The 60,817-nt window shown below is 36.1% G+C and overlaps 3 protein-coding genes, 1 long non-coding RNA gene and 2 pseudogenes across 5 annotated transcripts; 2 read left to right on the top strand and 4 right to left on the bottom strand.

Annotated features, from left to right (window-relative positions):
- Positions 1 to 9,425: 9,425 nt before the first annotated feature.
- Positions 9,426 to 13,293, bottom strand: LOC107922119 (serine/threonine-protein phosphatase 6 regulatory ankyrin repeat subunit A-like; annotated as a pseudogene).
- A 1,319-nt stretch (positions 13,294 to 14,612) lies between these two features.
- LOC121203193 (uncharacterized) lies at positions 14,613 to 23,578 on the bottom strand. The gene is made up of 4 exons (XR_005909519.1): positions 23,470 to 23,578; positions 22,945 to 23,137; positions 16,770 to 17,007; positions 14,613 to 16,487 (listed from the first exon to the last, which is right to left on the bottom strand). It is a non-coding gene; the product is annotated as an uncharacterized lncRNA (long non-coding RNA).
- A 10,667-nt stretch (positions 23,579 to 34,245) lies between these two features.
- On the top strand, positions 34,246 to 35,741 carry LOC107921323 (uncharacterized; annotated as a pseudogene).
- Positions 35,742 to 42,066: 6,325 nt separating this feature from the next.
- On the top strand, positions 42,067 to 45,833 carry LOC107922568 (triosephosphate isomerase, chloroplastic). Its single transcript, XM_016852658.2, has 9 exons — positions 42,067 to 42,432; positions 42,782 to 42,808; positions 43,445 to 43,514; positions 43,819 to 43,942; positions 44,532 to 44,616; positions 44,730 to 44,862; positions 44,993 to 45,166; positions 45,278 to 45,360; positions 45,497 to 45,833. Exons 1-9 carry the CDS (start codon positions 42,262 to 42,264, stop codon positions 45,551 to 45,553), a joined length of 924 nt encoding a protein of 307 aa, XP_016708147.2. The 5' UTR covers positions 42,067 to 42,261; the 3' UTR covers positions 45,554 to 45,833.
- A 1,341-nt stretch (positions 45,834 to 47,174) lies between these two features.
- Positions 47,175 to 47,989, bottom strand: LOC107922239 (uncharacterized). The gene has a single exon (XM_016852160.2). It carries the CDS (start codon positions 47,818 to 47,820, stop codon positions 47,428 to 47,430), a length of 393 nt encoding a protein of 130 aa, XP_016707649.1. The 5' UTR covers positions 47,821 to 47,989; the 3' UTR covers positions 47,175 to 47,427.
- LOC107922238 (uncharacterized) lies at positions 47,284 to 57,231 on the bottom strand. 2 transcript variants are annotated; one of them, XM_016852159.2, is made up of 11 exons: positions 56,893 to 57,231; positions 55,110 to 56,730; positions 53,394 to 54,863; positions 52,852 to 53,216; positions 51,106 to 52,676; positions 50,374 to 50,809; positions 49,838 to 50,000; positions 49,592 to 49,695; positions 49,393 to 49,484; positions 49,218 to 49,312; positions 47,284 to 48,882 (listed from the first exon to the last, which is right to left on the bottom strand). In XM_016852159.2, the coding sequence occupies exons 1-10, from the start codon at positions 57,120 to 57,122 to the stop codon at positions 49,236 to 49,238; spliced, it is 6,129 nt and encodes a 2,042-aa protein (XP_016707648.2). In that variant the 5' UTR covers positions 57,123 to 57,231; the 3' UTR covers positions 47,284 to 48,882; positions 49,218 to 49,235. The 2 variants fall into 2 exon arrangements, with proteins under 2 accessions (XP_016707648.2, XP_016707646.2); XM_016852157.2 differs by having other exon boundaries at positions 47,284 to 49,312.
- Between the last annotated feature and the right edge of the window lie 3,586 nt (positions 57,232 to 60,817).

Here is a 60,817-nt window from a genome sequence, read left to right as displayed (position 1 = left end):
GTAGGAAATACAAAAGGAAACACAGTCTCATGAAATATTGCATCTCGATTAACAAGGAAATTTTTTTTTCAAGATTGAATAACAAGTAACCTTTCTAAACATTAGAGTATCCCATAAACACAGAAGGAATAGCCTTAGGAGAAAAATTATCATGATAATTAGGTATGGTAGCATAACAAAGACATCCAAACACTTTTAGATGAGAAAGATCAGGAGGTTTACTATATAAAATTTCAAAAGGAAAGTTCCAATACAAGAGAGGAGTAGGTAGTCAATTTATCAACAAATAGGCAGTTAATACAGACTCACCCCAAAATTTACTAGGCATGTGGGACTTAAATTTGAAAGACCTAGCAACTTCAAGCAAATGTCTATGTTTACGCTCAACAACCCCATTTTACTGAGGAGTGTGAACACACGAGCTTCGATGTACAATGCCTAACATATTAAAAAATTTGTTGCACTCAGTCTTAAAAAATTCATACCCATTATCATTACGAACATATTTGATGTTAGTGGAAAATTGATTCTTAATCAAGGAAAAAAACTATTTGAGATATATAGGAGCATCATTTTTATATTGCAACAAATACAACCATGTCATTCTTGAGTAATCATCAACAATGGTTAAAAAATACCTATGGCTACTATGACTAAAAACTCGATAGGGCCCCCACAAATCTATATGAATAAGAGAAAAAATAGTATCGACACGAGATGTACTTATGGGAAATGAGAGTCTAGTTTGTTTAGCAAGAGGACACACAGGACACTGTTGAATGCTATCATTATTCGAAACTATGTAAGGAAGATTAAGCACCTTATTCAATCTTGAAACAGAAGCATGGCCAAGTCTAGTATGCCAAAGAAAGGATGGTTCAACGGATGTAATAGATGTAACAGACAGAGTTACAGCCACACTAGTCTGTCGAGAAGGTTCTAAGATGTAAAGACCGCCTCACTCCCTACCAATCCTCCTCATCTTTACACTTGAGAGATCCTATATGAGGCAAAAATGAGGATAAAACGAAAAAACACAATTGAGATCATTTGTAATCTTAGAAATGGAAAAAAGGTTATAACAAAAATTTAGAACATAGAGAACTTTAGTAAGCTGAAGATCAGGTTGAATAGTATAGGTGCCAACGTGAGTAATTGAAACAGAAGAGCCATTTGGGAGTCGGACACAGGGAGAATGTGATACACATGCAATAGGAAATTCTAAGAATTGGAAATCAGAGAGCATATGGTCAGTAGCTCCAGTATCTATAATTCAATTTTGACCTACATCAACCATACCTGCTAGGCTTGCAACAACTTCAATTGTGGGCTCATTGTTCAACAAACTCAAGATTTGTTGATGCTGTGCTTGAGTAAACATAGGTGCTTGTGGACTAGGCACACCACCAACATCACTAGTCATTTCATTGCCACTTGCAGAATCATTAACAAAAACATTGTTCACCATGGATCCAGAAACATTGTTTGCCTTCTTCTTAGTGAACATAAAATCTGTAAAGTAACCAATTATCCTATAGCTATTTTCCTTTTTATGCCCTTTAATCTTGCAATGATCACAAGATCCAGTAAAACGCCTCTTTTGTACCATATAAGCTGAGTGAAAAGAGACTGGATCAGACCCAACAACACTAGAACTATGTTGCCTCTGTGATTCCTCTTGCACGAGCATAGAGTAAGCTTGATTGACAGATGGTAATAGGTTCATCAACAAGATTTGACTATGCACCGCATTATATGTTTCATTCAATCCGATTAGAAATTGGAATAGACGCTGCTGCAAATCATGCTTAACATTCTGCCTTGACTAAACATATCCATATGAAGAAAAAGGGCACAAGAGCATCATACTCATCCCAAAACAGTCGCAACTTAGTAAAATACATAAAGATGGAAGTAGTACCTTGAAGATGCGAAGTGATTTCACGATGCAAAAAATAAATCCTAGAACCATCAACTTTATAGAACTGTTCACAAAGATCGTTCCACACCGTTGTTGTGCTAGATGCAAAAAAAATCCCTGCTGAGAGCTTTCTGCTAACTATATTCAAAATCCAAGACAAGACAATGGCATTACACCACTCCCATTGATAGCCCATCTCATCTGGTAATGAATCCTTAGAACAAGTACCATCCACAAACCCTAATTTATTTTTAGCTAACAATGCAATTTTCATGGTCTGGCTCCAAACGTTATCATTCTTAACTCCAAGCAACTGGTGAGACACCAGCAAGGCACCTAAAATATTAGACAAATACATGTAAAGGGGATGATTGAAATCAATAACCGATCCAGAATGGTTCACCATGATTCAAACAAAACACCGATATTGAAAACAAAGAAGAACGTCGACAAGCAAGAACAACACAACCAGGAAGAAAACACCACGAATGAAAAGAGCCCTAGATTAACAACTGGACTTTGCCCAACAAACGTATTTGGGCCAGTAGAAACCAACAGAAAATGGGCTTGGCTATCAACCTATAGAACCCAAAACAAAAAAAAAAGACCAATCAGCAATATTGAGCAAACTAGAATGACTAGAAAGACCAACTGGCAGTACCGAGTAAACGTGAACGATCGAAAAGACGACGATCACCGGAGCTCTAATACCATGTTGAAAAACTGATCAAGAATCTACTGATGAAGGAAAAAACCAGTACATTTAGTGGAAGACTGTTAATTATAATTATAAAATCACTAATCGTTTTTAGATTACCTGCTAACTAACTAATAAAAAACTAACTATATTAACTAAGTCTAACTACCCATCTATCTACTTTCTTCTCAACAATTATCGCATCCTTGTTTCTACTTCATAACAACCTCTCATCCCTTCTTTTGTGGAATAGGCTTTTCTTACCTATTTCAACCCTTGTATTTTATTCATTGTAAGGGGTTTTGCTATCCATTTTTTTAAAATTATTTTTATTTGATATTGTTCTTTTAACTTTTTCTTTTTCTTTCTTTATTTTCCATTTTCTTCTGCTTCTCTCTTTATTTTTCTCCATTCTCCATCTCTTTTAACATAAAAGAAAAAAATTAAATTGCTCAAAATGAAAAAAAAATATAGGGACCAATTGTATAATTTAACCTAAAATTTTCTTTTGGAACGATAATTTAACGTGCCGCATCAGCTTACTGTTACACTGTTAACAACAATTAACGCTCAATGACTAAAATGTTATAACACGATAACGTAAGTGACTAAAACGTAACATTTCAAATATAAGTGACTAAAATATAATCTGAGAAAAGCAAAAGTGACTATTTTAGTAGTTTACCCTTAAAACTCTTATCAAATACTCATTTGACACGGATTTGAATCGTGTTACCTTCATCTCCTACCCCTAATATTATATCAAACTAATAATATCGATATATACCCAAATATTAATAATTATCCATAATATTTAACCTGTGCATCTATTATAATTAATATTTTAGATATATACCAAATTAAATTATTAATATACTATAATGTGTTTAATATACTAATATGTTATTTTGTGATAATATTATATCTCCATGTATTTTAATAATATACATCTATTTGGTATAACAATAAATATTGTAAACATATTATAAATATAATATACTAAAATTTTAGTGAATATGTTATGAATATTAATTTATAACCATATTAAATTTTTGTTCATGAATGCTATATTAATAAAATTTTATTAGAGAAACCTTTTTTTTTAAATTGGCTTCCATTTATTAAAGGGTAAAATTAGAAACAAACAATCCAAGCAATAGAACACGCTGCCAAAAAACCCAGCACAAACCAAAAAAAAACAAAAAACCTAACAGACCCATCAAAATCATTTGGAAGGCAAAGAAAAGGAGAAACCCTAAACTGCAACAAAAATAGAAAACTGATAGAAGCCAAAACATTCAAATGCCCAAAGGTAGACTAAGACGAGCAAGACGGTGGAGAGGCTAAGGACAAAGCAAGTAAAAAAGATACAAGAATGATGCTTCGGATAACCACACAAGGGCCAAATATATAATTGGGAGGGTCGACCCACCACCTGTCAGCAGGTGAGCAACAATATTTTGTTCCCTATAACAGTGGTTGATGGCGACTTCGGTGTAACCGATAAGCAAAATCTGTTCACCCTCATTGACAAGAGTTGAAATTTCTAACCTATCATCGGTATATGGAATGTAGTTGACATATATGGCTAATGGTGCTAATTGTTAAATGATAAATTTGGTACATATAAGTGTAGATTTGATATGTGTACAAAATGATAAGTTTTGGCTAAATTAAACATTTAGTTATACATGTATGATTGATGTGATTTGAGGTGCCCATTGAACATATTAGTTGTGTGAATATATATACCTTATTGATTTAGCATGTTGATGCATTTTGAATGCTTGATTACATGTGGAAAAATTGGTTATAGGTGTGTGCATGATTGGGGAAGAAAAATGGTTTGGAAATGACCTATTTTTCGTCCACACGACTAGAGACACGGGAGTGTGTCTCAGCCGTGTGTCCCTTGTAGCTTATTAAGGGTTGCAAGTCAGGCAGTTACACGGCCTAGCCACACAACTGTGTGACCCCTGCAGTTTGAAAATTTTCATATTTTTCCAAAAAATTCTAAATGTTTTCGATTTAGTCCCGATTTTTTCTAATGTGTTTTTAGGGCGTTGAGGGCTTGTATAAGGGACAATATGTATGTTATTGATGGAATTTGCTATGATTGATGTTGTGAAGTAAATGATTTATATTTTTGATAGTTTTGAAATGTAAACTCTGGTAATGCTTCGCAACCCTATTCCGACGACTGATATGGGTTAGGGGTGTTACAGGCCCCTAGATAGCTGAACTCCCACAACATGCACATGACGAAGCCAAACACTGGTCTGGGCCTGAGTCAATGTGGCGTTGCCCTCAAGGACACATCCCATCTCATTAGAACCTCTTTCGCCCCAAAGGTCAACCGAATTGGGTAAAAACTCTCACCATGACCCAGTTTTCCATAAAGGAAGCAAAAAAGTGTCAATCGTTCGTACTAGAAACGGGCATAAACATATTGGTGATGAGAAAGAACAAAATGCTTATTTCGCTTCAATGGGAGTTAGACATCAACCCGTGCCCGCAAACATTTCTGTAAACCAAAAAAAAGAGCCTTGGAATCATAGTCCAAAAATGTCCCAAGAAAATTTCTAAATTGCCTGGCCAATTGCTCGTTGTAGAACCCAATGGGGAGGTCATGAACTTGAACCCAAAAATCAACATAATACAGCGAGACTTGAAGGGGGTCCTCCCCTTTTTCCAATCAATGAAACACAAGTAAGTGGTTGCTAAAGGTCCAAGGGCTACCCTGAATAACCCGTGCAATATCCACTTCAACATAAGACCAAAAGAGAAAACGCTTCTCACCCAAATAAAAAATAGAAATTCCCTCAATTAAGTGCCACAAATTGGCCACGGTGGTTCGCCTTGCCTCAAAACGGACAACAATAGCAGTCAAAAAGCAACCCACCAAATAGAAATCAAACCCAGCTACAGGTTCCGAAGCACCAGAATCAACTAGCCACGCATCATCCTCGTCATCCTGAAGAGTGAGACCAGCAATATCTTCTTCCATAATCAGACTAAAAACACAAGAACAGACCCAAACCGCAGAAAACCACAAAAATATAGACTTCATATAGAGAAAACCAACAACACGTACCAAAAGGCAGACGAATTTAATATTTTTAAAATTATTAGAGAAACCTAATTGCATGGGTTACTCATATTACTGGTATAAAATATTCATTTTATTGATTGGGGTATAAATAATTTTATTAATTTATTCATGCATTATACTAAAATATTTTTCATAATATAATATATTTTAATTAAATTAAATGAATAAACTATCTTTTCAAATTTTTGTTTATCTAATTAACTATTTATTTCAAACATAAACTTTTATAATTTAATAGATAATAAAAAAATATAAAAATTATATATTTTTTTATCATAAAAATTATATTTTAAATATATATAACTTAACTTTAATAATTTTAGAATTCATTTTTGCTTTTAAAACGAGCATTCAAATAGTTAAAAATTTAAAATCACATTTTTAATTAACTTGGAACTTTTCCAACAACTTCCAAACAATGAAACAAACTTGTTCAAGTAATCAAATGGCGTAATTAATAAGGAAATTGTAAAAATTAAATCTTGAATGTATACATTTTCTTGAAATTGGACTCAAATTGGACAAACATGTTAAAATATCATTTCAAAGCTCTTTAGTGAAGTTTTGTAATCCACTTAAAGTGTGTCTAAATGATTTCCGTGTCCATAAATCACTAACATAAAAAATTGACCACTTAAGCTCAAAAAGTCTTATAAACGTGCATTCAAAATATTAGAACCCAAATTATTGCAAGTTTTTCAAACTTCTTTATCTAAGCAAGCTCAAAGAAATTTCTCAAAATGTTCAAACCATTTTATCAAAAGTCACTTACTCAAATATATATATATATTGCACAAATAATTTTTTTTAACAACAAAATTATTAAGCTTTGTATGCTCCTTCTAGGATGTGTAAAAATGTAATATGTTCTAATATGCATACATCCTATTAACATCTTCAAGCATGATCAGATTGAAATTAACCAAATAATCTACAAACCATGTTTGAACATCCTAAGAGTTTTCCAATATGATTTTCTTTTCCTTTTTTAAATTGTCAAATTTCATTTTCAACTCAAATTTTTTATTTTCAAAAAATTTAACTTTTGTTTTGGGAAGTCTCAAAATTTATTTTAAAATTTTCATTTTGGCTTTCTAAATTAAATTTTGAATTTTGAATTTTAAAATCATTTCTTGTATTTGAAATTCATGGTCTCAAATTCTAATGCTAACTCATTGAAAGCATCTTGTAGCTCATCAAATAAATATGAATTTAAATTATATAAACTAGAAGACACCTTGTGCTCTTTAAGAGCCAAAAGACACATCACCTTTGGATTTGTGGGGAAGCTTTCACCTGATTACTCAACTTTGCTTTCCTCGTCACTAGTTGAACTTTCTCTCTTATAAGGTTTCTTGGTCTCTTTTTCTTCCTTCTTGTCTCTATAGATGTATTCAAGTATACTCCATATGTCTTTGGCACTTCCACATGAGGAAACTTTATTGAAGACTTCTTCACTAATAGCACAAAGGAGTGTGTGCATAACCTTGGAGTTGGATTGAGCCTTTGTTTTGTCATTTCCATCTCATCTTTCTTCCTCCTTGGGTACCTCCAATGGACCCCTTGAGCTAATCCTCTAAATATCATAATCAAATGCTTGGACAAATAATTTCATCATCACTTTCCAATTGGAATGATTTTCTTCATTTAGGAGTTGAGGGCACATGATGGAATCACCTTCTTGCAAATTGTTGACCTTGACTTAAATTTCATCTAAACTCGATATTTTCCACCTCAAATTTTTGCTCCTGGTGGTTAAACCTTTGATGAAGACTAAACTCTGATATCCATTATTAGGCCCGAAAATACTAAAAGGGGGTGAATTGGTATTTTTAAAAATCTTTGCAAACTTTTCTAAATGATGAGGAAAGGGAAAAAAAGCTTAGAAAATTTCATTTTGTGGTTTGACCCTAATTACTTACCTCAACTACCTTGGTATACATCAACAAAGGCTTTTCCAATTCACTATACTTGAATTATTACCTTTCCAGGAAAATGTATAACCTTTCAATCTCTATCTTTTTCACGAGGTTAAGATAGAACTTCTCCCCTAGTTTTTATGGCTAAACTAAAACCATCTAGCTTTTGTGGCTCAACTAGAAACCTTTTACAATCTACTTAAGGTTTTATACCACAAAAGCCTTAAGTAAGCTTTTTACAACAAATAGATGATGAGAAAACTAACAATGAACCTCTAATAGGTGTGTATTTACAAATTGAAGCTCTAAATACAAAGATTTGAGAGTGAGAAAAGATATTACAATATGCTATCAATGAATATATACAAGAGAAAATAAATAAAATAAAGAATTGAAGGTTTTGCCTTGATATCTATGATTGGATGTTCATCTCTTGTATGTTGAAGTGATCTTGATGTGCATATATAACAAGGTAAAAATTTCTAACAATTTATAGCCCTTGGGATAGTTTCTAAACGTTTGAAGTATTGTAGATAGACTTGTATCAATACAACTCACAAGATGTATGGGTAGAAGTGGACCTGTATAGTAGAAGTGGACTTGTATCGGTAAAGTCCCCTTGAGTATTTGGTAAAAGTCTAGAGGAATGCTTGAGGTACTCTCTGACTTGCTTCTGTCGGTATAACTTCCTCCAAGTATTGATACAACTTCTCAGACTTGAACAAAATGAGCACTTAAAAACATTTAAATAAATTAAAACACATTTAGAACATGTTTTTGAGTACTTTTTCAAGTCTTTGAAAATGTTTAACAAAATTTTTAGTAATTATTTTTATCGACGACTTAGGAATTTAAATAAACATTTATCTTAAATGTTGTTATATCAAAATTAATAGAAAAGTATGAAATATTTTGTTGTTGAAAATAAAAATATTAAAAAGTAAACCAGACCATAATAAAGGACTTCGAATATATCTTCTGATAATTCTTAATTGCATGATTATGTATAAACATGAATGGTTCTTATTAATATAAAAATCAACATATAAAAAATAATTAAAAAAAAACAACAACCAATGAATATGCATGTATTATGTAAAGTTTTGGTTTTAAGAAATTAAGACAACCATTTACATTTCAAAGATATATTTAATTATAATTATAATTACAGAAATTAATCACTTCTCGCATATATAACCTATGTACCTTATTATATTATATATATTATATGATTTTATTTGAAGATTATAATTAATTTTTATTTATTTTTTACAGCTAAACGCATTTTTTTATATATTAATATTTCAATTGAATTTTTATAACCCTCTTATCAAATCTATTAGCAGAAGCATACAGAAAAAATTGAAATGATGTAATTTTTATTTGAAGATTTGATTATAATTAATTTTTTTTTTATTTATTTCTTTTTTACGCATTTATATAAGAGAAAATCAATAGAATTTTCAGATTTCACAAGTTAAAGAGTTGATAAATATCGCATAGGAGTATAGTAAAATATTTATCTTTAAAAAAAAGACATGACCATTTTTTCAAGACTGCTTATGGAATAAAAAAAAGTACACTATAAGTATATCAAATATACTATTGTATATATAAATAAATAAGATGAATTAAGAGCAATTTCTTTATATAATATTTCAATTGAATTTTTGTATAAACATGTTACTAATTTTACCATTAATTTAATATTATATATTTATAATTGATATAATCTTTTTTTGGTTCAACAATGTAATTTCCATAAAATGATTTATATAAATTCCAAGTTGTGGATATTGGATATATTGTGGAAAAAGTAACATCGAGTAAAATTTCATTTGATCAGTATTAGAGAATAGAAGTAGTTAGTCAGTTAGTGAGGTTGTTACTCAATTCAGAAAGCCTTTATATACTGTACATAAGTTAGAGTGGTTTGTTAATTTGCCTACCTCTTAATTCTTAATGTACAGTATATAAAGGCTTTCTGAATTGAGTAACAACCTCACTAACTGACTAACTACTTCTATTCTCTAATAATCAGCAAAAATTACACTTGTTTTGGTTTGCCAAAAATGGCTTCACTTGTCACAAGAAGAATCCCTCTCACCCACAGTTCAGCCATTTGAATCCCACCATCACACACGAAATGCACCTCATTGTTCTTTGTGGTCACCACATGGAACATGCCCGATTCTTCCACATCGAACTTCCTCCTCCGATTCCATCGGAATTTTTCACCTGGACCGACCTCAGCTGCTTTGCATATCACATTTCTCCTACTTGATTTGCCCCCTCGCGGAATGCCTCTGGTCTCCATCATCCTCAGTACGTTGCTATGAGGTGATCCTTTACCACCCCTACTGTGCTTCTTCACTTGGCTTCCATCCACAACCAGAGCTCGAGCAAGCTCATTCAGAATGACAATTTCCGTATCGTTTCCATACCATTTTTTCCTCGCAAGCAATAGAGTTGTTTCGTGCCTCGCGTTTTTTATGTCGCATTTTGCACCACAAGAGATTAGAAGCTCACAGACTCCACCATAACCTCCTCTTGCTGCTAGCGTTAGGGGGGTGTATCCATCAGCATCAAATGCATTAACATCGTAGCCTCTACTAGTTAATATGTGAACTAAATTCAAGTCTCCGCGTTTTACTGCACGGTGTAGAGCATAAAACCCAATGGGACCATTTCCGTCTTCATGTGCATACTCCAGCATTAGTTGGTTGAATACATCGCCCTTCTGATTTAACTCCAATAAGCTTATGGAAGTATCACCGTATTTGTTAGACAACTTTATATTAGCACCAGCACGAAGAAGCAACTCAAAGGCTTCCAAATGGCCTCCTGATGCAGCAATCATCAGAGCTGAATTTCCATCGTCATCTTGTTCGTAAAGATCAACATCTGCCCTTTCAAGGAGTTTCTTCAAAGCTTCAATCTCATTTCCACGGGCAGTGAACATCAAAGGAGAAAATACAGAGGGGTTGCTTGATTGAGGTGTCTTCCCGGCTAGAATCACATCTTGAACTGCTTGTTGGAAGCCATGATTCCATCTGGTTAACCCTGCAATGGAGCTTGCACTTTGGCCAGCGGAGTTTACCAATCCAAAGTCAGCCCCAGCTGAGGCCAGTACTTTAAGGCAATCCCCATGTTTGTATCTAGCACAAATCATAAGCAAGGAATCTCCAAAAGCTGTTCGAGAATCGATATCACAACCAGCTACAATGAAACATTGAAGAACTTCAACAAATCCTAGTTTTGCAGACAAATGTATGGGGCGTAATGCTGTTTTGGAAGTTGTTTTAACTGGAAATTCTATGTCGGCGCCGCAATTCAGAAGCACTTCAACAGCTGATACATTGTTGCATAAGATGGCACGGTGGATGAGGTCCTGCCATAGTGAAGGTTGTTTGGGGAGATGTGTCGAAGCAGCAACCGCAAGATGGAACCACTGACTTCAAAATACTCGACAGCGCACCATGTGATGGAATAAGCTTCAGCTAGTCCAGCACCGACCCTAGTTTCTTCGCCTGTATCAATATCCCAAGACCAAGCTCCAACTCTCACCTTTAAGTCCGTCTTGATGCCAGCCTGATCATCAGTTTTGAAAAAGTTAGAAATACCATTTAAGAACACTCTGCAGATAAGTAAGCAAGGAAAAACTTGATTCATAAGCTTATACATATATAGCACTTTAAATCCCATGCAACAAAGAGTGCAAATTCAAAAAAAATTCTAGTACTCCAATGAAGGGAAGCTACAGATCATGATCGACTATGTTCTGAGATGCTTACCTGCAAAAGTGATCTAACAATAGAGATCTGTCTACAAATGACAGCGGCAGATAGTGCATTGCAGTCGATATTTGTGTATAGAGAAGGCTTGGAAGATCGACGAAGCACCCTATCAGTTGCATTGGCATCTAGTCCACACTGTCAGCAACAAGAGCACAAACATCTTCAAGATAAGCTCAATTCAAGATATATGATCAATTCAAGATATATTTAGTTTAATCAAAATGTAGTAGTTTAAAAGGTTTTTTTTTAATATATTAGCTGGGACATTGCAGAGTATATGTTTTTCTTTCAGTTATGTTATAATATTAAAATCAAGTGCTTATTTAAAATTTTAAAATAATTTTACTTTAATATTAAAATCGAGTCGATCCAGGCTACACCCAAAAACTATTGAGCCAGAGGGGTTCACAGGGAACTAGCCCCTAAAATTTTGAAGCTCCCTAGCTTGTGGTATCCCATTCAAAATTGGAATACTTACATGTTTGGGCCCCCTAAAGTTTCAAATTGTTCCCCAATTTTTAGCATCCTATTCCAGAAAATGAACATTTTCTATTTTTCCCCTCTTGAATTCTTTAAACTTCTTTACATACCATACATTTTTTAAATAGGGTAAATATATATTTAGTCCCTCTTAATTTTTTACCTTATAAAAAAATTATAATTTGATATAATAAATTTAGTGATACATTAGGTTAATAGTTCATCAATCATTATTAGCTTAATTTTTATCTATTTACCTTTCCAACCAATCAAATACATATTAACATCAATTATTGAATTAATATTCTTAATCTTATGCTCATAAGAATGAAAAGTAAAATTAAACCATTACAATATTTAACAAAAATTATATATTTACATGATTTACATTCTATAATCATATATAATCTTTTTCTTGTTCTTTCTTTTTATTTAAAATAAGTGCAAATTGGGTTGGGGTTTTAGTGTTACTAATTATGACAATAATAGATCCTCCTTGAAGGATTTAAGCTCTATTTTAACCAATTGCCGGATTTGGAACAATAAATTTTTACTTATATTTGAAACATCATATCTCGTAAAGCTTGAGTGTTAATGATAATACTACCATTCATAGGAAGAACAAAAAATTTAACAGTGGGTTGAAAGAGATAACGAAATTGTAGGGATCTACTGTAAAAAGAAAAGACATGAAGGCCATCAGACATTTTCGTCGAGATGAAAACTAACACAAGATACACAACACAAGAAAAATATGAATAACGATTAACCAAAATACTAAACTTACAGAAACATCGACCACTGACCAGGCTCAGAGACAGCGGGATGATTTCTCATCTGAGCTCGCAGCAAAACTTGGACATAAATATATTGGCATCGATGTATTCGAAGAAAGAACTTCAGAGGCATTATGATATGCGGTCATTGATTGATCGCGGATAAAATCTGATGATAGAGAAAACAATAGAAAGTTAAACTTCGGGCATTACCAAGTTCTGATTAGCAACAATAGTGTAATTATACAGAAGCCCAACAGGTGAAGAAGAAAATATGAATATTGTTAAAAGTAGAAATAGAAGACGGAACTGGTTGAAGATGATAAGATACCTTATCACTGAAAATGCGAAAAACATCTAGTCCAATAGCTTTGTCGAGTTCCTAACAAAAAGTAAAAACACGATTTAGTACGCGACAAACAACATCAGCAAAAAGGAAAATAAGTCTCAGGTCTTGGTTTTCAAAGTGGGAATAACATCATTGACATTCAATGCATCTGGGGAGCTATCAATATCAGAGATAAGTTTTTGAAGGTGTTCATCCTTCAAGGCTTCACGGACTTCATTGGAAGAAGCTGCATGAGAGAACATTGTAGATATAAATAGTAGTGTGAAGCGAATTAACCAGATTCGGCATCAAGACAGTTTGTCTAAAGGTTCTCTGGCTCTAACATCATATAGATAATGAAAAAATTTTGATCATACAAGCTAGTTATCTTAAGCTGGAAGGCATTTAAGCCTCTACCATACAACTCAATCTGATGTACAATGAGCCCCTGAGAATCAATTTACCTGATGTGGAAAAATGCTTTGGGACCCGACATAAAACTGCATGCAGACCAAATCTAGCTAAAAGCAATGCAATCGGCCTACTATAAAATGCAAAAAATATTCTACCAGAAGTCCCCCACAATACCCTCGGATATCCTTTTAACGCATTACAACCTTTGAATCATCTCTAACCATCATCGATATATTGAGCTCTAAGATATCTGTATGAGATTTCAGTATTTCTCCCATGGATACATTGAATTCTTATCGAAAGCAAAAGATCTACTGGCAATTCCAATTAATGCAGTCATTTCCATGACACTATATTTCCAAGTTAATTACAGATATTATGACAAAGCTTTCCTACATACATTTTGCATTTTATTGCACTTCGATATCTTGATTGGGTTGGCCAATATCAACGAGATGCCAGTGCATAAATTATAATAAGGAGTGGATTCTTTTTCAAACATTTGCTCAAGTGGCGTACTTCCCCCCACTTTAAGGAGGTTTTTACTAAAGATAACCAAGCTACGATTAGATTAAAAAATATATACCAATAGCCTGCATCTGCATATTTTGTAGCATTAGAACATCAAATGTATTTAAAACACAAGCATGCTTGATTAGGAAAAAATGTGGAGTTGATTAAGGAACATACAGTCGAGGGAAAGTTCTAACCGGATTTTTCATTTACGGATTCCGGCTTTATGCAGTGAGTTTCTGCATCATTCATTAAAGCACATTAGTTCCCCATTTCTAGTATCACAAAAACAATGTAACCTTATGAATTTAACTACGAAGTGCAAGTAGGTCAAAAAGGACAATAAACCCAAATTTCCTTTTAATCTTTTCAACAAAAACTTGAGACAATTCACCATTGGTTCAGTTCTTTTAGCCAACACGTATTCAACTCCACTATTAGAAGTTTAGAACATAAGTCGATGAGAAAGCATTAAGCCAACAAAATCCCAATGATCAAAAGCAATAAGATCAAGCAAAATTCGAATATTTATCAACATAAATTAAGAAATAAAGATAAAAATAGAATAATTAAGGGGGGGGGGGGAGAAAAAAAAAGAATTGTTGGGTGTTATACCTTTGTGTGTCTTGAAACGTGCTAGAGAACAGCTGAAAAAAATGAAAAAGGGAAATAAACAAATTAAAAACCCAGAAATAAAAGCAGCAAAAGAATGGAAGGGAGCTGAAGAACTTACTAAGGAATAAGACAAGAGGGGCACTTGTACTTGGATTAAGCTTGGTTGCAAACTTGACACTGCCTTGAAGTACCTCCCATTCTTTTCTTTTTCTTCTTCGCTAAATAACGAAGAAGAAAAAACCTTTTTAATATTTGATTTGAAGCGTTAAAAATTAACCCCAAAAAGCAAAAATAGTTATTGATTGGAGGAAGAAGAAAGGTATGACGGTGGCGGGGCTGAGACGATTGCCTCCTCTCCGAATTCCTAAAGTTTTTTCCTTTTATTTGTTAATGGGATAAACTATTACACATTGACAGATTGAGTACTTGCTGGGATTAGCAATAGCAATTGCAAAAGAGCTTAGTTGAATTCTAGGCAGTTAACAAAAAAAACAGTGTTGCCTCTTAACCATTTTCTGCTACTTAAAAGTGTATCGATTAGAGAGAATCAGCATCCCCTGTTACCCAATCTCCAACTCTATTAGTATTTATTCTAGTTAGACATTTTTCAAGTTATAATAATGTACAAGGCAAGGCATAATCAAATGTTTCCTTTCCTTGCAACTTTCTCTGGCTAAACAAATTGAACAACATAGCTAGCTTTCCCACCTGCTTAGAATCCTTTCATTTCTGTTCCTGCATTGAGCTCTGATTCAAACGTTATATATGAATCCAGAACATCAAGCAAACATCTAATGGCAGTTCAAAGTTTAATATGCATATATGTATATATATTAAAAGAAGATATACATTCTGTTCTGTCTCGCTTTGACAAGGAAGTGGAATTTCTACATCACTCATATCTAGCAGCAATGAAAAGCCTTATCTCAGCATCTTACTTGACAGAGGGCAAGGAAAAAAAGTTATGGCAAATTGGAAAGATGAATTCTGAGTAGGTTATAGTTACCTTTTGCTCTCTCCTTTCTCATGGATCTTAACAGATGATGATGTTTCCACACCAAGGCTCCCCTTTTTTTCTAGAGTTCCATCTTTTACTTCCTTGAATTCATCCTCCTTGCTATTGGGATTTGAACCACCCATTACTATGTGCTCCTTTTGAAAATAATAAATCATTTTGAAGGCAATTTTCCATTTCAAATTCTAACTGTTCGCAGTTTGCTGGTGGGGTTTTGGTTTTCTTTTATCGTCTCCATTAATTCGTCCTTGTACTGATGATAAATCAAGAAATCCAATCTCTCTATACTGACCAGCATCAAACAAACCCAAAGGAACACTTGTCTTCCTGAATCTGGAGATAGGACACGCCTGATTGATCCAGAATACTGGAGAATCAAAAGAGTTAGTGTGATTCAATGATTGGCAAAAAGCAAACTTCTCAGAGGTGAAACAGCTAAAAGGCGAACAGTGAATAGATTCACTCTGCTTAGGTGTATTAAAGCAAGATTTGACATCAAGATTCAGTACGGGAACAGGAAAGGCACCAATAGGATCTTCAGCCCACAGCCAGGATCCTACAGATGGAAGGTTTGCCTGTGAGGTGCAATGGGAAGAACTGAAACCCAAATCTATATCAACTGAATTGCATCCTTCCTCAAGCAACCATTTCTGAGATAGTTCTATTTCCCCTTGGAGACAATAGCTTGCACGCTTGGTTGCTCTTGACTTGTGCAGAACTGGAGTCCTCGTATATTTTCCAGATGGTTGCCCAAGATTATCTCTGTCTTTGCAACGTGTTTCCTTGGCAAAATCATCGTCCAGATCATACTTCATTCTGGTCATACCAAATGACTACTTACTCTTCTGCTCTGCCTAGCCATTAGATTTGGAGGTGAACTGTTTATCGTTTCACCCCTCACTGCAATTAAATATTTTAAATGATTGCTTTAGTTTCGCAAGAGGTTGCTTTAGTTTCACAAGAGGAGCTTTTCGTTAAAGACTACAAAATGACAATGAATTGTCAAAGCAATTTATGAAAGCAAACGTAACCTGCACTAGAAGAGCATGATTCTTCACTGCTAAAGCTTGAGAGAGAGAGAGAGAGAGAGAGAGAGAGAGAGAGAGAGAGAGAGAGAACATGTACGTTAAAGTAGTACCATCCAATTAAATCACCTTGCAATAAAAAGTTTCTATAATTTACCTCAGCAAGCTCAAGCTATCCTTTGCATCTTCAGTCTCAAAAAAAGGCCAACATGGTTGGGCTGGCAAATCTCTTATATCATAATTCGTTTGAATTGGGTTATACCTGCCGCTATATCAAAGCAACCTTTCTATTTAGAGGGAAATTTCATACCTTTGGAGGGAAATTTCATACCTTTCCCCAATTAAAGTTGTCAAATCATGACCAACTTTTGATGATAAATGCTTTGGAGAAGGATCTGATTGTGGAAAGAGAAAAAGAATTAGAGGTGGATAGAAAACATTCTTAATCACAATTCTCATCATAGATACATCAAGTAAAGAATAATAACATGAAAGAAATACAGCAACCACACACTTTCACATTTAACACCTCCCTCTTAGAGATAACTTGAGCCAACAATCATCCCAAGAATGTGGAGATTCCCCCCACAGAAAATTCTCAGTAAGTGAAGTAGAGCACTCCAAATTCTTAAAACAGAAAGGGATGACGCCATATAATGATTTGTGTTCAAAGTTAGCATCTGCAGCAAAAAACCAATAACAAAGCAATAATTATAAACTAATTTGTCCTGTTAATATTAAATAAGAAGTGTTGAGCTAAACTATTCCATAAATTGAATGAGAAATAGCACCTAAACTATTCAAATTTGTTGCTTTGACATCCCTGCATAGATGTAATGAATTCATCAAAAAGAAAAGGTATACTCCTGTAAAAACACTCAGAGGAAAAATTCTGTTATATTGCTACTGCTTTAGTTTACAGCTTTATAAAGAGAAAAATAATCATTTTAAAGGAAATAAATCCTAATCCCTAAGAATCAGTAATTGATATCCTAATTTCCTAAGAATCAGTAACTGAGATTAGTTTCTATTTATAAGAGATCACAACAGATTTCTATCCTTAATTATAGGGATTCCAATACCATCAGATTTCTATCCTTAATTATAGGGATTCCAACACTCCCCCTCAAGTTGGAGTGTAGAAGTTAATCAAACCCAGCTTGCCACTAAGTTCTTCAAACATGTTTCTGTTCAAACTTTTGGTTAACATGTCTGCAACTTGTTGTCTAGTAGGTAGGTAGATGATGCATACTTCTCCTGAGTGTACTTTTTCTTTTATAAAGTGACGATCTATTTCCACATGTTTGGTCCGATCATGATGCACAGGATTATGTGCTATGCTGACAGCAGCCTGGTTGTCACAGTACATTTTCATAGGTATGGTAAAAGGCACTTTTAGTTCTCCCATAAGTCTTTGTATCCAAACTCCTTCGCATATACCATGAGATAGTGCTCGATACTCTGCCTCTGCACTGCTGCGTGCTACCACAGATTGTTTTTTGCTCCTCCACGTCACAAGATTACCCCAAACATACCTACAATAGCCGCTTGTAGAGCGTCTATCATCAACAGAACCTGCCCAGTCGCATCAATGTAGACTTCCACGCTTCGGTTGATAGTCTTCTTGAAGTATAGGCCTTTACCAGGAGTTCCTTTTAGGTATCTTAGTATTCTATATGCAGCTTCCAGGTGCTTCTCCCTCGGGGCATGCATATACTGGCTAATAACACTCACACTGAAGGCTATGTCTGGACGGGTGTGAGATAGGTAGATGAGCCTTCCTACTAGACGTTGATATCTCCCCCTGTCGATTTCTTCTCCATCCTCATTAGTTCCCAATTTGAGGTTAAACTCCATAGGAGTTTCGGCTGGTTTGCTGCCCATCAAACCAACTTCCGACAGTAGATCAAGAACATATTTCCTTTGGGAAATGAAGATACCTTTTTTCGACCTTGCTACCTCCATACCAAGAAAATATTTAAGACTCCCAAGTCTTTAAGTTCAAACTCTGTACCAAGAAATTCTTTCAATCTCAAAATTTCGCTCGAGTCATTTCCTGTTATTATTATATCGTCAACATAAACGAATAAGGATGCAACATTTACCCTCTTCCGAGTGCTTGTAGAACATGGTGTGGTCTGCCTGTCCTTGAATGTAATTCTACTAGTTATAGCTTTTGCAAATCGGCTGAACCACGCTCGTGGAGATTGTTTCAGCCCATACAAGGACTTCTTCAACTTACACACTTGGTCCTTGTTTTCTTCAAACCTTGGTGGGAAATCCATATACACCTCCTCATTTAATTCCCCGTTGAGAAAAGCATTTTTTACATCCAATTGAGTCAAGTGCCAATCAAGGTTGGCAGCAAGAGATAGCAGGACCCGAACGGTGTTTAGCTTGGCAACCGGTGCAAACGTCTCGTTGTAGTCGAGACCATAAGTTTGGGTGAATCCCTTAGCGACAAGTCGAGCTTTGTATCGGTCAATACGGCCATCGGGTTTAAATTTCGTAATGAAAATCCATTTGCACCCTACGGTTTTTTCCCTTTAGGCAAATCCGAGACTTCCCATGTTTCATTGTTTTTGAGGGCCTTCATTTCTTCCATCACGGCTTGTCTCCACTCAGCTGATTCAAGAGCCTCTTCTATATTTTTAGAATTTTTACAGAATCAACATTAGTCACAAAAGCTTTGTAAGACTTAGATAAATTTCCATAGGATACAAACCGAGAAATAGGATGTTGAGTGCAGCTCCTTGTACCCTTTCGAACTGCAATTGGAAGATAGATGGATGGTGACGGAGGTGGGACTTCTGCTTCAGAACAGTCCTCGGTTGGAGATGTAATTGGCACTGCTGTATCAGTTTCAGGAGAACGATTCCGTCGGGAGTAAACCTGTATTTGCTGTTTTCCTTGATCAAGTGGCTGTTGTACTTCGGTGGAGGTATTGTCATTGGGAAGGACGGTGTTAAATTCTTGCTGTATAGAGGAAACAACTAATCTGGGATAGTAGTAGTAGGATTAGGCGGTATAATGAGGAGAGTATTAAGGGTCTCATCTTCATTAAAAATCTCCCCCTGAAGATGAGATGCTGCAAAGTATGGTTTATTTTCAAAGAAGGTAACATCTCGAGAGACAAACATTCGGCGCAATGTTGGTGAGTAACACTTATAGCCTTTTTGTGTAGGGGAATATCTAATGAAGATACAAGTGTGGGCTCGAGGATCAAGTTTGGATTGATTTGGTTGATGGTTATGGACAAAAGCTTTACAGCCGAATATTTTGGCTGGAAGATTAGGGACATGAAATAGAGGGAAGGCCTTTAAAAGAGTATTTAGAGGTGTTTGGAAATTGAGGATCTTTGATGGCATTCGGTTTATGAGATAGCAGGCAGTAAGGACAGCTTCTCCCCACAAGTATTTTGGAACATTCATAGTGAACATTATGGCTCGAGCCACATCAAGAAGATGACGATTTTTCCTCTCAGAGATCCCGTTTTGTTGAGGAGTGTCAGGACAAGAGCTTTGGTGTATAATGCCTTGGTCAGAAAGGTATGGACTTAAGACAGAGTTGAAGTATTCTCTCCCATTGTCAGTACGGAGGGTATGTATGGTAGAGTTGAATTGGGTTCGAACCATTGAGTGAAAATTTTGGAATACTTTGGGTGTTTCAGATTTTTCTTTGAGTAGATAGACCCAACAGACCCTAGTATGATCATCAATGAATGTTATAAACCATCTAGCCCTTGTAATATTTTTCACTCGGCTGGCTCCCCATAGGTCACTATGGATTAACGAAAAAGGTTGGGACTGAATATGTGGTTTTAATGGGTATGGCACACGGGTATGTTTAGATAATTGGCAAATTTCACACTTCAAGGAATTAATACTTTTATTTCGAAATAACAGCGGAAGATGTTTTTTCAAATACACAAAGTTTGGATGTCCTAACCTACGGTGCCATAACATAATAGTGTCCTCTTTTGCAGTGGATAGAGTCAATCCCCCTTGTGTACTGTTTTTATTCCAAATATATAGTCCATCATCAACTTTAGCAGTGCCAATCATCCTCCCCGATTTCTATTCCTGTATCACACAACCAATTGCAGAAAATCAGCAAGAACTTTTTCATCCTTAGTAAGTTTACTAATTGAAAGTAAATTACAGGACAAGTTTGGAACATGTAGGACTTTATCGAGAGAAAAATTCTCTGTCATTTGTACTTCTCCTATTCCAGCCACAGGTGAGTAAGAACCGTCAGCTATGCGGATTCGGGATTTGTTATGACAAGGAGTGTAGGTGTGAAACAACGTGGGGTCACCTGTCATGTGATCAGAGGCGCCCGAATCGAGTATCCAAGGAGATTGATTATTAGATTCAAAAGCAATGTTGAGGGCAGTACCTTAAGTTGCTAGAGATCCATGAGTAGTGGGAGTACCAAGTATCTTATGGAGAGTCTCAAGCTGTGTTTTAGTTAAGCGAACATCAAGAACATCATCAGCAGTAGTGGAGGATAACATGGCAGTCTTATTATCCTTCTGTTTTTTTTCAGGATAGCCATGGAGTTTGAAGCATTTTTCTTTTGTATGACCAACACGATTGCAGTGACTACACCATGGTCTTGTTGATCCAGAATCATTTCTAGCACGTTGTTTTTGTGGCTGTGGACCTTTGGAGATGAGAGCAGAGGTTTCAGTAGGACGATTAGAAATTGGAGTCATAGGTTTAGGTTCCTTTGAATCTCCCATCATGACAAGACGACGCTTTTCTTCTCTTCTAACTTTTGCAAATGCTTCACCGATTGTTGGAAGAGGTGATCTACCCAGAATTCGGCCACGGACCTCATCTAACTCACGGTTCAGTCCTGCTAAAAACTCATAAAGACGTTCATTGTTGAGATGGACCATAAACCTGTTGTGTTCTAAGCCTTCACCCCAATCTGCCTCATAATACATATCCAGTTCTTGCCACAAAATTTTCAAATTGTTATAGTAGTGAGTTACCTCGAGTGTTCCTTGCCGGATGTCCTTTAACTTAAGCTTGATTTCAAATACTTGGGAGGCGTTTCCAAGATCTGAGTAGTTTTCTTTGACTGCATCCCACATGTCTTTTGCAGTTTTGAAAAAAAGATAGGTGCGGCTTATATGGCCTTCCATCGAATTGATTAGCCAAGCCATTACAATTGAATTGTTGAGTTCCCAAGTGGCATAAGTAGGATCAGCCATGGTTGGTCGTGGGATTTCTCCATTGATGTACCCTAATTTGCCACGACCACGAATCACCATAAGAACCGATTGAGACCATTGCAAGAAGTTCTTCCCATTTAGCCGATGATTGGTGATTATAAGGGAGGAATTAATTTCACCTTGAGTGATTCCCTGATTGGTATTCTGAGTTATTTGTGATGTCTCAGTTTCAGAGAAATTCTCATTGATATCACCCATTGGAGGACTAAACCACAGAAATTTTTAGTAAGGGAATTTAGAGAAAAAATAGGATCGAATGAATCCTATAGCTCTGATACCATGTAAAAACACTCAGAGGAAAAATTCTGTTATATTGCTACTGCTTTAGTTTACAGCTTTATAAAGAGAAAAATAATCATTTTAAAGGAAATAAATCCTAATCCCTAAGAATCAGTAATTGATATCCTAATTTCCTAAGAATCAGTAACTGAGATTAGTTTCTATTTACAAGAGATCACAACAGATTTCTATCCTTAATTATAGGGATTCCAATACCATCAGATTTCTATCCTTAATTATAGGGATTCCAACAACTCCTATCTCTCAGAACAAGGAAATATTCACTGTTGATTGCTAAACTTTTCCTCAGCATGTGATGCCCTTCAAAAGCATTATCTGGCATCTCACCATTTTCATAATCCAAAAAATCTCCAGAATTACCATCTATTTTGAAATGTCATCTTCCCTTTCATGGGGAAAGCCATCATCCAGGTAGCTAACTTTAGCTGACAAACATATAAGCAAAAAAAAATGACATGTTGCACCAGAGAAGCCTTCCACAGTATAATGCTGTCTAAATTTGAGAAAAGCTTGTGAGAAAAAGAACTAGTTCAAAATAGTACTTACTGACACAGAGAACAAGAATGATAGTCTGCTGCAAGAGATATTCCCATTATTATGATTAAGTCAAACAGACTTGATGAAGGAGATACATATGACTAACATAAAATCTATGTTTGAAACAATAAATGAAGATAGGCAAAAGAATTTCTGAATATCTTAATCACAAGTTGGTGCAATGTGTAAAATGAACAATAAGAATTGTGATTCATGAAAAAAACAACCAACACCAACTAAAGCTGAGACTCACCATCCCATATATCTTCCCTTCCTATGTTGTAGGAAATGTCAGTGTCACCAAAAGAGCACTTGCTATTTTTGTAATGGCTGTCAAGTTGCATGTCATCAGAAAAAGTGGAGAGGTTTGGCTTCCAATTGCCATGTGAATCAGTTATATCGACTGAGAACTGCGAAGGATTGCCACCAAGTGGAACATCCATGTCCTACATCATAGCATCCTGCATTTAGCACATGATAAGAATAATCCTTCTCCACCAAAGTTAAGACAAGAAACTTGAGTTTAATGTTTAAGGAGAATATAATACATTCAATTTGCAAAAAGAAGCAAATGAAGAAAAAGCGAGCATTTCATTTGATAGTCCAATTCCATCATTTAAGGTTAAACAACATTTAGATGCATAATCACAAACATGATATTCTTGGGAGGCTAATGTTGTAAAAGAAAGAGGTTTAATGTGAAGGTTATTTTTCAAGGAAAAGATTAATTTAGAGCAAACATAGAAATAAGAAACTGAGTATCAATTAGTTCTCTCACCACTTCTAGTTCAATATCATTTAGCACAAAGTTAGAACCCTTCAATGAGTTTAGTTGCCTTGAAAAGTTCCAGGGTAATGAGCAATCATCAGAAGAGATTCTACAATAGCAGAAAGTTAAGATCTGTTTAGATAAAATTTGACCATTCCTTAATTCTATAACTTTTAGTTTATCAGGAAATACATCATATAAACTTTGTTCAAACAAAAAATTAGCACTCAGCTGCTGAAGAATGTGTTAGTCTCATAGAATCTAAAATATATAAGTTGTGTGATAGACCAAAGTAAGTTGAACATTGTCCACGAGAAGATAAAAAAGAAAAGAAAATATTAAGAAATGAGAACTGAAGACTACAAATCTCTCAGTACTTTTCACTCTTGAGTGGTTGGTACAAAAACTTCAAACTGTTTGACTTCATGCCAAGAAAGGAACTTAACTATTTACTGCTTAGAGGGTTACTGCTTAGAGGGCCAAATGAAATAAAGGAATCTTCCTAGGAAGTTTATCAATGACACCTTTTCAGGGGAAAAAATAAAAATTTGTAAGAATGATAGAAGGATTATTCTCAGGCACACCTCAAATACATCTTACACCAGTTAAATGTGTCATATCAATTATATAAGTAATATTGCACTTTACCAGTCCATACCTCAATAAACAATTAACTTTGGACTGTAACCAGATTTTCTTACACATCATATCATGCCTATCAAAAAGAATTCCAGGTTGGTGATAAACATATTTATTTTCTTTGGAAATCTCATATTCCCTTCTTTTATGATGTAGGTAAACCACAAATTTGAATTTAGAGAATCAATTAATTGCTGCTTGCAAATAGAAGTACCATTTTAAATGGAAAATAGATTCATGAAGTATGCAGTTCATGGAAACAATATGACACAGAAAGTAGTTTAGGAAACTAAAACTAACAGTTATTAGGACAAGTATCTAGCGAATGAATAGGGAATATGAGAGATCTTGCAGATTATCCTTTACCTGCCCTCTTGCTTTAGTGAGTGCAATGGAGTCTCTGTTCTGATCTTACCTAAACCTGATAAACCAGAATAAATTTGGGTAATACTATGTTATTAGGATGTTGAAATTTGAATCAGTATCTTGATAACATAGAAAACAAGTAATTAATCAAAGTTGAGATACCTTCATTAGTGATGCACTAGCAGGTTAATTAGAGCCTAAATGGGTAAGGTAACTGTAATTCCTACTCTAGACACTAGCCACTTTCTTTGCTACTATTCTATTTAGAAGTTATCCACTTATCTTCTGGTGATTCCTACAGTGTTCAATTTTTGGCTTACAAGCAATCGTAAAATTAACTCTTCGTTTCAAACAGCGATAAATTTCAAATAGAAAGAGGAAACTTCATGAAAAACAGTTGTTCATGTAAGTTTTCCTTTAGTTTTCTTTGGAAAATCGACTTCTGTATGACCTATTGCCTTAATGACTCCCTCAATTGTTAATGTATCATACCTTTAACTGAAAATGCAACATGAGCTTCATGAACCAGACTTCTTTCTGAACCCACTTCTGATTCATCATTAATAAGCATGTCGAAAACAGATAATTCTGGAAAAGTAAACGATGGAAGAAAAAATTGAAGAGAACTATATATTTAGTTCATAACATCAAGAAAAAAGAATCCTAATAGTATGCTGGAGTTACATATTGCAATAAGAAAATAGTATACCTTTTTGGATAGCTACAATCCTGTCAGGACATATATCTTGTATATAACTAATAGTCCAACATTACAACTTACGATTCTCAGTGGCTGCATTCCAGATCATTGGCAGCATTTAAATCATGATCGCTAAATGAAATCTTGCGCAGCAAAACAAGCATTAGCTTTTCAGTGTCAGCATGCGTTCTTGATGATTTGAGAGAGTAGTCTTCATTTTAGTCAGTGTACAATTATTATCTCAAAATATTACATTGCTTAAGCTCTTGTAAAAGCGGACGCAATAGTAATTAAACATTAACATGTAGTTGTTAATATAAACAATTGTAGCTATGCTTAAATTTTTGCGGAAAGACATTTGATGTTTATGTGAAATAGAGGATATTTTTAGTTACACAAATATGAATTCAGTGCGACCTACTTTGGGCATTGTAACTCTCGACGATGCAGCACCTGCACCAGCAAATGCCATTTTTCATTGAATACCCATGAATTTCGGAGAAGTTATGAACAGATACCTGTTTCCTTGATTTTAACAGAATAAGAAGGGGGTACTGAACTTGTAATGATCTTCGCTGGATCCTCTGGCGTTTGATACCTAATTGCCGAAGGACCAGACTTCCTACTTGATTGGAAACAAAGAATACAGGGGAGAAAAACCAAGGCTAGTCAAAATTTGAACAACAGCATAAAATGTAACACGCCATCCATGTTGAACCTTGTAAATTACACAAATAAAAAAAAAGTAAAAGAGGGGTTGAAAATGAGAACTTTTGGAGAGGGAACAGAGCTTTCAAAAAAGAGGCGAAAGTAACAGCGCCATTTCTTCTACCATTGAAAAAGTGTAGCCATTCTTGAATTGGCCATAGGGAACAGCACATCAAAATTCCCCTTCAATCCAGATAACCAGGCCACGAAAAAAAGAATTGATGGGCCACGAAAGTTGCAATTTCTGCGTATATTTGAAATTACAAAATGTGTAAAGTGAGGATGATGGTACGGGGTAGAATAATAGCAGGGAAAAAAAGAATTAGCTAAAATTGATTTAGTTACTGAGAACGGGGAGTTTTGGGTATTAGTTAACGGTAAGTTTTAAATTTTAATTGGATGGTGCATTTTGGTGTTAACTGAAAGATGCCACGTCACTGTTTGTTATGTTTTCTTTTCCTTGAAATATACATGTGCTGCATGGAAAGGAGGTTATCGAATTACAGAAGAAATTTGTTATCTATTTTCTCTTTTCTTTCTCCCTTTTCTTCCTTTTCTTTTCTTCAAATTTTCTGCTCGACTTCAGTTCTTATCAAAGGTATCAGAGCTCAGTTGATCCTTTCAATGGCTGGCGATGGTGTGTCGAGCCGCTTACAGAAAGAGGTAGTAAGCATGCAACAAGAAATTTCTAAGATCCAGGAAGAAATTGGTCATTTGGAGACGAAAATGGAAACTCGTTTGAAGGAGTTTAAAGAGGAGTTTCGAGGTGATTTGCAAGCCGTATTGGGTCTGTACTTTGGACCTCGACCGAAGAGCTCACCAACGAATGTTACAGTAGACAAAGGGAAGGGGGTGTTAGGGGCTCCTCCGGGGTTTTCTTCTAAGGACCCCGAACTGCCACACACTCAGGTCGACCCATTTGCTATGGAAGGAAGAAGCGCTCACGTGAGGGAGCAATCTTTAGCATCGGACGCTTTGATGAAGGGTAGCAAGTTGGATTGCCCAAAGTTTGATGGTACTGATTTCAGAGGTTGGTGGACCGAACTGGAGCAATACTTCGAGGCGGAGGGTACTCCGGATGCGAGTAAGGTTCGTGTGGTGATGATGAGTCTAGAAGGAAGGGCGTTGGAGTGGCATCATTTTTATTCGCAATGAAATGGGGGTCTGCACATGCTGTCATGGTTGGCATACTTGAAAAGTTTACAAGATTGATTCAGGTTCGGGCAGTTTGGGAATCCGATGAGAGAGTTGGTCAATCTGAAGCAGCAAGGTACGATTGAGCAATACCAGGATATGTTTGTGGGATTATTGAACCAATTGCACCTACCTGAAAATTATGCTCTTATTATTTTTATTAGCAATCTGAAGGCTGAAATAGGTCACTACCTAGACCTGTTCGAACCTCCTCCTTTAATGGAAGCCTTTCAGTTAGCCAGGAAAATAGAAGTGCTGATTTCACACTCAGGCAATGGGCACACAACTTGGGGGGCTAGTTCACCTAGAACTTTAACCACCACGTTAACCGTTTCTAGATATTCTCTTTCACCTGCGAGGACTATGACGAGAACACAATATACCAACAATATGCCCTCCAGCTAAGGTGGGTCTCGTACTATATCTCCAACGTTGATGGCTGAAAGAAAACAGAAGGGCCTCTGTTTTTGGTATGGGGCTAAATACCATGTGGGGCATAAATGTGTGAAGTCTCAGTTGTATCAATTTCTACTATATCCAGTTTCGGATAGTGAGGCAGAGGAATTTTTAGAATGTTCCCAGAAATTAGAGGAGAGTGGAATAGAAGAAGAAAGTTCCAAATCTCCTATTATTTCGTTGCATGCCTTGACGGGACTACAGGAACATAACACTATTAGGGTGGTTGCCCAAGTTGGTTCATGTATGGCTATCATCTTGGTTGATTCCAAAAGTACCCACAATTTTATTGATACTAGATTAGTTAATAGATTGTTGTTACCTGTGACCGACCAAGAACAACTTAAAGTTTCAGTGGCGAATGGCAGCTGCTTGTTCACGCGAGGGTTGTGCAAGGACGTTATATGGGAGGTTCAGGATCACAAGTTCGAAATTGATTTCTTAGTGCTGTCATTGAAAGAGTGTGACATGGTCTTGGGGGTACAGTGGCTGCTGGCTTTAGAAGACATTATATGGAATTTTGGTTCTTTAATGATGCAATTCCAGTTAAGAGAGCAAACTTGTATTATTCAAGGCATTATTCCTGGTGCACTGGCAGCCCAAGAGATGGATTCAATGTGTCTTGCGTTGGTGGGGCAATCGTTGGGACCTTATGCAACAGTTTTGAGTTTGCTAGAACAAGTTATGCTTTCTTCCACGGGGGTCGAGGCATCTGAGAATCAACTCCAAACACTGTTGAGAGAGTTTGAGGATGTCTTTCAGATTCCAAAAGGTTTGCCTCCTCGAAGGGTACACGACCACAAAATTCCTTTGAAGGATGATGATGCTGTGATTAAAATGCGCCCCTATCGATATCCAGCTTTTCAGAAAACGAAAATGGAGAGACTTATTAGGGAAATGCTCCAAGCTGGGACAATTCGCGATAGTACAAGTTCATTCGCGTCTCCCATTGTCATGGTTAAGAAGAAGGACGGAAGTTGGAGGTTATGCATAGACTATCGGCAACTGAATCAGTATACGATTAAGGATAAATTTCTCATTCCTGTCATCGAGGAACTATTGGATGAGTTAGGGGAAGCAATAGTATTTTCTAAGCTGAATTTACGAGCGGGTTATCATCAATCCGCATGTGGGAACCGGACATGCACAAGACTGCGTTTCGAACATATGATGGGCACTACAAATTTCTCGTAATGCCATTCAGTCTTACAAATGCTCCATCCAGTTTCCAAGCTCTCATTAACTCTATTTTTAAACCGTGGCTGAGGAGGTTTGTGTTAGTTTTCTTCGATGATATCATTGTGTATTCAACATCATGGCCTGAACATCTACAACATTTGAGATCAGTGTTTCTTACACTTCGAGAGCATCAGCTGTACGCTAAGAAAATGAAATACTGTTTTGGCTCCTCTCAAATTCATTATTTGGGGCATGTCCTGCATGATCGTACTATGGCTATGGACTCTACTAAGATTGAGTGTGTAGCTTCATGGCCTATACCGCAATCGATTAAAGAATTGCGCAGCTTCCTAGGTCTTACAGGCTACTACAGGAGGTTTATAAAAGGTTACGGGGTGGTTGCTAGACCTTTAACAAATCTACTTAAAAAAATAGGTGGTGCTGGTCTGAACAAGTCACCGAGGCTTTTCAAGCATTATAATCAGCAGTGAGTTCTGCTCTAGTATTGAGGCTCCCTAATTTCCAATTTGAATTCACAGTCGACACGAATGCAAGTGGGGTCGGAATTGGGGCAGTGTTGCAGCAACAAGGGCATCCGATAGCCTTTTTCAGTAAAACCCTTGGTGTCTGACATCAGGCATTATCGATCTACGAGAAGGAGATGCTCGCTGCTTTGCTAGCAGTTCAGAAATGTCACACTTATTTGGTTGGCCGGTATTTTAAAATAAGGACGGATCATCAGAATCTTCGATTTCTTTCAGACCAAGTAGCTATTACTCCCTTTCAGCAACGTTGGGTGGCCAAAATGCTAGGGTATGATTTTGAGGTGGTATATAGAAAAGGAACTAACAACCGAGTTACTGATGCGCTATCGCGTCATCCCCAGTTGGAACATGGTCAGCATTTTCAACTCTTAGTCAGTTTCGTGATTTCGAGTCTTTTGGAGCGAGTGCAACAATTTTATGTCTTAGATGATAAATTACAGAGGATTATTCAGAATATCCTACAACAAAACCAATATCAGAAATACTCTTGGGATAGTCGATTTCTGTTCCAAAAATGAAAAATTATGGTTGGACGGGTTCCCCAGTTGAGACAATAATTGTTTTCTCATTTCTATGCAAGTGCAATAGGTGGCCACTCTGGGGTACACGCCACCAGGAAGGGAATTTCCAGCTTAGTGTTCTGGAAAGGACTTACCACCGATGTGAGAAAATGGGTACGAGAATGTGTCATTTGCCAGGAGTGTAAAGGAGAAACAGTAGCATCTCCTGGGTTGTTGTAGCCTTTGCCAATTCCTGATCATGCTTGGTCAGTGATCAGTATGGACTTCGTGGAGGGATTGCCGACTTCAAACAAAAAGAACTCTATTTTAGTTGTAGTAGATCACCTCACCAAATTTGGACATTTTTTAGCTTTGTCTCACCCTTATACGGCGAAAGAGGTGGCTCACGAATATTTGACTCAGGTTTATAAGCTTCATGGAATACCAGAGTCCATCATATCAGACAGGGATAAAATTTTTGTCAGCAGCTTTTGGCAAGAACTTTTTCGACATTTGGGTACGAAGCTTCTGTTATCTACAGCTTACGACCCCCAAACGGATGGTCAGACTGAAGTTCTTAATCGATGCTTGGAAGGGTATTTGAGATGTATGACGGGTGAGACACCTGCTCATTGGTTTCACTGGTTGCCCCTTGCTGAATGGTAGTATAATTCCTCGTTTCATTTAGCCATTCAACTCACACCATACAAGGCTTTATATGGCCAACCTCCCCCGACGCATATGCCGTATTTAGTTGGAGCTTCTTCTGTAGCTACTGTTGATCGCAGCCTACAAGCTCATGAGGCTGCTAGAAAGCTGCTTCAGTTCTGTCTCAAGAAGGCTCAAAATCATATGAAGCACTTTGCTAACAAACATCGCACAGAGAGAAGTTTTCAAATCGGGGACATGGTCTATTTGAAGTTGCAGCCGTATAGGCAACACTCTCTTAGAAAGGTCTTCAACCAGAAGCTGTCTCCCAAGTTTTAGGGGCCCTTTCCGGTTATTGTAAAAGTGGGAGAAGTAGCCTACACCTTCCAACTTCCACAAAACTCTCGCATACATCCTACGTTTCATGTATCTCAATTGAAGAGACACGTTGGCTCAGCACCAACCGAAGCTCAGCTACCTCTGGTGAATGACCACGGAGCCTTGCCAAAAGAGCCAACATGCATCCTAGACAGAAGGATGGTCAAGAGAGGGAATCAAGCTACAACAGAAGTGTTGATTGAATGGTCCAATTCTTTCCCAGAAGATGCACCATGAGAGTATTTATCTGCTATTCAGTCCAAATTTCCTCATCTTCATCCTTGAGGTCAAGGATGTGTCTGTGGGAGGGAGTATTGTTACGGGGTAGAATAATAGCAGGAACAAAAAAGAATTAGCTAAAATTGATTTAGTTACTGAAAACGGAGAGTTTTGGGTATTAGTTAAACGATGAGGTTTAGATGTTAATTGGACGGTGCATTTTGGTGTTAACTGAAAGATGCTACGTCACTATTTGTTATGTTTTCTTTTCTTTGAAATATGCATGTGTTACATGGAAAGGAGGTTATCGAATTACAGAAGAAATTTGTTATTTGTTTTCTCCTTTCTTTCTCCCTTTTCTCCCTTTTCTTTTCTTCAAATTTTCTGCTCGACTTCACTTCTTATAAGATGAATACTATGATATTACACGAAAAAAGGGAAACAAGGCCCACCCAACCAAATAACCAGACAACCCACTTCTATTCACCAGTACTGCAACGGTAACCAAAATTTAAACCAACGCGGGATGAAATGTTGTTTTACCCCTTTGCCGCCTTTCTCAAGGCTACCCACCTTTCTCAGGGCAGCCCTCCGGTAATCAAGATTTCTCACTCCTCTAGTGGTAACATTGCTTTTATCTCAAGCACCCCCTCTTATTTATATGCACTAGAAATCTCAAAAAAGCAACTTAATTTGTTTTCAGTTGCAAGTAAATACAGAAAACAGTAAGATGATGAAACTGCTCTGCCTTGATGATTTCAAGCATAAAAATATCAATCCCAATTGGAGTCCTTCTGATATCCTGTTACAAGTAACTGAAGTTGACCAACTGACCGTCATAATGACCACCTGAAGTATTTTCTTTACGACGTACCACCCCGCAATATGTGTTCCAAGCTGATATTCAAGTTTAACAATGGTGTTGGACTGAAAAGGAAACGTACACTCACAACACTAGAAGAGGAAGACGATCGAGAATGAGAAGCACCGAAACCAAAGCTCAAGAGAAGCAAGAAGCAACATAAAGCCGTTTGCCAACTGCCACCACCAGGGATGTAAATAGCGGTCGGGTAGTGGAATAGCTGCCGCTATATAGCTATAGCGGCACCGTCTGAAACTGCTACTGCTGAAAATAGCGGTGTAAAACGGAGTCACACCAATAGTGGTGGACCGCGGCCGCACTTTAACGGGTAATGGCCAATTGCGGTAATAACGGGCCGCTATTCCTATTATTTTTCCGCTATTCCCATTGATATCTATTGTTTTTACTTTGTTATTAGTTGTGTGAATTTTAAAAAAATTTCATGACCGCGATAACGGCAGTGACCGCAATAGCATCTGTTATGTCTGCAATGATAAATGCAACACGACCGAAAAGGTGGCCGTAACCGCAATTTAAATCCCTGGCCACCGCCAGACTTGCCTCCAAAATTCAAACAACATATACTTGAAGAAATGGGTGGTACGGGTTTGGTTTTGGTCATACAAAAGACCATCTTTTACTCCGATGTCAACCCTACTGCCAGTCGTTTCTCCATACCCTTCTCCCAAGTCAAGACTCATGACTTCCTCAACGAGGCAGAGGCTAAAGAGTTGGCTCACAAAAACCCCATGCAGGTGTGCCTCTTAGACCCATCGTTGAAGCAAACAAGCATTACCTTTAACAAGTGGGTTATGGGGAACACCTCGCTCTATGTCCTCACCAACACCTGGAACTCTGTTGTCAAGAACAACCAACTGGAGAAAGGGGTCATGGTGTAGCTCTGGTCTTTCCAGGTGAATTCCCTGCTGTGCTTTGCACTCCTCAAACTATGACTTCCAATCATACAACATTAGGGTTTTAACTTCTATAACATTAGGGTTTGGTGATTATTAGCTATATAATTCATTATTCTCCTTTCGTTGTTTATTTCCAGTTACGTTGAATTGTCTCTATAATGTCTTTGAACAGAGGTTATTAGTTATATAATTTTCTACTTGTTTTAGCCAAATTTTGAATCAGGTAGCAGATAATAACTTTCATTAACAGTTAGCAAATGAAAAAGATTAAATAAAAAAAAACAGTTACATCTGTTTTCAAATTTTTTAAAGATAAAATCAACGTAATTTTTTTTTATAATAAAATATGTGCATGGATTAATGGAAACACAAACAGCCACGCTAACTAAAATACCAAACCCACAACAAAAGGATAGTTTTGTTAGGAGAGTAAAGCGAATTGACGACAGACTGGTTGGAGCGAGCTAGTTGGTTCAGCAACGGAAGCGAACACTCTGCCTCTGAAGAAATTAGCATGACATGAATGAAAAATTGAGGAAGAAGAATCTTTTGTATCATTTCGCAAAACTGATCCAACATTTTTAGCCAATCATATTCTAGAGTTGGCCAAGTCAACCAATCACAACTGCACTAACCACCTATATATGGGGTGGAGTGGGCTATTTTTTCACGCACCTGAGCCGTAAGGAAATAGGGCCCAAATCATGGCGAACATGATAGGCTATAATCTACTTAGATCCCTAAACTCAAAATCCATTCCCAAATTGAAGTTGCAACCATGTCTGCTTTACTAAAAGCTGAGAAGGAACGGAGAATGGGAAAAAGTAGGGGTGTGCATAATTCGGGTAAAACTGAAAAAATTCGGTTAACCGACCGAATTCGGTTAATCGGTCGGTTAACCGAATTTTTTCGGTCGGGGGTCGGTTAATTTTTTTATGATTTTTCGGTTAACGGTTAATTCGGTTCGAAACCGGTCGGTTAACCGAAAATTTTCGGTTAACCGAAAAAATTAATAAATAAAATTATCCAACCCAACCCAAACTCAATTACCCAACCCAATAAAACTAAAACTAAAGTTTACCCAATTACCCAATCCAATAAAACTAAAACTAAAAGACAACCCAATTTACTAAAGTCTAAAACCCAATTTACTTTAATAATTTATAAATTTTTTAAATTTTAAAAATAAAAATAAAAAAAATTCGGGTATTTTTCGGTAATTCGGTTAATTCGGTTAATTCGGTTAATTCGGGTAATTCGGGTAATTTTTAACCAAAAATAAAAAATACATAATTTTCGGTTAATTCGGTTAACCGACCTTATTAACCGAAAAAATTTCGGTTCGGTTAAATTTTTTTAAAAAAAAATCGGTTCGGTTAACGGTTAAAATTTTTGGAAGGTCGGTTAATTCGGTTATAGTAATTTCGGGTCGGTTAACCGGTCGGTTAACCGAATAAACACCCCTATGAAAAAGTGAATACTACTCCAACAACCGACGTTTACGTAGAAGTTAGATTTGTTTGACATCGAGGTTTGTTTTCGTCTCATTATTTCCATCTTAATTTGCTGTCTTTAGTGTTCAAGTTTCAGCTTTCGAATCCATGATTTTTTCCATCTTCAAAAGCCAAGTCTTCATTAGAAATGGCTCTTTCATTCTCCCAACCTGTGCTAAAAATGTGAGTTTTTCTCGACCAATTGCATTGCTACTTGTTAGATATGAATCTGGAATTGCAGAAAATGAACAGCCGTTTAAGATTTCTTACCTCATAAACACAATCGGGTTGTCTCCACAGTCTGCTTTTTCAGTGTCTAAGAAGCTCCATTTTGAGACCTCTCAACAACCAGACACTGTGATTTCCTTCTTCAACAACCATGGGTTTTCAAGAACCCAGATTAGAGACATCGTTCAGAAATGGCCTGCATCTCTTTTATGCAACCCTGAGAAAACCCTTTTGCCCAAACTTCAATTCTTTTACTCCAAAAGGATTTCAGGTTCTCAACTTTTAAGAATCTTGTCTTCAAACCCAGATGCCTTTAGACGTAGTTTAGATAATTGCATCATCCCAAACTTCAACTCCTTCAAGGAATTCACTCGATGTGGCGACGATCAGGTGTTTTTAGCATACAAGAACTATTCCGACGTCCTTTCACGTAATTTTCAATCCATTGTTGCTCCTAATATTGCAATCCTGAAAGAATATGGGGTGCCTGAATCAAATATTATGGTTGAACTTGTTGTCCACCCAAGAGCCTATGCAGTGAGTCCTGATAAGTTTAGTAGAACAGTTGAACAAGTAAAGAAAATGGGATTTATCCTTCAAAACGTAGGTTCCTTACAGCTCTTCAAGCTTTCTTACAGACTAGCAAATCAACATGGGAAAGGAAATTCGATCTTCTTAACCAATGGGGTTGGTCTAATGAAGTTGTTCTTTCAGCTTTTGAGAAGTATCCGAGATTCATGATGTTTTCTGAGAAGATCACTACAATAATGAACTTTTTCGTCCACACAATGGGATGGAAATCATTGGATATGGCTAACCGTCCGGTTATTCTTTCGTATAGCTTGGAGAGGAGAATTATCCCAAGGTGTTTGGTTCTTCAAGCCTTGTTATCCAAAGGTTTGATCAAGAAATTCAGTGTATGTCTTGTTCTGGAGTATACTGAAAAGGCATTCCTCCAAAGGTTCGTCACCCCTTATGAAGATCCTTATATATTGAAATTATATGAGCAGAAGTTAGGCCTTTCAGAATAAATAGTATAATTCTATAGTTACCCAAGACGGATATGGGTATGTATCAGACATGGGTATGTTTAGTGTTTTAAGATTTTGCATGTCAATGTGTCAGGCACAGAGTACCATAAGAAAAAATGAAGAGTTCATCCAACATGGGTATGATTTAGATGCTAAAACTGAACTAATGTGCATTTGCCTGTGATTGTTTGAATGAAGGTTGAGTTTGTTTCCTTGAAGGTTTAACTGTTTTCATCTTTTATCCTTTACATATTCAGTGAAGTGATGAATCTTTTCCTCATTCGTGCTTAATTTTACTATGTTTCCTTCTGACATTCATGAAGAACAGGGGATCGAATCATGCATAGGCCTGGCAATTTTAACAAAACATGAAATATGATTTGTAAACAACATGCTTTAATCATGTACGGATTTTATGTATTTGTGTTTCGTGTTATAATCATGTTAACACATTTGACATGACAAAATTTCATGTTATAAACATGTAAAACACTTGCACTTAAGACATGGTTAGACGTGATTAGCGAACCCAAATGAATCACATCACTTTTTGCTTGAGTATATGTCTCGATAGATTTTAATTATTTGTCAAGAAATTTCATTGATTTTTGGTTCTATAGATTTGAAAACTTAAAATTAGAATTCGTGTCATTTGTTTCATTTATGTTATTCCTATTGCAATTGTTTAATAGTGTAATGTCATGCCAAATTTACACTAATTAGTTTTGAACATGCTAATCGTGCCTAGCCATGTGTAATATGTATAAAACCCATGTTGTGCTCATGTTTAACATCAGACACGATTGGTTATTCATGTTGTGTCAAAATGAGACACGTATTGTTTGATCTACTTTATGTATGCAATGATTTTCATTTTTCTTTGAAGTACATGTGTTTGACGCATATGATCCTTTGAATCAATGGAAAAACTTTAGAAATAAGTTGAAGACGCCCATATTTGAAGCTCACATTTGAGTTTGAGTAACATAGCAATCACATTTGAGTTTGAGTAACATAGCAATCGACTATGTATGCCATTCTTGAAAGATTTCTAGATGAAGATTAAGAAGCATGAAATAATTGTGTTTTCAACATAGCTGCTTATACCGAGAACTGTTTGAAGAAGAAAAGCTTATTTCCTTGTTGAGAGGTGCATGAAAACTAAGTCACTCCGACTTGGGTGAGAGTATCGAATATAGGTATGTGTCTAACATGTGTGTTCAAATTATTTTCTAAAATTGTCATGTAATGAAGGGCCCTTAGAAGATCATTTACCTATACTTATATCCAGATATGTGTCAGACAGAAGTACCAAATACAAGTTACTTTAAAAAACAATGAAAAGTTGGAGCAACACGGCCTTACTAGAAAGTGTCAAATATCCAGAAGACCTAGATCTTTTGTGAGAGCCTAAATTCACTGTTGACTAATTGACATGTCTAGCGAGTTGACTTCAGCTAGAGGCAACACTCTAAGCCGGTGCCTGAGCAAGAGAAAAGCTGTGTGTGTAAGTGGTTTTGTTAAAATGTGAGCTACCTGCTCTGTTGATCTCCAGGCGCAGCTAGCATTCTAAGACCCATTGGTACGGCATGTTTGAGGGTAAGAGGGAAAGGTTAGTCCAAAGTAGATTTTGTATCGTTGGAACCTTGGGAGTACTTATGCAATTGAATAGGACGTGTGCTTGTTTTGAGTCGGCATCCTTGCTTGAGACTTGAGAGGTGGATTGAGTGAGTTGCTAGATATGCAGAAGTTGTTGTGTAAATGGCCATTCATGCACAATAATCTTTGGATTTTATTGAGCTCATTTCTGTGAGTGTTGAGACTGAAGCAATGGCCATTTCCTTGTCAAAACAAAGCTTTTGATCTCGGCCAAAAAATCGCTTAGTTGCATGGGTTGAAAACTTTATTTATTATTTTTTTAATATCGTAACTCCCCAAATGGATATTATGTAATTAAACTACTGCAACTGTGTGGATCAATTAGAACTCAATGGGCCTGCATGGGTTAAAAGTTAAAGCAATAGAAAATGAAATTATTACAGAAGGTTACGTGAATAACAACCCTATTTATTCTCTCAATTTAATTGATTTTACCAGCAATCCAGGTTTTCGAAAAATTGGATTTATTAAAAGTTTTGATTAATCCACGTGTACGGTCCCAATAACTCGTCACCACAGATTCAAAGCACTTGCACTTTCTTTAAGCCACGTGGAGACAGGAGAACTTCTAGGAGAGGATAGGAAACAGCTAAAACGACATCGTCTCACGGGAGCTTCTAGTTTACTATTTGTCTTTCTGGCTAAGATTAAGATGTGTTCTCGTGAAAGGACGGACACAACTACGAACCATAAAGTTGATCTTTTTCCTTCAAAGGTCAAATCAATGCTAACCCCAAACGCTCCTCATTAGCGTGACAAACACTTTACCTCTTGTTTTTATATCATTACCCTTTAATGGGCTAACTTATGCAAATATGCTCTCTCTTTTTTTTTTAAGAATTAGGTTAATTTTGTAAAAATTTATTGATTTATAATTTTTTCTCTCTCCTAAAAACGCGCTTTACAAAGTACGTTTTCACTGTCACATTAGTGAAAATGCGTCATATAGGACACGTTTTCAAGAGAAAAAAAACGCGTCATATAAGACACATTTTTCATTCAAGATAACTTTTCCAACGACTATTAAGGCTCCAACAACCATAAAAATCCCTATATAAACCCCTTCAAACTTCATTCTTTTCAACCAAATAGTCTATACTCATTCTTCCTTCCTAAAATATCAATCCTCAATATTCAATTTTCAATTTTGAATTTTCAATCCTCAATTATATTTTAAAATTGTTTTTTTATTTTATTTTATTCAATTTATTCTTTTCATTATAATTTTAAAATGATAAATCAACTTATTTGTTTGGATGGCAAGTATATCTTCGACGTTCAATTATAAATGGTAAGAAAGTTTATTAAATTATTTAATTTTGAATAGTTAATTATTATATTGTTTAGATTATTAATTTTTTATGTTTATATACTCAGCCTGAAGATCAAGTTTTAGGGACGTATATAAACAATTTAAGCGAAGGTGCACCGGAGGTCATTCATGGACACTTACGATATATAAGTTTTTTATATGCGGCTCACATGCTCAGGGGGACTAAATTGGATCCCCCACTCATCAGTGCTTTGGTCAAGAGATGGAGACCAGAGATGCACACATTTCATCTTTCTTGCGACAACTGTACAATTATACTCGATGACATCAGTTTACAACTCGATCTATCGGTCAATGGGGATGTTGTTACAGGGCCAGTTATTAGCGCCGATTGGACCGCAACATGTGAACAACTACTAGGGAAGGTGTCAAACAAGTTTAGGGGTAGCCAGATCAAAATGAGATGGTTGGAGGACAATTTCCAAATTATCGAGGCTCTAGCGAGTGACGTTGAAAAGGAACTCCCTTAAGAATTCTCACTCGTCATATGATAAAATTCATTTGACAATATCATTACCGTTTTTATTTTTCATTGTTATAATTTTGAAATAACATGTTATTTGAATAGGTGAAACAACCCCCCGAGACACAATGGTATACCGACTGAGCTCAAGGATATCCGACTAGCTCTAGGTCAAGAAACCGAGGAGGAGGTTAGTTTATGAATTTCAAAGTTATATAATATGTACTCTAGCATTTGAAATTAAATATTAGGCACATTTTAAAAATTATAAATTCGTAATGCAGTTTGTATGGACGTCATATGTAGATCCGAGGGTTTAAGAATGCGTCCAAACTGAATTTTTGGCCAATCGCAACATCTGGCACATCAAAGTGCCAGTAGTCGTCTTTGCAACGGTTGGGATGCAATCAGATCGAATTATGCGACAGTTCGGGTGCATGCAACATATTCCATTGCCACCCCAACAGCTCGATGACTTGCACAATATCAACTTACGGGGGAGACTCAAGGAAGATTGACTAATATTCCACAAGCAGTACATCGAGATATGGTAGCATAGATACAATTACTTGCTAACGCATGAACCATTTCACACACCGAAGTTGGCGACATCTCTGGATTTCATGGATTGATTCAGACATAACAACAAGTCGTATCTATTATCGGCTTTGGAAATGAGTAGGCAACATCGCCATAAGAGGCCAAGACGAGGGCCCATCAATCTTAGGTCGGGAAATAGAGATGCAACAGATCGACATTTACTTCATCTGCACCGGAGGACTTGATTGTCATGCAACCTTCTGGTCAATGTGGTTCATTTATTTTTGCTTCTAACCCATTTTTTTGTCACAAGCATCACAACATGCACACTCATTCCCCATATCATCACCTTTAGTTCCGTTTTATTTTACGCAACCACCACAACACGCATAATCATTCCCTACATCAACATATTCAGCACCATTTTATTTTACACAAGCACCACAACACGTGCAATCATTCCCTGCATCAACACTTACTCTAGGGATGTATTATGCACGACCGTTACCCATCGTGCCATATTATATGCCAACTCGTTAACAACATCGATGCATTCGGGTTTATCGACGATTCTTACCTTCTATTCGCAATTGGGCCATGCAACACCATATAGTGGTCCACCGATAGTGTTTCAAACACCCCCAACATCGTTGTTCTGCCAAAATGGGTCATCCTCACAACCGCCGAATCAAATAGAGGAGATCCACGATGGGCGGCTAGGACATGGTCGCAATCAACAATGGAGGAAGGAGATGAAGTCAGCGATCAACCCTGACGTGCACGTTAAGGTGAAGCCAAAGTCGAAGAGGAGCCACCAAACAAAATAGTGCAAAGAAACCCTAAGCGTTCCTGACACCCACCCGGTTGTGGCACACACTCGAGAAGCCGATGATTACGGTAAATTTGTAATTTTGTAATTTTTTGTATACTTTATTTTACATCTAAAATGTACACTTATTTACCATGTACAAAACAAATTTATTAATTTGGTTTAATTTGTACACAATCAAGTTGTGAGTTTAAAATTTACAATTATTTATGTTACTTTTTCATTTAAGTTTTTCTCTGTCCATTTGTTAAGTACAATATTTTCAGAAAACAAATAATTGCTCAGAATGTTTAGAAAAAACCCTAAACTTCAGTTTACAAATTGTATTATATCTTACTTTAATAATTAATATTAACTTACACTTTACAGGAAAAATTAATGAATAAACAAATAACTTAGTGTTTTAATTAGCTCTTCTACACTTCAATAATTAATATTAATTTTGGCATGTGAGTCTACAAGTGTGATTTCTATATTTTCCTCGATCAAGTTTATCCCGAGAATCCCGGGTTGTAGGGGCTCAGAACCAATCAAGTTTTGTGGTTGAAATGGCCAGAGAGAAAACGCTCCCTAAGCATTTTCTCTCTGGCCATTTCAACCCCAGCTTGATTGTTTCTGAGCTCCACAACCCAGGATTCCTGGGATAAAATTTTTTTTCCCTTTATACCCCGCCCCATCCTTTATATAAACACTCATTCTTCATCCCCTACTCACCACATCTCAATCTCCTCTAAGTTGTTTCTTCTTCTTCTTGCGTGTTGAAATACTCAAGTTTAAAGATTTATTTCTCTCTCACTTTGAGAGAGAAAATAGTTATAGTTTTAAGTTATGTTTGGGTTCATGGTGGTGCCGTGGAGCTCGATACCCTACAAATTTACTTGTTGTGTGAGTATGACGCCATCACCCATGAACACTTTTCAACTCGAAGTCCAAGTTGGTGGTGAATATACTGTCTTGGGTTGAAATGTAACTAAGGCTTTAAGTTTACAAAGGTTATGCTGTCAATGGATGGAGCATAAATGGGATCGTAGTTAATTGTGCTAATGCAGGCACAACAACGAGTCTTCTCATTAAAAGCGTATGCTTCTTTATAAAACACAAACATAAGTGCAAGGAAGGAAAACACATGGGGCCCTCTAGTATAATTAAGTAATTCGTGTTATCCTCCACCACCGAAGGCAGTGACCTTGTTAATATAACTTGTTACACCCCAATGCTGTCACAAGTTATAATAACAAGGTCACCCCAATACAACATAACCTTCGTAAACTTGAAGCCCTAGTTACACGTCAACCCCATACTGTATAATCACCGTCAACTGGGACTTTGAGTTGCAACGCGATCTGACTTCCTGAGTGATGGCTCCATACTCATATGACAAATGAAATTTGTAGGTCACTCAGCTCTTCGACACTACCGTAAACTCAAGCACTCTTTAAAACTATAACCAAGTCTATCTTAAACATGAACAAAAATAAATTTACAAACTTTTAATTTTCAACCACAAAAAAAAAAATTAGAAGACGTTTTTTTCTTCTCTCAAATACATCCTACATAACGCGTTTTCACTAATGCGACACTGAAAAAGCTCCCTATAATACGTGTTTTCAAAGAGTAAGAAAAAATAACATAGATCATTTAAATTTTACAAAATCAAGCTACTTTCTCAATTTTTTTTCAGCATATTTGAGTAAGTTAACACTTTTAAAAACTAGGCCCATACGTATCACATTCACACACCAACAGCCTCCTGCTGGAGCGTGCCTTTGACACAATGGAAGGCGCGTGAGTGCATATTATCTCCATCCTTGACAACCCTGCGACTTTAACACATAAAATTAAACCCAGGAAAAGTTCCTCGCCTTACCTACACCCAGCACCACCGAAGAACTCAAGAAACAGCTCCGATTAGATATGTCAATGGTATCTACATATTGCCCTCACTTCAGTGGGCTTCGCCGATCATCTCCCAACTTACACAATGCACCATCTCAATCTTTCCTTCAACACTTCAGCTCTCAACTCCGTCTCCCTTCTTCTCCTAAACCTTGCAGAGCTGTTATTGCCATGTCCGGCTCTGGGAAGGTATCCTCCACTTTTTTATGTAAATATTTCTTCCGTTTTCAGGAAATTAAATGTAGAACGTATAAGAAGTCTCCTATGATGTTTTAGTTGAAACGGTAAACAATGATTTTTTCAGTCATTTTTCAACTGAATTGGTGGTTGATTGACTCGTGACAGCAATTTGAGGAGTTAAATGTAGTATAGATGGATTGCTATTGAAACTAGAAAGGGTGGAATAAACTGTTTAGTTTCTTTCTCCTTAGGTGCTTCTAAATGCAGTTTGCTAACTTCTGCGGTAGTAGATTTAATAATAGTCCTTTTTTCCTCTTTCTCGGTGTTTATTAACGAATCTTTTTCCTTTTACTTGCAGTTCTTTGTTGGGGGTAACTGGAAATGTGTAAGAACCCTTTATCTCAGATATTATGTTGTCTATCTTCTCTAATCTCTATGTCCATTCTTGGTTTGCTTCCAATCTCAGTGGTTTGTGTCAAATATCATGCGTGGCTCTGTTTTATGTTTGTTAGTACCTACGTGTTACCGCACCAACACTTTTGAAGTGTTTTTTCGATTTGGTTTTTGGTCTTCCTTTAAAGTTTTTTGTGCTTATTGATGTGGAATCTTCTTCCACGCTAATACTTGTCTCTTAAGTTTGTTGTGTCCCTAGCTTTGTAGACTTTTTCAATTTTGAATCAAATGTTGTGTTTTCATGTCGGTTCAGATTTCTTTTCTTTTCGCTCCCTCTCCTCATTTTCATTTTTGCCATTCTATTACTGTATATCAAAATGCTCTATTATTATTGTTAATTTTGTACATCTTCCAATGGAATAAACCTGTCTCTTTGTATATTGAGGTTCTTTGAGATTGTCATGCACTCTAACTCATTTTGTTATTACATTTTGTGTTTTTTTCCTGTCAGTATGGTTTCACACTGTAATTGTTGGGCTCTATTCGTATGTAGCAACAGTTGCATATCTATGAGATTCATTCTCTTGTTTATTTTCCCTTATTGATGACGTGCATTTTGTTCTTGTAGAATGGAACAAAAGACTCCATCACGAAGCTTGTTTCTGACCTGAACAGCGCAAAGTTGGAGAGTGATGTTGGTATTTTACAGCCTTTATTTTTCAATCTATGTGAGATGTTAAATCTATTATGGAATTAGGCTTGGGGTTTATATTGGCTCGTGGCTAAAAGATTTGCAAACTTTTTATCATTGTTCATATGCCTTTCTACTCCTAGACAAATGCTACTCGTGCTTTCTTGGAAGCAATTTGTATGATGTTTCTTGATTCTTTTAACTAGACTTGCTTATTGCATTTTAGATGCCATGTAGTTTTATATTCATTAGGTTCACTGATATCATGTTAAATATTATGAAGATTTCTGATATTCCGGTTTGTCGAACAGATGTTGTTGTGGCACCTCCCTTTGTCTATCTTGATCAGGTGACTTCTTCATTAACTGATCGGATTGAGGTATCTGCTCAGAACTCTTGGATTGGAAAAGGTGGGGCTTTCACGGGAGAAATCAGGTTAGCTAACTTTGGCTTTGTGCACAAAACATGTTAATTCTTCATAATTTTGTAGCCTTTAACATTGTAATATTGGCTTTTTACCCTTCTTGGGAATATAAAACCGCATCATTTTTTTATTTAGCCTACCATTAGAAACATGCTTAAAAATATACAGGACTTCAATTACTTCCCATGATGTCTCAATGAGTTTAATTTGTTGCCTTGATACTAGTGGAATATTTGTTTTTGCTGGTGGATAATTTTCAAATTATTTAGTTCAGATCATTGTTAAGTATGCATTTTATCTCCCTTAGTGCAACTACTTCTATTGATTTCATGGGAAAACTAACACAGAAGTGTCTGTTCCTGTCTCGTATCTCTTTCTCAATCCATTGCTTGGCGTACGGTGTGGTAGTGTTGATAAGATCCTAAGATTCAGACAACTTAGCATCTGTTTTTCTATTTGATCAGTTTCGAAAACATAGTGGAAGCTGTTTGCTGACCTTCAATTTTTGCAGTTGTGGGTATTTGGTCCTTCACATGTCAGCTGGCTTGGTTGAGTTATTGTATTCTGTCTTTTATATGATTCATCTGATTCTTCCTGTAGTGTGGAGCAACTGAAAGATATTGGCTGCAAATGGGTCATTCTTGGGCATTCTGAACGCAGACATGTTATTGGTGAAGATGATCAGGTAAAAGTTTTGGCACTTTTGTTCTTCAAAGGAGTCAGAGGGCATAGTTGTTTGTGGTTATAAATGCAAAATATTAAAGTATTTAGTACTGACTGAAGATTTATTTTCTCCAGTTTATAGGAAAGAAAGCTGCTTTTGCTCTAAATGAGGGTCTTGGAGTGATAGCTTGTATCGGTGAACTATTAGAAGAAAGAGAAGCAGGGAAAACTTTTGATGTATGCTTCCAGCAACTGAAGGCTTTTGCTGGTATTTTGCTTGGGCTACACTTTTTGGTTTCTGTTACTTTCTTTCCTCATGAAATATCATTCTAGGATATCTTCCAAAGACTGAAGATGGAAGCGCTGTGACCTAATCCCAATGATTCCATCATTTGCAGATGTTGTACCCAGTTGGGACAATATAGTTATTGCTTATGAGCCAGTATGGGCCATTGGGACTGGTAAGGTGGCTACACCCCAGCAAGCTCAGGAGGTACATGTAGCTGTCCGTGATTGGCTTAAAAAGAATGTTTCTGAGGAAGTGGCATCTAAAACGCGTATCATATATGGAGGTAGCTTGGATGCTATGTCATCCTTCTATGTTTTGTTTAAATTATCATGCCATTCCCATACAAGTGGCATCTAAAAGCGCAAAATAATGACTCTCTACATCTCTTTTGCAGGGTCCGTGAATGGAAGCAACTGTGGTGAGCTTGCAAAAGAAGAAGATATTGATGGATTTCTTGTTGGTGGTGCTTCTTTGAAGGTATATTCCCACTAATCACTCTGTTTCGTAATGGTATTGATAAAATGCAACTGTCTAGTTAGAAGAGTGGTCAGGATACCGAATATCAATCAACTGGGGGAGTGCTGATGATTTCATTCTAATCTTGATGGTGCAGGGTCCTGAGTTTGCTACAATTGTCAACTCTGTAACAACCAAAAAGGTTGCTGCTTAAATATATATAAGGTGGATTCAGGTAAATGAATAAAAGGACGAAGAGAAGCTGTTTCAGGTTGAAGCTTCATGGTGATTATGAGTTACAGTGTTATCCAATGGGGTTTTGATTGCTTATTGAGTTCCTTTTCCCCAAAATAACAGGAAAAAATATGTTCGTTCTCGTGCTATAGTTCAATTTCTTTAAACTGCTGTGGGAAATATAGCTAATTCACTGACAATGATGAGAGTGCCTGCTTACTGTTTGATTCTCATTCGCTAATCTAAACTTCGTTTACTCATTTGGTGGTTTGAAATTCTGGATTGAACCCAGGGAAAGATGCCCTTTTTTCTGCAACATATGATATCAAATTCTAGTCTCGAGAAAGATGGAAATACTGGGAAATTACAGGGAATTTGACTACCGAAACCTCAATGACCATTTATTGTTATGTTGTAACCTGTGTTGGCGTTGGATGCGTGTATGTATCCGATACTCGGAAGATTTTTTTGGAGGATATATCCCAAATTTAGTCATGTTATGATCACAAAGGCTTAAAAAAGGAGGAAATTTGTTTTGAGAGGCAAGGATAGGACCAGTTGGGATGGATATTGATGGGTTGATAAAACACTGGACCACTTGGCCACCGGTAGGTTAGATTGATTGGATGTTGCTAACATCAAAGGCTTAAAGACAAACAGCTCGTGTCTCATGACATGACTCTAAAACCCTATACAAAGGCTTCAAAATATTAAAACGACGTTTCATTTGGTCCACAGATGCAAACTTAACACTGGGATTCTTTTCCCAGATAAAGGTTAGGAAATAAACGTTGAATTTGGAGGGTGCCACTTTTGAATTGGCCTTGATTTTGGAAGTTAAGTAAACAAATACCTCTGTCAAATGAGTTTGACTCCAACTTGTCAAAAACAAAACAGAACTCAAAATGGCTAAAGGCTTTGGGACCAGACAGACAGGTGATAAAGTGTGTTTTTGTCCTTAAACTTGGAAGAAAACAAAACTTAACAGTGCTTTTGCCTGGCCCTATGTTTTTATCATCATTGTTAGTTTGATCAACTTGACTGATGATTACCACTGCTTGATTCATAAGTTAACAGGTAACTTGTCTTTAGGCACATTAACAAGTCGTAAGCGATTTCAATTCCACAACTTCATTAGTAAAAAGGTTTCCTTGCCTTTCATTCAAGCCCAGGATGCAGGATTTGGTTTGCTTGGGAGAAGATAGTACACGCAATAGTACCTAAACCTTGATCAATTACGACAAAACTAACACTCAACTCATTTCAGGATTTTTCTTTTTCCTATGAACCCAAACAACATAAGCTTCAAGGTTACTTTTATGAGCGCCAATCCGTACATTAAATTTTAGTTTGCAGTTCAACTAAATTGAACAAAACATTTCATTTGCAAAATTTAAAAATATTATTAATTCTGTTAAATGATAAATAACTTTTTATTTTTATTTTTAAAATGGTCTTATTTGTTTCTTTTTACTAGTAAATAGACTAAATCATTAGTATAATAGTACAAGAGAACCAATTTGAACTAGTCCCCATCATAGATGGAGCTGTCACCGAATTTTTGGGAGAAACCATCTCTGTGCAGACAAACATATAAATGATGAGAAGAATTCTACTGTATTAATATTTTGTTAACTACTTTTTAAGTTTTAACCATGGAAAACTACATCTATATGAAGCAAAATCCATTCCAAGTCTTACAGAAACTTGTTTTCCTAAATTTTGCAGTATTATTTAGAACTGTTGCTGGCATACATATTGTGTTGGATCTAACAAGGCAAAACCCTGTTAAAGAAGAGAAATCCCAACACAGTTTTTTCAAACTATAGTACCACACACACACATATATAAAGATCATACCAGCCAGCTCTCACGAAAAATGGACTGGTACTGCAACAGGACTAACAGCAACACAATGAAAGCAGCCACCGCCCAGGGTGAGGTACCTTCAGAAGGGTGATGGTGAGTCCGGCGGATACGTTCCCAGGGTGATAACCCAAACAGCATACCAGAGACTTCCATAGAGGAGAGCCATCGTGCCAAGAGTATTAACACGACTGGTGTGGCGAAAAGTACCCAACTCATTTGCTGGTCGGCAGATTCCACAGCCGATTCGTAGTTAAGGTAACTTGATATTCCGAGAAATACAGATGTGAGAGAAAGGATTAGCAGAACAGGATAAGGCAGAGGAGTTAAAGAGAATGAATCCAAGATGGAGTCACCTCTACTTCTAATATGATGGGCCATAAAAGAGGTATAGGTTTAGGGCATTTTCTAGTATGTGAATTAAAGACTCTATTTATAGTAAAAACATTTGTTGATTTGGTTCCTAGTGAAATAATCAGTCTGACTGCAGTTGTAAGCATACGGAAGAAAAAGGTTAATTCTTGGAATATGTAGCTGGCTTGTCTGGTCTGGGGATGGTTTGCATTACAAGAATGATGTATAATATACTAAGATAGATGGTACTAACATTGAACGAAGAGAAGGGGAGTGGCCGGGGGGGATGCTCAATGCTACACTTCACAACACAAGCACCTCGGAATGTGTTTTATGGTTGATCCTCCTCTAAAAATTAGCAATTAGCTTTCGTTGGGGATTATAAACATCTTATTATGATCTCCATATGAGCAAATAGATAGGCGTGAAGGAATCTCAGAATAATATAGTGATCACTAAAAGCTTTTAGATGGAGCTAACGGACAATGTTTTTTAAGTTGGAACTAGGGCATCAATCTCAATCTTATTCATGAATAATAAGAAATAAGAATCCAACACTTCCATTTTTCAATTACTCTTAACTATAGTCATGTTAGAAATATGGGGTAAAACCACCTCTTCTGACATAATCCCTATACATTTTGAAATTAAATAATTAAGGACAACTAATAACCTTCCCTTGTCAATTATAACTACTTTTAATTGGTATAATAACTTAACTCTCAATGTTTATATATTTTAAGTAAATACTGTAAGCTAAATTTATTAAATCAAGACCAAGTATTAATGTTGTGATTGTCCTTTTTTACTTACTTTTGAAATTGATAATGATTAAATTATTTTGATTTTTTTAGAGACCAATTTATTCAGGGACCATAAAGGTGTTTTTTTACCAAATATGGGCCACATGTCGGCAGACCCACCCAAGGGATGAGTTCCTAACATGCCCATGACGACGGTGAAAAATAAATATAAAAATGAAATTTTAGTATTTATACAAGCTCATGAACGAAACAACCGACCTTCCCCAAGCTAGCTGCCTCGGAAACGTCAGAGACGATCCATCATCCATGCTCCTTAATTTCCCTCCTAAAAATAAAATAATAAACTAGAGAAACCCACAATACACCAATTTCTACAATCATCTGGTAAGCTCTAAAGCATTTGAAATCCAATATGACAAAAGACATGAATTATTCCTCTTGGTTCTACCCAATCCGACTAATCTTATATGGATAAGTTGGCCTTTCTCGGACCAAATGTCTGGACTTTATCCCTTATATTAAGAACCCAAATGGGATCACCAAGCTTATCAGTTTTCGCGAAAACTGTACAACAACATGATGCTCTCTAAAAAGTTCGTTTCCTTGTAACTAAGATGAGTTAAAAGTGGACAAAATTGATGACTTGCCAATATAACCTACCACAGTAAATGGCTGAGATCAGACTTTCCCCTCGTACTGGAAATTCAGTTTGTAATCACGTTGCAAACTGGCCAAAGTGTTTCTACAAGGACCCTCTGCAAAATTATGCATAGATGAATGAAAAAGTTTTAAGACAGTCGTGCTTTTAAGATAAGGGTAAATCAAGATGGCTTACCTCCAAATACTGTATGAAGATATTGAAGATCATTAGCTGAGCAAGCATCTATTAATGCATAAACACCTGGTTTTAGAGCTTCATCTATCTCCCTGCAAATTTATTGAAAATATAGGGGAAATTGGTTTTCTTTATATTTAGCATAGGATTAGATGTATAAATATGATCATATATAATAGTAAGCAGCACTGACTACCACCTTCTAATGCCAGTTTTATGGGGACCATATCCTGAAAAAACCCATATGTAGGTTGACAAGAACTTGTAACAGTGCCCTGCAAAGACATCTTTCTGCTGCCTTATCTGTAAAAGTTAACAATGAGTGTCAAAGGTCAGAATAGCAGGGGTTCTTATCCATGTAATGCACATGTCAAACTAGACCATCGTCAGAAATATATGCACAAGTTACATGAAACAGTTGCGGATGTGATATATACTGTCATACCTCTTCATAGATTCTTCGGAGAAAACCAGCACATTTCACTCCCTCTTGTATTTCCCATGAAAAATAACCTTTTCGGACCAGTAGATCAGCACCCACTGTCTCCAAACAATGAAGAAGAAGGGAAACAGATTCTTCAAGCACCGCAATGCACCGTTCACATTCACTTGAAATTAGCAGGAAAAAAAATATTAGCATATGAATCTTCATGCAATAAGGGATTAGGGAAAAATAAGAACAGGTAAGAAAATCGAGAAACACAAAATACATGTAAGAGCAGTCTAACATGCACATTAACAAACCAAGGCAACTTGGGAGAAAATATTCCGAAACAAGAAAAGCATTAAATGTATTCCCGTATCCATCTAAAAAGGTGAACCTAAAAAGTCCATAGCAGCCTCCCTTTTCCTTTTTCTATTCTTTTATCCTACGTTTGCCTTTGGATTCTATTTATGATTTCGAACTGCAACAACCAAAGAAAGCAGAAGGGCAGGGGGACTTTTTACGGAGTAAACAAAGAAACACAAATTGACACGTACCTCTTGTGATGTTTCAGAATGGTGTACAATAATCGGCAACAAGCAGCAAAGAGGTTTATAGAGAACTGTTGGTCCAGAACATGATATTCGATGCTTACAGTGGAATTGTGATTTTGTTCATCCAAAAATGTGTTACTTGATACTGGTCCTTCAGAAATCCTTAGTTGATGGAAATCTTGAAAAAGTGCACCAGGGATACGCAAAGACTGCCCTATGTGGCACAGATCCAGTTGAAACAGAGCATGTTTTCCAGAAACTCTGGTCAATACCTCAATACACATAAGAACAACAGATCCCGGATCAAGGTTTCTGTCACCTTCATTACTCACAGATTTTCTGTAGAATATTAATGGACTCTGCAAGTGCAGGATTATATTGAATAGAGCAGCAACAAAGCCTCTAATGTGTCTTTTAATCACACTCAAACATTTGCGTCCTACAAAGCAAGACTTGGCACCATCAAATAAGTCCAACCAAGTAAAAGAGAACATGCTGTTAAAGGGATACAGACATTGTTAAGTGAAAACTTCTGTCTAGATTTTGAGATTCATAACTATACATGGTTGATGAAAGATGAAGCAGAAGTGGTATTCTCTAACAAAACCAAAAGTTATCCAAATCTAACATAAAAAGAAAATTTAACTTTTCTGCAGATGCAGTGAAGGCTACAAGTGACATAATTTATGTCTTATGTTTACTACAATGACCATAATAGATAGGCAGACATAATACCTGAACCATGCTCAAGAAGTAGATCCAAGCAGTCAATGCCACCCGCAACAGTTGAGGAGACCATGCCACCATTGGCACTTCCAGCGGTTATTTCATATATCCTTGCATGAGCTCCTTGTACTCCCACCAATGCTTTCTCGATAGCCTCTATTGTTGACATTAGTTGCAACTCTGACGGATTCTTAACGAACACACTGAATGACCTCCTCAACCTAGCTTTGAATTCATCTAGAAAATGTGAGCCATGAGAAAGAAATGACTCGGATAAACCAGTATCATCACGGAGTATCTTAGAGCTTGATTCTCGCTCATGAGATTCCAAAGTAGCTCTTTTTCCTTGTAAAGATATGCATTTTCCTATGCCCCTTAAATGCAATTCTATTAGCTTGCCATATACATTTTCATTCAAGGCAGAATCAGTGAACGTAAAGTGACTCCCGACTTCTTCCAAATACTTAACTGCACCATCTAACCAAACAAAAGTAAATGGTGGCGGGCTTTGAACTGAGTTTGCCAACTCCAACAACAAGAATTTTGACATGTCAATTATGAGAGGTGCCATGCCTGATGACAAGAGAGGACCACCAACACGCAAATTTAGCCTTAGAATAGCAGAATAAGTAATTAATAGCTGCCTAAGTAAAACTGCTCTATCAGGATGATCACCCTTTAGCAACCCCAGCAGCAAATGCTTATTTAGACAAGGAAGCACAACTAAATCATTAAAAACCAGAGAATCCCTTCTGTAATCAAACTTGTCAGAACTTTGAGAATCAGAATCACTTCTTCGCTGTTGGCCATTCTCAAGGAACATGTGTAAGACATCACTAATAAGATCAACAAACACATTTGTGCAGATTTTTATTTTCGAGAGAGGCTCACTTTTCCATCGTGACAATTTTGTCTTTAGCTCCCCACATTTTTCGCCCAACTGATTCAAGGCAGATGCTAAGCCCCATAAAAACCCACCAAAGCAAGAAACCAAGAAAGACATTTTATTAATATTTTCAGCTTCTTTCTCAATTCCTACTTGTGCAATACCAAGGGCTTCTTTCAAAGAAGAAAGTAAGCTCTCTGCCTGTTCCTTTAAACTCTCAGCAATAATAGACAAACTTTTCAAGGCTTCACTATCTTTCAAATTATTGAAGCGCAAAAGAGGTTCATTTAAAATATTTTGATCACTGACAAAACCAGAAAAATGTTTACAGGGTTGCTCAGAATTTCCAATGAAATCAACAGCCTGACTAAATTGATATTTGCTTATAGCAAAGAAGACATAAGATGTGTGATCCATCAATGAGAATTTCTTAATTTTGTACTCAGAAATACAGTCCTCCGACATTGTGTCTAGGAGTTCAGTCACAGCAGATACTGACTTGAAAAGCCATGTGATAAAATATGAACCCTCAGCAACTGAAAGAAGTGAAGACAGACTAGCTTCTATATTCTCCTCACACAATGCCATAATAATATTTTTCAATGTCCTCCGACAAGTGACAAACAATTGGAAAAGCTCACAACCATATGAAGACAGTGTTCCTTGACAGTGTAAAAGCTCTGCAACTACAAGCCTGAAAATATTAAGACTCTTGTCAATGGAGACTTCATAATAAGTGTAAATGCATCAGTAGTGTATGATTGCAAACTATGCATTACATTATTAATACACATTATTTCAAATCAGAAAAGGAGGGAGAGGAAGGCCAGCTGTCTAACATAGATTCAAACAAGATATAGAGGGCTCACTGGTCAAGGTGGACGACACATGTGGCTAGCTTGGAGAATGATTTTGAACTCAAAAATCCTTTTGGCATCCAACATAGAAGATTAAGCAAACTCTTACAATCTTTCACAGTTTTGAAAGGAAGGGCTGTTGGATTCATAGAAGATTGCTCATTGCATGAATTTGAAATTGATCTTGTAGGTGAATCATGCTTAACATATCTTCTACCAGAAACAACCGCAGGTGAGTTATCAAGTGTGCTTAAAACCTCTGACCAAACAGGAAATGAATTAAAATTCCTGTCACTAACTGATGAATCGCCAAACAGTAACAGCGCCAAATTCTCCAATGCATGACAAAAACTTGATGACAAATTCCTGCGAACAAACTAATAAACCAGGAGTGAGCATCATGTCACAAAATAATCTCCATGAAAATTTCAGATCACTACCATGCAAGCATAAGAAAATTACAGATGGAATGTGTAAAAGCGCGAAGAGAATAAATGCGACAAATGAAATGGAAGTGCAAGAAAGAGAGAATATTTATGAATTTATTATCTTACTTTATGATCATAGAGAGTGGAATCTTTTAGAAGACCTTGTGAAATCTGATACAAACTTATTTTCTTTGGCTGACCATCTTTTTCAATTTTATGCTTTTCAACCTGCTGAAAGGTTTTTGATAAACAAGGAAGGGAAGTCTGGATCAAAAGAGTGAGGAATGTTTTAAACTTCTTTTTTAACTTTTTAGCATCAGCATAAATGCATAAAATATCAATATTTTGGCAAATAATCCACCAAATTGCAATCGGCAACGACTTATTGTTCACAGAACAAATACCAAAATCCCATTTATCACTTTCATGCGCCTTTTTCTCACAAGATGTGTCATCAGAGGAGAGGATTGATGAGTGATTATTAGCTACTAATGAAAGGTATCCCAGCACAAAATCAGCAAGCTGCACTGCCTCTTGCTCCAAAACTAAGATGCGTCTTTTCAACTTTCTGTCTTTTTTGCTATAATATGACAAATCAGCATCATCAAACTTTTGAACCTGCATCAGCTTCTCATTCTGCTCTAATAAATACTCAAGAGAGCATCTATGCCTGCTTAAATCCACTAGCCTTTGGAGAGCCATAATATGCAGTACATAAATCAGTGGACAGCAATCTTCAATGTTGTCTTTAATGTATGTGTCTGTTATGTGGTGTATAAGATCAAGAAGAGACAGTGAAGGATTAATAATCCAAGAAAAGTAGCCGTCATCAGTCCAATCTGATTTCTCCATCCAATCCCTACCAGTATACGCTGTGAATGCATCCCCCATTGCCAATGACAATTTCCGTGATGTGCTGGGAGGTGTAAGGCTAATGACTTGCCTGTACAAGCTTCGGCAAGACATGTACAGTCGAAATAGGAAAACAAAGATCCATTGTATTGATATTCCATGTTTTTCTTTTTCGTTCTCAGCCACCATATTCTCAGAAGTTGTTCCCATGACAGAAAACAGGAACACATTGACACCATCAAGGCATTTTTCTCCCAGACTACAAGTGAAAGGATAAATAGTACTTACTAGCTCCTTTATAGAAGGCCCAAGCAGAATGCAGTTTCCTGCAGTAACTGAAAGTGAGTCTAGCAATACCATATAAATTTCAGATAGCACCCTTCCCAAGAGTTCTAGTTGTTTGTGAATGCTTAGCATGCCATGATCTCTTACGTGCAATCTTTCAATTTCTTTTCCATCAGTTACTGAGCAACCAATTTTCAACCATTCCATCGATTCTGATACATCTGCAGTTAATTGCTGAATAAGTTCACTCGCTTGCCCTTCTGGTATGGATTTAATAGCATGGTGAACAGCCAATTTAAATTCTTGTGAGCCTAAAAGAATTGCCACTGATGCTGCAGTTGCTTCATTAGATAAGGATGCTGAGTATGCAAAAACTCTGGTGCAGCTCGTTTCACTTTCCTGGTGGTGTGTTATCAAAAGTCTCACTGCTTTGCAGAGTGTAAAAATAGAATTATTCACCTACATCAATTACAAAGTCTATGAATTGGATTTGATCCATTTAATGAAAAGGAAAGATTAAGCCATTTATTCACGGACAAGAAATGTGAAAAAGACAGAAAGGGGAAGTAATCGATCAAATGACATAATACCCCTAAATCGCATGAAAGAAAATAAGCACTGTCCAACATGGTTTACAAGTTGTTAACAGTGTCATTCAAGACTGCAACAGTTAGAAAGTGCATATATTGAAAAATGTAAACTAACCTGGCGAAGTGCGCTATAAAGATTAACCAGCTGGCACCCAAGATCAAGTATTGGGGAAATCAATAAGGATTGATCTGGTAAATCTAAATAAGAGAGACTGGTCAAGTAAGAAAGTATCATGAGCCATAAGCTAATTAAATCACTCCCAATAACATCATATTCAATATCCAAGAAGTGCCCTACAGCAAGAAATAACTCCTTGGCTAATAAAGGAAACATTTCCTTGCGTGTCTTGCCATCTATATCCATTTCTGACAGGCCAAATAATTTCGCAGCAAATGAGATTACTGTATTATAAACTTTCTTCAAGAAATTAAGACAAGCTCCTTCTGAGATATCTTCTGTTCTTACATATACTTTTTCATGTACAAAACTGGCAACTAAACTATTAATGGACTTCAGTGTGCAATGAACATCTACCAATGAGACCCTAGCTGCCAAGTTAGATTGCATGTAGCCATCCATCTCAAGCAGGAGAGGCTCCAAAAGCTGAACAAAAAAATCAAATAGTGACTTCCGTGCTTCTGCACTGTAAGTACTAGATCTATAGTTATTATCTGGAATTACCCTACTACTTGGAGATGGATCTGTAGACAAATGACCAGATAACTCATCTTCCATGCACCTAGTACCTCCAACTTTTCCAGCAGTCCCTGCAGCTGAAGCTCCTTTTTGCTTTTTAATTCGAGCAACAAACAAGTGAAATAATCGTCCAATACCACTCAATACTATGTTCTTCTTTACCATGCTCTCTAGTTTGTCAAATAAATGTCTGTGATAACTTTTAATGACCACATTTGAGTCTTTTGCATCAATTTTCAGAGCATACTTTTCCACACTGCGCAAGCCTAAAAATCCATCAATGTGAACTGGATGAAATAACCCATGAGATAATACTTCTTCAACCAACATCAACAAGTTCCTTGTCAAGAAAGAATTGTTCTCATTAACACAGCCATACAAGACATCTAGCAGAAGCAACAAGGGCTCAAGAAGCTTGTCTACAAAATCACGAAACCCATTTTTCCGAGTGGGGTGAATCCTCAAAAACTTGGCAAATGGCTCAAGAACCACACAAGAAAACTGCATGGCAAATGCACCTATATTGCCACCACCAAGATTCAGAGCATGAATTTTGTGAACAAGCTGAAGCACTACGTCAATATTGGAAATCCATAACTCTAAATTTCCATTTGACAAGCCATGTTGGAATGAGAATAACAAGGAAACACAATCAAGAACTACACCATACAATTCAAACCCTTCACCAGCAAAAACTGATTCATTTGAAGACACAGATGGATCGCTAACAAAAGACAAAACATTTCTTGCAATGTAACCAATTGCTCTTAATAAATTCCGAGAGAAATTCAAAGATACATGCAATTTCAAAGACTCCTTCAAACAGAATTCAAAAATCCGCCAACATTTAAAATCCAAACAAGCATCAACGACTCCATCAACTTTATCAGTCTTTTGAGGAGAAACTAACAATGACTGAATCCAATCACTTAGAAAAACAATCATTCGAGATATATTCACCGTTTCATCATCTCCAGCCACATCGTTTCTTACTTCTTTCTCTTCTGAATCAACAAAATCAAAAGCCAGCTCTACCTTTCTGCACCAATACACACTCCATTACTCAAAATTAAATCTTGCATATCCATTTCGATTCAAATGAAAAGGAAAGGCGAAAGAGATAATATAACAAATAAACCGAATAAATGAAGCAAACAAATTCACTTTTTTATGCTAAAGGGAAAAAAACTAAAATACTAACTTTTGAAGGTCGGTTTGTTTGTTTTGCAAGGAAAGAATTAACTGTAGATTTCTCCATGGGCGTTCTTCACTGGGATTCAGCTCCGGTTCAGTCCGCGCCGAGCTTTCACCTTCTTTTGCTTCCTTGATCAACAAATCGTTACGGCGGCGTTTTCTAAGACTCGATTTTTCTTGGGAACTGTTAAACTTCCTCTTGTTTTTCTTTGTTAACTTCACAGATTTATCAACCATATTTTTTTGAAACCGTTGATTACTGGAGAGGAGTGAGGGTGCTTGGTTTTGTTGCTTCTACTAATTCGGAAAAAAGAAATTAGGACAAGGGTTTTCCTGCTATTTTTGTAGGGTTTTGGCTTCGGTTCTACGTACGCTGCGTTTAATAATTTGACCGGACGCCAAATGCAATTAGCTTGCATTACCCGCCAATTTTTTTAGGGTTAAATTATATTTAAGGCCTAAACTTGGTAACTTTTCTCATATTGGGGTCTAAACTTTTTCTTTGTTCAAGTTAAGTTTTAAATTTAGCAATTGTTCCTACATTGGAGCTTGAATTGGACAACTTTTTTCACATTGGGGCTTGAATTTTTTTGTCCAATTTAGACCCTGAACTTGACAATTATTCCTGTATTGAGGTCTAAACTTGGTAATTGCTCTCACATTGGGCTAAACTTTAGGGTTTTCAAGGACTAATTTGGATAAAAAAAATTTCAAGTCCCATGGGAACATTTGCCAAGTTTAGGGCCTAACTTGGACCAAAAAAAAAGTTTTGACCCCAATATAGGAACAATTACCAAGTTCAAGTCCCAAAATATGAAATTCCCATTTTAAATAAAATTACGAATGTAACACCCCTACTTTAAAAAGAAGAAGAACAAGAATATTTATGATAGAAGTCATTGAATAAGTGATCTATAAATAAATAGTAGTACAAGAAATTATAATCGTTTTTGGAGGAAACTGTCAAACATGAAAACATTGAGAATTATTAGTCGGAGCATGTGGTTAGAATAAAAATTCGGCATCAAGTTTAGGGACTAAATTAAATAAGTTAGAAAAATATAGGAACTAAAGTGCAACTATTCCATTTTTATTTTGATGGAAAAGACTTGATGACAATTTTACCATTACCTATTATAATACATTTTTATTTAATTTATTCCCTAAACTTTTATTAAATAATAATATTTTAATAACTAATAATTTTTATTAATTAATATTATAATACATAAAAAGAGAAAAAGAGAGAAAGATAATATATTTCTCATCTTTCTTTCTTTTTAAGAAAATTAAAGGGGAAGAAAAAAATTCTTTCATTATTTTCCTTTAAATTCAAGCATAAGGTATGATATTTCTTCAAACTTTTCATAGATTTCAAATCTTTGGAGTTTATTTTACATATATGTACCAATACTTTTTTATTTTATCAAGTATATTGAAAGTTGCCATTAGAGGACATTAATGGAAGCTTAAAAAACTTAAGTGAAGTAGGTATATTTTTGGATAGAAAATGATTAGAAGATGAATTCTAATTTATTAGAAGTGTGAAAAGGAAATAAAAATGGATGGAAAGTTTGCTTGGTACATTTGGCCATGGTGAAGGATAAGTAGAGAACCTTGGCCACTTTATGTAATATTAGTGCTAAATGATAGTTTGTGAAACAGTAAGTATTTTGGTGAAAACAAAATTGAAAGTAGATAATCGAGTTGGAAGATATGCGAATTTCGGACTAGGAAACTTAAGTTGTCAACTTGATTAACCATGCATATTTAAGTTTATTATTATTAGTTTTAGTATTATAATGGATAAATGATTTTTTTTTGTATTGAATTGCTCCTATTGTAGCTAAAAACGAAGCGAGCATCTTGAAGGAGAAATGTGAAAAAAAAGGAGTAAAGTGATTGAAACTTCGATTTGTGCTAATATCTTATTTTCGTTACATAATGTTTTATAATATTTAGTTTACTATGACTAGTTATATTTATTTTATTTTTTATGAGTTTTGGATGAGTTTGAATGATTTAGTTAATATTTATAAAATTATGTTTCGAGATGAAAGACTATGTTTTTCAAATGATTAAATTGGCAAATTCATGGTTATGATTTGGATTTGAGTATTATGATTTTAGATGAATGAGCAAGAAAATGTTTAATATGTTTTGAATTGGAAGCCTAATTTTACATTAGGCGATATGTAATTTGAACATGAAATGAAATTGAAATGAGAATTATATGAATATGGAATTGAAATGGATTATGAAATTTGGTTTTTACCCCGTTTCACTAAGTTAGACTAGATTGGATATAGTTGACATGTTATAGAGTCTTTACATTAAAGGGTTTAGAACTCCTCAATTCCCAGAGGGTCAAGGGAGGAAATGCCAAATTAGTTAGTTATTATTATTATTAGCCCCAATTCCCAAAGGGTCGTGGGCAACCCCAATTCTCAGACGGTCGTGGGCTACTCTAATAGTTATCGTTGCCGAACAACTCGGGGTGACAGATTCGTATATCTGGTTATGAGTCTAAACCTTAATGTAATGTCTAAATTGAAAGAAAGGTAAAAGCAAAAGTTGAATTTATTTGAATTTCCATATTGTGCGAATTAAATTAATCACACGAATTTGAAATTGATTTAAAAACTTTTTTTATTCGGTTTGTCAATATCGTAATATTAAAGTTTATTAATATTATAATTTTCTTTTATTGTGATTTTATTAATGATATTTATAATCATTGTTATTAATGATATTGATAATCATTTTTTAATTTATTTCTATCAATTAATTTATGTTCAATACTTATGTAATGATTTATATGATATCAGCATCACTGAGCATAAAAATTGTACAACATATAATTGTCAATTCTTCTGTGCGTAGGTAGTTGGATTCGGTATGTCGTTCCAGTAGCATCCGAAGAATCGAAGATCAACTTAAACAATGTTGGTAAAAAGTTTACTTTATAGTTGATATAAATGACATGTATCTAGGCTTGTATATATATAATACTATGCACCTAGTCTCACATACGACCGAGCCACACGATTGTGTGAATATTTGTAATGTTATACAATTAGGTCCACACGGCCATAGTTAGTTACATAGCCTGGTGACACGACGTGTGACCCTTATTTTTCATTTTTACCATATTTTTCTAAAATGTTTCAAATTAGTCCCCAATTAGTTTTGAATTGTTTTTAGAGCTTTCATAAGCTTGATTTAATCTGGATTTAGTATTAATAACATGTTTTGAATGAATTATTGATGATTAATGATTGTTTTAAAAAATTATTCATAGGAACCTGTCCACTAGAATGGGGGGTTTACCTATGCTCTCCCTCCTTGGAGGCCTAAATTCAAACCTTCTGTGGGTGTACAAAAGAAAAAGGGTTGGTGGGAGCTGCACCCTATTAGAAAAGGTACACTAGCAAAATGGGGAACCCCTAAGCCCTTGAGGAGTTTGCACTTGATACCAAATCCGACATCCAAGCGTACCTTCCTCCGCAACTCTCTCGCGTAATCCTTATTCTCAAAAATCAAGCATGACTGTTTCCACTCCTTTTAGAAGACTTAGTCGAAAGGAGGCGAAGACACCTTTGAGGTGGCAACTCACTTGGTGGATAATGATACTTTACTTTCGTTATATCTTTCCTTTAATAAAATTTTGTTTTCACTAGCACTTGTGTTTCCAATCAATGTATTTAGTTTTATTTCCTTTATGTCCTTTTCCCCCATTCGTCTGCTTTGAATCTTGTATCTGCTTGCCAATTTTAGTGAACATATATATATACATTCAACACACTATAACTGAATAAAATAAGGACTCAGGGGGCTTAGCCAGATCGAACGTCATGCATATAAATGATATTCCTTTCAATTTTTAGGTCCAAAGGATCAACTAAATTGTGCTTTAATACCACTAAATTTGT

Source organism: Gossypium hirsutum, chromosome D01 (assembly GCF_007990345.1).
Source record: "Gossypium hirsutum isolate 1008001.06 chromosome D01, Gossypium_hirsutum_v2.1, whole genome shotgun sequence".
NCBI lineage: Eukaryota > Viridiplantae > Streptophyta > Magnoliopsida > Malvales > Malvaceae > Gossypium > Gossypium hirsutum.
Note: the sequence above shows the minus strand (reverse complement) of the source record. Positions and strands in the feature narration are given on the sequence as shown.

Coding starts and splice junctions, on each gene's coding strand:
- LOC107922568 (XM_016852658.2), top strand. CDS start 42,262: ATGTCAATGGTATCTACATATTGCCCTCACTTCAGTGGGCTTCGCCGA. Junction 44,617..44,729: donor TTATTGGTGAAGATGATCAG/GTAAAAGTTTTG, acceptor TATTTTCTCCAG/TTTATAGGAAAGAAAGCTGC. Junction 44,863..44,992: donor GCAACTGAAGGCTTTTGCTG/GTATTTTGCTTG, acceptor CATCATTTGCAG/ATGTTGTACCCAGTTGGGAC.
- LOC107922239 (XM_016852160.2), bottom strand. CDS start 47,820: ATGGCCCATCATATTAGAAGTAGAGGTGACTCCATCTTGGATTCATTC.
- LOC107922238 (XM_016852157.2), bottom strand. CDS start 57,122: ATGGTTGATAAATCTGTGAAGTTAACAAAGAAAAACAAGAGGAAGTTT. Junction 50,810..51,105: donor ACTTCTTGAGCATGGTTCAG/GTATTATGTCTG, acceptor CTTGCTTTGTAG/GACGCAAATGTTTGAGTGTG. Junction 49,313..49,392: donor TCTTCATACAGTATTTGGAG/GTAAGCCATCTT, acceptor ATAATTTTGCAG/AGGGTCCTTGTAGAAACACT.